This window comes from Stomoxys calcitrans, chromosome 2 (assembly GCF_963082655.1).
Source record: "Stomoxys calcitrans chromosome 2, idStoCalc2.1, whole genome shotgun sequence".
Lineage (NCBI taxonomy): Eukaryota > Metazoa > Arthropoda > Insecta > Diptera > Muscidae > Stomoxys > Stomoxys calcitrans.
In genome coordinates this window covers 144,441,884-144,502,831 of record NC_081553.1, presented here as the reverse complement: position 1 = coordinate 144,502,831, position 60,948 = coordinate 144,441,884, and the positions used below count along the sequence as shown (strand labels likewise).

The 60,948-nt window shown below is 37.9% G+C and overlaps 1 protein-coding gene across 1 annotated transcript; it reads right to left on the bottom strand.

Annotated features, from left to right (window-relative positions):
- Positions 1–3,026: 3,026 nt before the first annotated feature.
- On the bottom strand, positions 3,027–28,044 carry LOC106094083 (protein Tube). Its single transcript, XM_013261256.2, has 2 exons — positions 27,402–28,044; positions 3,027–5,042 (listed from the first exon to the last, which is right to left on the bottom strand). Exons 1-2 carry the CDS (start codon positions 27,787–27,789, stop codon positions 3,898–3,900), a joined length of 1,533 nt encoding a protein of 510 aa, XP_013116710.1. The 5' UTR covers positions 27,790–28,044; the 3' UTR covers positions 3,027–3,897.
- Between the last annotated feature and the right edge of the window lie 32,904 nt (positions 28,045–60,948).

Below are 60,948 nucleotides of genomic sequence, written 5' to 3'. Positions count from 1 at the left end.
GTCTCCCTGTCTCACCACTGTTGCATCCGACGTTGACAACTCTGGGGAAAATATATATTTCAAATTTCTAAATTTCAAATAACGCAGGTCCTCGGCCGAGTACCAGTGATATCATAGAATAATTGGTAGTTGATATGGTATTGTCCAGAGACTTTGTTCCGGGTCGTCCATGGCTCCTGAATTAAGTCTAATCTTGCACTTGCTGATTTTCTCCATCAGAGCGTGTGTAGCAGTCTCGCTCCGGTGGAGGTTTATCTGGATTACCTCAATCATTGGTCCTCCAGTAAATGGGCATCTTGGGAGTAGGTGATGATCTCATCGTCTGCTCCCTATTCTTTAGACTCCATTGACTTTCCTGTCACTACACTGCCTGATGTCATCGATTTAGGTTCTTTGCCTAGTCTTGTCTTCCGACTTTTATACAGCTCCTCAGAGGTATTCACGCTCCCTGGGAGGGCGCAAAGCTCGACCTGGTGAGAAAGATGGATATCCCCCAGTTCGCAAAGGCTGCGGTCTTCATCAAAGGACAGGACAATAAATTTGCGACGAAACGCATGTTGGGACTTTTGATGAAAACCCATTTTCCACAGGATACGACGGGACTCACGGAGACAGCGGAATCTTGAAATAATGACGTTGATCGAAGGTTTATAATTACGGAATTTATGGTGAATGAATCATTGAGCAGCTTCAAACCATTTAAGTCACCCGGACCTGATGGAATATTTCCGGCGTTACTAAAGAAAGAGGCAGACTATCTGGCGCCTCGTCTGGCCAAAATTTTCACAGCGTGCCTAGGACTTGCATATACTCCTAAAACCTGGCAGGAGGCAAGGGTGGTGTTTATACCCAAGCCCGGCAAGGCAAGTTATGTGACACCAAAGGCCTACAGACTCCATAAGCCTAATGTCCTTTCTACTCAAAACCATGGAACGTATTGCGGACACCATGATAAAGAGTAGGACATCCAGCGAACTGCTCATATATAAACAGCATGTCTATGTCAAAGGAAGGTCGGTGGAGACTGGCCTGCAAGAGGTTGTGCATAGAAAAAGAAATGCCAAAACATACACACTGGCGGAATGCATTGACATCGAGGCGGTTTTTAACAATGTGCGGACCGATCCAATCCTTAGACCAGTACCGGGTGGACCTGGTCCTTTGAGACTCGCTAAATTATATGCTACGGAACAGGTGGACAAATTGTGTCTCTCATGGCATAAATATAAGGGAGAAAGTGGCACAGGGCACGCCACAGGGATTGATAGACGATTTGGCGGTGAAGTCCAGAGGACTGCCGTCAATAAACTTGGTTAACCCGAAGGCTTTCGAGACGACGCAGTCCGAGTTAGGGAGGGGGCGATGAATGCGCATGCAACATTGTGGAAAAGCGAAACGGTCGGTAGGACGGCGAAAATCCTATGGGGGGATCCAGACCCTGAGCAGACGAGGCTATTACTAATGGGACACATAGGACTACGAGCTCACTTATGTAAAATCGATGCGGCAAGTGATAGCATGTGTAGGGCATGCGGAGAAGATGATGAGACGTTGGAGCATTTCCTTTGTCATTGCCCGGCTTTCGCGTCTAACAGATGCTTGCACTTAGGTGCACACACAATACTAGACATCCCGCTGCCCTCATCTCTCAATTCGGCTGCGGTTGACACCGTCGCTGTCTAAATCCGAGTCAGAACCACCTTTACTTAAAGGCTGGGGACGAACTGTTGTTATTGTTGTTGTAGCAGTTGTTGTGTTCTATCTTTCGTCTGCTTGATTCTGTTGAGCGTCAAGACCCAGGAACTCTGCGACTAAGATGGGGTGCGTCCACAGGGATCTGGGTCAGGTTCGAGTGGGTCTGGTAGGGCAGTTAAACAGATGACATGTATCGTGCGGTTCCTGGTTACACGCGGGGCATACATCTTGCACGTCGGTATCAATCCTTGCTCTGTAGGAGTTGAGCCGGCTGCATCCGCCGGAACGTAATTGAGGCAGAACTACTCTGGTTTGCCGGGGGAGCTCAATTTCTTCAGGTGCAATGGGATGCGGTCGTTTTCCAAGGACTACATACACCCGGTAGCCATTTACCGCATCTGCTACCGTGTCTGCATGAATGTTGTCAAGACCCGCTTAATATGCCGCTTGATCTAGAGGTTCACTCTAGTAGCGCTGAACCTCACGCTTTAGATCATTTAGATCTCCCTTAGGGCTTCTGGGCGGTGGATATCTATCCACAAGACGATGATTTGGATGGTCTCTGCGATAACAGCCCAAAAGGTATTGCTTAGGCAGCTTGTAGTTATGTCTTCGCACAGGTAGGATCTTTGTCTCCTGATGGAGGTGGTCTACGTGAGAACTGAGGAGACTGACCGTCGCAGTTCGGAGGGCGGCATTTGCCAGTCATTTGTGCAATTTAAGGATAAGAAGTCGAAGCACGGTAGAATGAAACAGGGAGTTCTCCAAGGCGGGGTGATATCTCCGGCTCCCATGTTTCCTCTATGAAAACATGAAATGAAAATATTTTATTTTTGTTTTCATATGAAAACATGCTGACAAAATGTCTTTTTGTTTTTGTGTTTACCCAAAACAAGAATTAGAAGTACTATGGAAACGTAAAAAAATTACCATTTTGTGTTTTCATAGAAAGAGAATTGAGCCCCAATCCTATCACAATAGCACCGGCACAGTATAACAACGAGCACAAAACAGTTTGGTAATTTAAGCTCGACCTTTGTGGTGTTCATCGTTATCATGAGAAGTTCAGGTTCAGTGCTCCATACGGAGAAGCTGCAACTACAGTCGCGGACAGTCAGCGATATCCAGTGGAGTCTCAGTGAAAGGTCGGGCGGCATCGGCTCTTGCTTAAACATTGAGTGCCTATGATATGACAAGGCGAGTTGTTGGCGCCGTTACGTTTCCGGAGCCTGACGAGGATCGCTAACTGCACATACAAATATGTGGCTACGACAACAACAATGAATTTCAACACAATTTTCATACATTACAGCTAAAGATTTTGTTATGAATATGCAGTAAAGATTACTTTTTATTTATATATTTTACTATGTTACAGGCAATAAATATTCATTTTAATTGTACATTTTATTTCGTTTATTATAATTGTAATTTATTTAAACTGCATTGAAAGTTTTTTTTTTTTTTAATTTAATTGTATTATGCATGTTACTAATTATTTTTGTTATTGGTTGCATAAGTCCAACGAAATGTGTTGTAAAAGAAATGAACCGGAGAATGAACATATGCATAGCACGAATTGCATACGATTTGTAATCACAAACTTCCGTGAAAAAAGCAGATTAATCGTATACAATCCAGAAAAAAATACACATTTGCCGATTTATATATATATATATATGTCTATACTTAATTCCATAGATAATTTGCAACATGTTATATACAAAGTATACATAAACGGCCTAATTTACAAAACTTTATGAAGCCTTAAAATATGTTTATTTTATAGTTCTATAAAGAAAATATGCCAAAGAAACCTAATTTAAATCTACATTAAGTTCTGTTAATAAGGCGGAAAATATTTAGAAAAAAAATTAAAAATCTCCATATGTTAACCATTCAATTTGTTCAAGCTTATAAAAATTAGAAATATAAAGAACTATTCAAATTAATTTATAATTGGAATGCATTCTGAAGTGAGTAGTATCGTGTTATCTGTAGACGTGGGTCTACCATCGTTGAGTTAGTCACATTCGTTAAGCTTGAATCATTAAATATGCTTAAATTTAGAACGTCCGCGTCGTCATCTTCGATATAAACATCAACGATATTGTCTTCGTCTATATTTATAAAAATCTCCATAAGTTAACAATTCAATTTGTTTAAGCTTATAAAAATTAGAAATATAAAGAACTGTTAAAATTAATTTGTAATTGGAATGCCTTCTGTAGTGAGTGGTAGCATGTTATCTGTAGACGTGGGTCTACTGTCGTTGTTCTGTTCGAAACTGTTTTCTCCACTTGTGTTAGTCACACTTGTTAAGCTTGAATCATTAAATATGCTTAAATTTGGAACATCCGCATCGTCATCTTCTATATAAACATCAACGTCATTGTCTTCGTCAACTTCGGAATTATCGCTATCATCAACTATATTACCTACGGCACCAATATCTGTGTCAATATGTGTGTCACTATTCTTTCCTTTGGTCGCAGATGATATATGAACATGTTCATCGGTATCTTGGCTACTAGCTTTGAAATTTAAAGCAACAGATGGTACATTTTTAATGCTGTTGCTATAGCTTAAAGGATCTCTCTCGCCATTCAAATTTAATGCACTTATGGCAGGCAAGTCATGACTATGTTGTTTACTGTGGGGAATGTCACTAAAAGTTGAATTTAAGTCGTCTCTAGCCTTATATTCAATATTTGGGGCACTATCTGTACAGTTCCGTATTTCCTCAGATGTGTCTGACAATCGAATGGAATTTCCTATTAAAAAACTTAGCTTAGGGGTAGAGTCTTCGGAGGACATTAGAGAATTACCCAATTTACTGTTGGTAGATTCCAACAGCAATGATATCTTTGGCAAATTATCGGATGGCATTGCTGGTGTTACCAAACTGGATAGTTCTTGGGGAGGAGGTTCATATTCGTTTATGGTAAATATATTGTGATGGTTAGTAATTTTGGCAGTTTCATCAAAAAGGTTTGTATGTGGAACATATGTGTGATTTGCTTTTTTCTTCTGGCTTTGTTTCTGTTTTTCCAAGTGCTTCACTGATTTGTGTAATCTCGGTGGAGGTTTTGGAGCTACACCATTGTCATTAGCAGATGCAAAGGCCGGAGCAAATATCTTTTCAATTGGATCTCGATATTTTGTATAGTAATCTTTGTTGTTGTCCATTAAACTATTTCCAAAATTTGCATTTTGTAGTATAAGTTCAGTTCCAGGATAATTTTGACTGTCATTAGCCATTTCACAGATATCCTCATATATAGTAGATGGTAATTCACAAGTGATTTCAGCGCCGGGTCCATCCGTGGGCCGAGGAGGTTTAGGCTCTAAAATAAAAAATATGAATTTATGAGTGTTAAGTTAAAATAAAATCCTCATGAATGGTAATAAAACTGAATGATTGATACTTTCTAATCATCGCAATATTCCTTTATATAACCCGACAATACAAAATTCTACTATCGATACAACGGATTCGGCTTCACTTCTTGGTTTTGATTTGGACTCTTCCCACTATATATTTCACATTTCATTTCTAGAATCAATATTATTCTTAGAAGATTGTATAATTCAAAATTAGTTCTTCCAGAGCATATTCAACATTTCTTAGCACATTCGCAAATCAGCATTTAAAAGATATTTGATTATATATTTCCGTTCTTTAAGCAGCTAGAGTCAATGTTGCTTTGTTTTAATGCCATTTTTTGATTCTGTCACAATACATAGACTTTATTAAGTTATATTTTAAAAATTTTCATGTCGAGTCTCCCTGACAATATGCTTTTTTATGTTTTGCATAGGCAAAAATGCGTTACATTTATAAGTATATTTTCATGTATAGATTTTTTGTTTAGGTTTTCATATATAGTTTTTAATGTCAGAAATATTCTTAAGTTGTTGTTGTTGTAGGAGTTTGTTGTGTTCTATCTTTCGTCTGCTTGATTCTGTTGAGTGCCAAGATCCAGGAACTCTGGGACTAAAAAGGTTACAATCGGGGCATACATCTTGCACGTCGTCATCAATCCTTGCTCTGTAGGAGTCGAGGCGGCTGCATCTGCCGGAACGTAATTGAGCCAGAACTACTCTGGTTTGCCGGGGGAGCAATTTCTTCGGGTGCAATGGGAGGCGGTCGTTCTCCAATCTGACAGATCCGAATAGTATTCCACTGCGTGTCACAGAGCTGACGAGACCACACTGGTCAACAAGGTTTCTTTGTCTGCACCTAAAGTGCTGCTGGCAGGCGTTCAACCTGTCGCAGATGTCAACAATGGGTGGGGGCCGGTTGCCATGATCGTACAATCGTCCGCATATGATACGATCTCTTTGCCGTCTGGTGGGGGTGGAATGGAGGATAGGTAGAGATTAAACAGTGCCGGAGATACCACCCCGCCGTTTCACTCTATGGTGCATCGCCTTCTTATCCCTAAATTCCACAGATAATTTGCGACCCTGCGTTTCAGGCCTAGCTGGAGGGACGTGTTGGCGATGTCCTCAAGTAGTTTGGCATGGCTGACCGTGGCGAATGCCTTCGAGGACCGTCCTATCACATGGCCTGGGCTGGGCTGCAAAGCATTTGTTGTGCTATGCAGTTTTCGATGTTGATGCTCGGTGAATGGAAATTCTCCTACGAGGCTAGGAAGCAGTAATGCCTCAAACGTCTATGCTGATGGTGAGAGAAGGGCGATCGGTCTGTATGACTCCCCGAAACTCAGGTCCTATCCAGGCTTCAGTAGTGGGATCACTTCGCCCATTTTCCAGACAACGGGAACTATAATAGTGTTCAAAGACAGGTTGAGGACAGTAGTAAGGTACTCAAGTCCAGGTAAATCCAGATTTGTCCAAAGGCATAATTTTATCAAAATCGGTTCAGTTTTAGATATAGCTCCCATATATTGGGTTGCCCAAAAAGTAATTGCGGATTTTTTAAAAGAAAATAAATGCATTTTTAATAAAACTTAGAATGAACTTTAATCAAATATACTTTTTTTACACTTTTTTTCTAAAGCAAGCTAAAAGTAACAGCTGATAACTGACAGAAGAAAGAATGCAATTACAGAGTCACAAGCTGTTTAAAAATTTGTCAACGCTGACTATATGAAAAATCCGCAATTACTTTTTGGGCAACCCAATATATGTTTCATTCGATATACCATTTTCGATCTTCGCAAAATTTTGCACAAGACGTTCTATTTAATGTTCCACCATGTGTGCATAATTTCATCAAAATCGGTTCAGTTTAACATATAGCTCCCATATAAATCTATCATCCGATGACATTTTTAAGCTCTAACCATAATTTTGGTTTGATCTTTTCAAAATTTTGCACATGTTGGAATATTACGTAGAACGTCTTGTGCAAAATTTTGAAAAGATCTAACCAAAATTATGGCAACCAGAGCCTAAAAATGTCATATCGGATGAAACATATAAATGGGATGTCTAAGACTGAACCGATATTGATAAAATTATGCACATATGTTAGAACATTAAAAACAAGGGCTTGTGCAAAATTTTGTAAAGATCGGACTACAATTATGGCTACTAGAGCCTAAAAATATTAGGACTTACTTTACTTTTACTTTAATTGGCTATGAAAGAATATTTGTTTCACTAGCCGAAGGTAGAATAGCGTTCTAAGCGCCTCCATCTTCTGCGCTCATTCTAAAATCTCTGACACCAAGTTTCGAGGTGTCTCCCACCCCTTGATCTTTCCATCGGGCTTTTGGTCTTCCCGGTTTGGATGGACCACAGTGTTGCCTTCAAAAGACTTCTTTGCTGGATCTTCTTCATCCATTCTGACAACATGACCTAGCCAACGCAGCCGTTGTATTTTGATGCGTGAACTATGCTATAGTCATCATACAACTCATACAGCTCGTGGTTCATACGTCGCCTATATTCTCCATTAACGCAAACTGGTCCATATATTTTACGAAGAATCTTTCTCTCAAATACTCCAAGCACTGTCTCATCTGCTTTCACAAGTACCCATGCTTCAGAACCATATAACAGCATCCGTGCTGTATCAGTGTCAGTGTCTTGTATAGTGCAATCTTCGTCTATTGAGAGGTAGCCTTGTTTCTAAACTGCTTACTTAGTCCAAAATAGCATCTGTTTGTCAGTCTTATTCTTCGCTTAATCTCAAAACTGGTGTCATTCGTTTTGGTTACGGCGGTGCCGAGGTAGATAAAGTTACCGTCTTCTCAAAGTTGTGGCTCCCAACTTTCTCCATTTTCTTTATCTGCTCGGTTGTGCAAGGATTTTGGGAGTTGAAACTCTCCATTTCCCCTACCCATTTTCACTGACTCTCTTTCGATTCGGTGACCGACCTATGATATCGATGTCGTCGGCATAGGCGAGTAGGCGAGGGGCGCCGATTAGGATTTGATTTCGGTTTCTTTGGTGAATTTTCTTAGAATTTAATGTAGATTACGTTTTGGCTATACGATTTTTAACTTTTTTTCATCTATACAAAACAACTCGCCCTAATGTATATGTTTGCCCGATTTTGACTTATATTGCTATGATGTGGTTCTTTGTCGAATGATCCTCACGAAATTTATCGAGTAGAATTATTTTACAACACATGAAATTTCCTCTGATTGAAATCGGTTCAGATTTAGGTATATCACCCATATATATTAATTGCCTTATTTTCAAATCTAGAGTATTTACAACCTTTCTTTTTAAAAAATTTTAAAATATTGCACGATATTTTCTTATATTCGTATTTTCATCTTGATGAAATTGGATCAGATTAAGATATAACTTCGAAATACGTCCGGTGTTCACTTATAAAGTTATACAATAAACGACCTATCTGCACGAAAATTTGTAAGGGTTGATTTTTTTACTTATCTGAATAAATCTGACTTATTTCATCCCATCGGTTCTGACTAGATTTGTTCCCACTATAAATGAATTGCCCGATTTTCACTTGTAAGGCCGCAGTCACTACAACACTTTTCTGAACACCTCCGCGAAAGTCCATCAAGATTGGTTTAGATTTAAACTTATAGTGAGATGTAAGGCATTATTTCTCATACTTTCCCTTGTTTTACATTTACAAATATAAACAGAAAAGGTATAACTTATGTTATTAGTAATAATATGTTACAAAACTTATAAGATAAAAACCAATTTCTTGTTAAAATTGTCAAATTATTTCATACTATGTTAATGTCTAATTTAATATAAGCGGCATATCGCGGTCATGCAAAATGTTAACAAACCTTAAATGGCGCTTACACCAAAATCATTATCGCCCTCATTTCATAACGGTACATGGTACAGCTCCGACATTTAGGGAGGTGGCGTAATTCGATATTCTCTATGTATATTTAATCAAAAAACGAAAATCGAAAAATTACGCTTTCATCCTTTTTGCGGAAAGGGCTCGATATATAGAGACTAGCATACGCCCGGTTCGTTTCGCACCAGCCAGCCAGCCCCACTATTTTCTAATTTAACCCAGTCGACGACAGCAAAATTGAAGTAGAACCCAGGTATACTTTAAAAATGATTAAATCGTTGAACTTTTAACGTTGTTGTTTTTGTAGCAGTGTGTTGTACACTGAGGCGTCAGCCCTTTCTGAAGAAAGGCTCCATCGCCCCAATTCGGTGCGTACAACCGGCTGCCATGGGATTGATGTACTTGTGTGCAAATTTCCCATTTAGTATTTAATAGCTGTCAACACTAGTTTCTTCAATGTAGGAATTTCTAAATCCCGTCCGGGCACTTAGTTTATAATACAATTTTGTATCTGTATTATTTATAGTTTTTAATACTCCCCGCCTTTTTATCTGGTGCCTATGACACGAGAGATAGCATTCGTAATACCTTTTAAAACCTCTCCATTTTTATTTTCTTCCTTTCAATTTATATTTTATTTTTAAATTAAATTTTTCCAACGTGAGAGTAGTTCAATGCAATTTGTTCAAATCGGCTCATGTGACTTCGTATTACATAATGCAACTAAATAAATAAATAAAATTAATGTACAACCAAACTAAGAAAATCAATTAGATTTTTTTCTCATAAAAAATAGGACCCACCACTTAATGTAAAAAAATACTCCACTCTCTTTCTCTGTTAAAACACTTTTACTTCTTTAAGTTTTTTCTTCCTTAAACTATCAATCAGCTATTTCATACATTAAGTGTAACCGTACACAGTACGGCTACATAATAATATATCATGTCTGAGCAGAATCACATGTCTGTATAATTTCCATTTCGATCTCAATACACAACACTCACCCACTAGAAATTCGATCACATGCCTAACGGATTGACTCGAAGGAGTCCTTCATCTGCAAGGGCTGCCGCCTCAGTGTATAACACACCGCTACAACAACAACAATTAAAGACGATCTTTAAATAATACAAACTCCGATGCTCTATATAATCTGTCATTACATTCATAGAAATAACAGACGCTTAAGTAAAAATAATAATTTGTTGTTTTTCTTCTTCTTGGTCATCAGAAATTAATTCGACAGCTTTTTCATACCAAATGAAACAAAAAGCAAGCAAAATTATCTCCCGTCTCTTACACTTTAAAAATTTTTTTCGTTCAACCATTTAATTTTTTTACTCTCTTCATTTTAGCAATCAGTCAGTAAAGCGTCTCTTTTATATGTACAGCGGTCAAAAAAAGTATTCATCATTAGCAAAATTGATAATAAATTCACTTATTTTGGGTAATTGAAGAAAATTTAAAGTAAACAAATAATGCAGTTTTATGCAATAGTTTATTTTTCGTAATATGTTTTAAAATAAATTCAAAAAATAAATTTAATTAGCGCAAAAAATGCAATTTTATATAATAACACCAAAAACAGAACAAAAAAAAGTATTCATCATTGATGTGCTATCATCAAAGTCAAATTCAAATATTATTTGGGAATCCCCCTTTTCTGTTTTATTTAGTAAAGGAGGCTTTGCCCTTGACAGCAAATATTTAATTTCATTGAAAATATAGTTTTTGTCAAAATGGGTCGTAAGCAAAACGAGGTTTCTGATGAGGTAAAAGTTTTGATAATAAAACACCACAGGAATGGTTTAACTCAAAAAACTATCAGTGAAATATTAAATAGACCACGATCTACTATACAATCCATCATCAGAAAGTGGACAGAAACGAAAACTGTTGACAATAAACCAAGATCTGGTCGACCAAAAGCACTTTCAGTTGGAGATGTGCGTTGGCTAGTGCGGCAAGTCCAGAAAACTCCGAAGACAAATGCGACCATTCTTCGTAAAAACACTATGGAATATTTAGGGAAGGAAGTTACTACACAAACAATTCGAAATACACTCAAAAGGCATAGTTACAGAGGAAGAACTGCACGTAAGAAGCCCTTTATAAATAAAATAAACCGAGTGAAAAGGCTAAACTTCGCAAAAATGTATGTAAAACAGCCCGAATCATTTTGGAAAACAGTCATTTTTGCAGACGAGAGCAAGTTTAATCTTTTTGGGTGCGATGGAAAGGTCATAGTGTACAGAAAACCAAATACAGAGCTTGAAGAACGAAACACAGTTGCTACTGTAAAACATGGTGGAGGTGGTTTAATGGTTTGGGGGTGTATGGCGGCTTCAGGAGCGGGAAATCTTGAAATTATTAATGGAGTAATGGATCATAAGTATTACATTGACATTTTAAAGAGGAATTTAAAAGATAGTGCTGTAAAACTTGGGCTTGGTAATAACTTTCAATATTATCAAGATAATGACCCCAAACATTCTGCTTTAAATACCAAGATGTGGATGCTGTATAACTGCCCCAAAGTCATTAAAACTCCTCCTCAAAGTCCCGACTTGAACCCAATTGAACATCTTTAGGAACATCTCGAACGCAAATTGAGAACGCGCAATTTTTCGAGCAAGAGTCAAATGCAACAGGTGATAATGGAGGAATGGACTAATATAGACCAAAATATAACCGCTAAATTAGTCCAATCGATGTCAAACCGTTTAAAAGAAGTTATAAGACGCGGTGGTCGAATAACAAAGTATTAATTTTTTTAAATTATGTTATTTATTTTTTTGTTTTTTTGCAATGATGAATACTTTTTTTGTTTAATTTTTTGTGATCAGCTGTAAAATGGCCCTTTTTGTTCCAATAAATACTATTTTTTTCTTTAAAAACAATGAAATTGTGTACATATATATCACACAAGCACTACTGCATCATTAGTTTAATATGTTTTTATTCCAATTGTCTTTTGTAGACTTATTAAAAAAAAACATTGAATGATGAATACTTTTTTTGACCGCTGTATGTAGATAGGAAAACTATACTTCAAATCGAAATATCTTTTGAATATGTTTATGTAATATTAATTATTCTCACCAAATTGTACACACGTTTTCTACACTTCCATAGACAGCATACACCAAATTTCTTGTATTTTAAAATAATACATTTTACTCATTCAAACTCATACTTATGTTAGTAGCATTGCTTGCGTAATTTTTGATAATAGATAGGATAACCCAAAGTTCCAAAGGCAATTAAGAATGCATGGTACAACATGTATTTAAAATGGTACATGTATTGATACCGTCAAACAGCGCGTCAGAGGTATCCACGCTCCTTGGGAGGACGCGAAGCTTGACCTGGTGAGAAAGATGGACATCCCCCAGCTCACAAAGGCGACGGGCTTCATCAAGGGATGGGGCAGTAAATTTGCGACGGAACGCATGTTTGGATTCTTGGGCAAGCAAAACCAAGGTTTGGTCGCAGCGAAGTAGGAGGTCTTCTACAGGGAGGAGAAGAGCGAAGGAACTTTCCTTGTGATTGACATTGATCAAGTCTCCGTGACGAGTTTGGCTAAGACTAAAGGCATGGTGCACTAAGGGAGCAAGGCTGTCTTTTTCAAGATTGGGAAGACTAGGATAGGCAGAAATCCTCATATTGAGACATTCGACCGTGCAGTGGCAGGTGACTCAATACCGCCTAACAATCAGGGGGCTGGAGAGGAGACAAACACCGTCTTTCTCAATATTGGAAAGACTAGGATAAGCAAAGATCCTAATACTAAAACGACAGGCAGTGCAGAGGCCCAACAAAGCCTTACAAACAGGGGGCAGACGATGAGAACATCACCTACTCCCAAGATGCCCATTTACTGGAGGACCAATGATTGAGGTAATCCAGATAAACCTCCACCGGAGCGAGACTGCTACACACGCTCTGATGGAGAAAATCCGCAACGGCAAGATTCATATTGCCTTAATTCAGGAGCAATGGACGACCCGGAACAAAGTTTCTGGACTGAACCATATCAATTTGAATTATATATTTTCCCCAGAGTTGTCAACGTCGGATGTAGCAGTGGTGAGACAAGGAGACGGTGGAGCATAACTGACATCACTTTATCTGCCTTTCGACTCCCCGACACCACCATCCACGTCGGAGCTGTAGCGGCTGGTGAGTAAAGCATAACAGACGAGAAATGAAATCAGCCCAAGAAAACCCTGGATGACCGGGGAGATTCGCAATATTCGGAAAGAATTCCGCAGACTTTTTAACAGATCACGTCGTAAAAAAGCCGAAGTTTATTGGGATGTGTATTATACAAGGCTCAAGGAATACAATAAGATAACCAGAGCGGCAAACTGTACCTCCTGGAAGCTTTTCTGCGAACAGGTCGATAGCGTTAAAGACGCCGCCAGATAAACAGTTTCTCTAAAAAACCCATATCCAAACTGAAACTTTAGTAGACGACATGGGAGTGAAAGCAGAGACAAAGGAGGACATGTTGAGGCTTTTGATGAAAACGCATTTTCCACAGGATATGACGGGACTAATGGAGACACTGGAATCGTGGAATAATGATGTTAATCGAAGGTTTATATTTACGGAATTTATGGTGAAGGAATCCTTGAGGAGCTTTAAACCATTTAAGTCACCCGGATCTGATCGAATATTTCCGGCGTTACTACAGAAGACGGCAGACTATCTGGCGCCCACATGTCCATTATTTTCACAGCGTGCCTGAAATTTGCATATACTCCGAAAGCCTGGCAGGAGGCAAGGGTGGTATTTATACCCAAGCCCGGCAAGGCATGCGACACCAAAGGATTACAGACCTATAAGTCTTACGTCCTTTCCACTCACAACCATGGAACGTATTGTGGAAACCATGATAAAGAGTAGGACATCCAGCGAACTGCTCAAATACAAACAGCATGCCTATGTCAAGGAAAGGTCGTTGGAGACTGCCCGGTTGTGCATAAAATAGAAGAAAGAATGCCAAAACGTACACACTGGCGGTATGCATTGACATCGAGGCGGATTTTAACAATGTGCGGACCGACAGACTGATCCAATCCTTAGACCAGTACCGGGTGGACCCGGTCCTGGATAAACCATATGCTAAGGAACAGGTGGATAAATTGTGTGTCCCATGAAAAAAATATAAGGGAGAAAGTGGCACAAGGCACGCCACTGGGAGCTTTTTATCGCCACTCCTATGGTTGGCCACCATAAATGACCTATTACGGATACTAACTGAGAAGGGATTTGAAACCGTCTGCTACGCAGCCGATGTTATAATACTTCGATGGAGTAAGGATCCGAACTAGCTATGCAGAAGGGCCGTATGGCATATGACTAGGCTAGGCCCAGAGGTCTCAATGTAAACCCAGAGAAAACTGAAATATACCTGTTTACGAGGAATAAGAAGGTGGACCAATTTAACGCACAACGTTTCATCGATAAAACGATTTTGATATCTTACAAGGACAAATACTTATGTGTGATGTTGGACACGAAACTGAATTGGAAGGGTCATATTCAGGAGCATACTGAGAAGGCGGGCCGTAGGCTCGAAATGGGGACTAAATCCGAGGGCAGTCCACTGGCTCTACAGCGATAAGACCACGCCCTCTATGGCACTGGGGACTATTCTAGATATCCGACCCATAGACATACAGATTAAGTGTGAGGCAGCCACTGCGGCTATGAGACTTAAGGCGCTGGAGAATAGATTGAGGATGGGAGCAGTTCATACCATCGCGTTATAATCCAGGCGACGATAGGAAACCTGGAACTAAGGGAAGAATCTTGAGGTCGAGTGTGAGACACTGCTGCCATCGGCACAGTCTTGAATTGACGGAACACTAGTATTGCCATCTGGAAGATAATGTTACACTGATGGATCAAAGATAGATGACAGAGTGGTCCCTGCGGTTTACATTGAGAACCCGGGGACTGAGATCTGTTTTAGACTGCCTGGCCATAATTCGGTCCTGCAGGCGTTGAACATCTTTACGGACAGTAAAATTGCCACAAGGCACGCATGCAAGACGAGGCTATTTCTGAAAGGAAGTAAGAAGGAGGTCAGTATAGCTATTGGTATCATAACGGGACACATAGGTGTACGAGCTCACTTATGTAAAATCGGTGCGGCAAGTGATAGCATGTGTAGGGCATGCGGGGAAGATGATGAGACGTTGGAGCATTTCCTTTGTCATTGTCCTGCTTTCGCGTCCAACAGATACCTCTACTTAGGTGGAGACACAATATCAGACATAAACCAACTTAGGGGAGTGGCATTGAAAACAATTACGGATTTTGTAAGTAGCACGGAATTCCTAACATAAATTTTTTTTAGAGGTTACTTTATAGTTTTTAGAGCGCACAACAAGCCGATTACTGGCTTAGGTGTATGTCCATAGTGGCATGGGGCGGATTAATATCTGCACCCTCTTTTCAACCTAGCCTAAAGTCTAACATACACATACAAAGAGATCAAACATGAGAAAAGGAGTAATAATAAAGAATAATAAAACCTAGGGAGGCTATTCAAGACAGCTCGGCCTCTCCTGCCGAGACATCGCCCCGATGTCATCTTCGTCGTCTTCTCGGCAGTGTAGACTGAACTCGATGGCTTCTGACTTACTTGCATCCCCTTAACGTCTTGCTATAGATATCTATCCTTGCAAAGAACGTTGGCCATCACATATGGCCCTGCAAATCGTGGTTCCAATTTGCGTGATTCGCCCGTTGATTGTAGTTCGTTTTGCATGACGTCAACTTCATACCATTATGGCTTACTGTGTGCTTGATCAAATCTGGTTTTCCACTGTTCACGGCATTTGCTTATATTTAGTTGGGCCTCGATCTGATTACTCTCAACTGGAACTTCATCTTCCATTTCAATAATAGCAGGCCAAAAGCTTATTTTGTATGACGCCTTGTAGGTTAAAGTTAAATATCAATTCGTGTGGACTGAATCCGGTGGTGTTGTTAGGTTGGGAATTCGCCGTTCATTGAATACGAAGCAAAAAGATATCCCATTCCTTTGTAGTTGTTCTTAAATAATTCAAAATTGTGCTATTAGCCCTTTCCACTTGGCATTCGCCCTTGGAGTTCTCACAGCTGTCTTAATATGACAAATGCCGTATTCAGCGAATTCTCATATTGTTTAGAATTAGACATAGACTTTCTTACGTCGCACAAAGGGTCCTAAGTGATCAACGTGCAAGGTCTGGATCGGTACTAGATCACGATCGTTGATGTACATCTCTACCTCTAACTTTCCCGTTTTCCTTTTGTTAAAGCAACATTCCACACAGGAACAACATTTCTGATACGCGGAAACCAAAAATTTTGAGGTAATCGCTGGATTGTGTTCTCTACTCCGAAATGACCCATATAATCACGGTAATACCTAACGATAAGGCATCAAACCGCTTTAGGAACAACAAATAACAATTTTCCATCGCATTTCCTACAGAGCCTTTGATTCTCCTATTGGTAATCTGTTCGAATTTTTTTTCTTGTTCCGATTTATGATTGTCGGCAATTTCTCATCCTACAATTGCATGGTTAACAACCAGTCGTCGGTTGCAATAGAGACATGAGCAATTGGTGCCTCAATAGGGGCTCGACTCATGGCGCCAACGTGAGCCGTTCTGCTGCCCGCTCGAGGTATGCACTCGTATTCCATTAGAGCCATCTACAACCATGCAATTCTGGGGATTATCTGCGTTTTGGCTTTAATGGTTGAAATAACAAAGCAGTCGGTAACAAGTCGGAATCTCTTTCCGAGTAAGTATATTCGAAACCTGGCAAGTGACTCCACCACGGCCAATTCCTCCGGTTCGTAATTGTGTTATCGATATTCGGTGGCACTACAGACTCGGCTGAAATACAAAACTACTCTCCACGAACGTCCTCCATCCACCAACTGAAGAAGTATTCCAGCCAATCCCTCACAGCTGGCATCTGTGTGAACCTCATGCATGCCTTCGAAATCATATAAGGCTAATACTGGGTCTTCACAAAGCTTGGTTTTCAAAGTTTCGAATGCAGTCACTTGCTCGGGTCCCCAAACAAAATGTGTACTTCCGGTTTCCGTCGTTAATTGGCCGATTAAACATGGTATTGACTTATAAAAATCATTTCAATTTAGGTGTTAATTGCTTTAATTATTTTTGATATAGAATATAGAATTTTTTGTATCACGGCAAGTGATTGGTAAATAAGGTATACGTTGAAAATATTTTAATTCTACGAATTAAATTGTTATTTAATAGTATAAATTGTGCATTGACTAAGATTATATTGTGTTCCCTTTCACACACATGTAATGCGAAACGAAGTGCGAATGAGTCAAATATATGTCTAGATTTTATCACATACAGAGCCAAAGTGGCGTGGCTAAACCAAAAATTAATTCAAGATATTGGAAGTGTGGTTTTTATCGCTACATAAAATGTATTTTTTTTTTGTTATAATTTTAAAGTCAAACAAATTTATTGTGAACAATTTTGGGCTCAAATCAAATCAACTCAACAAATCGAATGGATGAATGCCAAACGCAACAAATTGGAGGAAATTGTAGAATGTCAACATGGTATTTATAAATATATATTATTAATATTATCTTTGATATTTTATTATCCATATGTGGATCTAGATTTCGTGGTATTCGGCAAAATACTAAGATTGATATATATTACGATTCATTTCAAATATCTATGTATATACATTTTATTGTTTATAACTCTCTTTACAGACAGTTTCGCCAACGACGAAGAGAGGCTCAAAATGGAATCGACAATTTTTCTTTTTTAGAACCATTAAGAACCATAGAACCATTAAGAACAAATTTAAACATTTTTAGCAATTTTTTCGTTTTTTATACGTAGTTTAATCCAATGAAATAAAAAGTTTTTTATTAATGTAAAAAATATCAATTATTTATTTTTATTAAAGCAGTAAAATCGTTATTTAAAAGAATTGGGAAACATCAAATGAAAAGTTTATTGAGTTAATAACCACTTTAATTGGATTTTTGGTCTTATCATAAATCCAAATTACAATATTGTTAATCAATAATACAAACTCCTTTATAGGTCCGATTTCAGCAAATTTTTCAATTGAATGTACAAATTTCTAAACTAAACAAAGTTTTTAATTTATTCTGTGGGATAATTTGAATATATTTAACGAATTAATGGAAAAATCCGCACAAACACATGAACCGGTGCACTTCCGTCGCATTTCTGATGGTCTATATCCTTCGATTTTCCAGAGGTAATTTCACGTTCGTCTATTTCGTGGACAAGGAAATCAATTTCATTCGTCAGAAAGCTACACTTATCATACGGCAGAGTCAAATTACATCGTTTTAAAATTCGTAAAAAGTTTTCCAAGACCCGAATTTCGTCGTCCGCCGCCTTACTGGGTATAATAATATCGTCGAGGTACGCTATTACGATATCTGGTTTAGGCATCTCGAGCAACTTACTTATCATCTCCCGAAATATGAAGGGTGCATTAACAAACCCGAGTGGCATACGTTTGAACTTATTATGTCCATCCTGAGTGAGAAATGCGGTGATATGCCCCGAGGTTTCATCAACTTCAATCTGGGGGTAACCCATTTTCATGTCTAATACAGTAAAATATTTATAACCTGCAAGTTTTGCCATAATGTCCTCTATTATGGCATCCTGAGTGATAAATGCGGTGATATGCCTCGAGATTTCATCAACTTCAATCTGGGGGTAACACATTTTCATGACTAATACAGAAAAATATGACATCGGGAATGGTTTTCTCACCCTGACTTCATTTTAACGTCGATAGTCGATGCACATGCGAAGTTCTCCATTATTTTTCTCGTTCAATACGATCGGCGTAAAATAGGGTGATGTTGATGGTCGTATTATCTCAGCAGCCAACATGTCATTTATTATTTCGCGCACAGTCGGTCGTCTTGCAAAGGGTAATCGATAAGGTTTCATACAAATGGGCACTTCTGTCGACAACTTCATATGCACTTCTGTCGGTATTCATCTTCGCGATATTACACTTGCCGATGTCCTTCCCTTTAAATGCGAATCGTCCATCAAATCTCCTGATTACACTGTTACAATCGAATCATCTGGTAGAGCCGTGTTTACGTTATTCACAACTTTCGATTGAATGTGACAATCATTACCATCAAATACAACACACATATTATCGGCAAATATAATATCTCTACCTATCAACATATCGTAAGCTAGCTTATCGTTTTCTACCATCAAAACAGAACTTTCGATTGCCACGTCAAACTCAAATTTATTTCCTCAAAGCATTCATATTGCCCGCCACAAAAACCAACAAGACGTACGAAGTCCTTTTCAATCTCACCAAGGTTGACGGCAATATATTTCCTCACAAGGCTATGTGCACTGCCACTGTCTATCAATGCATCAAATGAAATGTCTCCGATTTTCACCATCTTATGGTGTAATATGATTATAAGTTACATTTTGTGTCGTATTTCTGTCTTTGCACTCCGACGCGAAATGTCCAATACGCGAACATATTTCACAACGACGACACTTCTAAGGCTCAGGTCACTCACGTGATATAAGAGCTGGTAATTTTTTTTTAACCTGTGTTCGATTTACGACATATGTGTACCTGTTAGAGCCATATGCACTAAAGAAAGGCAACAACCGTGGTTTACTAACAAAATTCAATCCCATGGCAACCGGTTGTACACACCGGATTGACCCAATGGAGTTCTTCATCGGCAACAAAACTACTAACAAAATTTATATCGTGATCACATCTCGTGATTTGGCCTATAAACGATGGAGGCGTTTTAGAATACAGGAAGAAGTGGTCAAGAAAAGTTACAAGTCTAAAAAAGAAATATTGGAATAGGCTCAAAGGCAAATAATATCGCTGATTCTCTTTTCAATTTGAACACTGACGAAATTAACGCAAATTTTTCTAGAATACATGGCACGGAACATTTCGTAAATGTGTATTCTAACATACCTACAGCCCAAATCGAAAACACTTTCAATTTAAGATGTGTTAATTCGGAAGAAATCCTGCGAAGTTTTGCAACTATCATGTCCGACGCTGAGGGCTTAGACGGCGTTATGTCTAGATTTGTAAAGCTGGTTCTACCAAAGATACTACCGTTTTTAACACACATTTTCTTTACCACCCTTACAAAGTCACAGTTTCCAAAAGATTGGCAATAAGCAAAAATTGTATCAATGCCCAAAAATAATTCCAAGATTCGTCCAATAGCTGTACTGTTATTTCTCTCAAAGGTACTAGAACACATCTTGAGTATGCTAATCGAAGACTTTCTAAATTCGAAAAATCTTTTGACAGATAAGCAATCAGAAATTCGGAGCAAAAGAAACTGCTCCACTGTTTTAACCCTCCGGCGGGTGAGAAGGTCCCTGGGGATTTTTTCAAGGTCGTTGGGGACCTTTTCATTGATGTGCACAATTTTAAAAAATGCGTTTTCATAAAAAATTCCATACAAAAATTACAAGGTAATGTGGTTCTTGTACTTCGGCAACGGCTCAACCGTCGGAGGATAAATCGACGTTGTGGAAGAATTACAGCTAAACATGGACCACAGTAAAGCCTTTGATACTTTCAATCATAAAATTTTTATCTCGAAAAACTCTTCTTTTTTCCGAACCGGCTTATAAGCTAATTCTGTCATACTTAACAGGACGTCGCCAATATTTATCCGTTGGAAATATACAATCAACAGTCATCGAAGTAAACAGAGGCGTCCCGCAAGGTTCCATCCTTGGGCCCTTGCTACTCTCTATATATATAAATGACCTGCCTGATGCTCCCAAACAGTGCAGTCTACAGATGTATGGCGACGATGTACAACTTTTTACCGGTGCTAATCCCGACTTGATACAATCATGTATCAGCAATATAAATTCTGATCTTAACGAAATACAAAAATGGCCTATTTTAGATCCGTCCAAAAGTAAATTAATGAAACTTTCAAAACGTCCAGTAGCACAAATTCCTCCAATCGGAGCTATTCTAAATAACACTATCATCGACATGTGCAAAGTTTATGGTCCGTGAGAACTTCTACCCCCTTCCAAGTTCGTACAGACCCATAATGCTATATGGTGTTGGGGTATGGTGGACGTCACCTCCAAAGACCACCTACTGTTCAATAGTAAACCGGATCCAAAGGATGGCTTGTTTGTGCATCACATCCGCACAGAGGACGAATGCAATGAATTTAATGCTACATCTAATGAGCCTGAACATTGTGGCTAGACATATTGCTGCGACCATTGCCATGAGGCTAAGTTAGCTTTCTCTTTAATCATACGGCGGCTTTAGACACTGTGTTATCCTTGATACAATGTCCGATGTTCCAGGCAGTGTGAATTACACTCGGTTTGAGCACCTTTTTGACAAAAAGTACTGTACCACTATTCCTGAAAGAACCGATTGAAACAACGGATGGAAATACGTATGATTCCAAACTATACGACCAGGTGGGCTTTAGGGTGTACTCTAAAGATCTAGAACTGGGCATATCGGAAAGGTTACCCGACCACTGCAGTGCGTATCAAGCGGAGATCCTTGCAATTAAGGAAGTGGTGGAATGGCTAAGATATAATGTCATAACGACGATTGGCTTAAATATCTTCTCAGTCAGCCATTAAATGGAAATGGGTTTTTGGATTTTTGTTTTGAATTTGACGATTTTTTTCGGATCTGTATTTGTTTTAAAATTAATAAAAAAGAGAGAGGGGAGAATTTCATACTTTATTTTCATATATTCTTAGGGTAAATTTTTTTTTTTAAAATTTAGTTTTTTGAGAAAATTACATTGGAGTTTTGTATTGGGAGACATTTCTTTATGATTTTTTCTTAGAGAAAATTTCGTTCAAAATTTGTCTTTAGAAAAAAATCCTTTGACACATCCTAAGAGAAAATTGCATTTAAATTCGGTGATAAAATTTATTAATATTTTGCCTTTACAGAAAATTGCATTAAAACTAAATCTGTTTAGAAAATAGACTGCCGGCGACATGTCATAATGCCTTATAACGCAAAATCAATTTTAGGCGTTATGACCGCTCATGTTCATAAGGCCCAGAAAAATTGGGACACAACCAGGGCTGCGGTGTCGGAGTCGAGCAATTTTGCCAGGAGTCGAGAATGTTATCTCGACCCCGGACAAAGTAATAAAAAACGTTTCAACAAAAAAAATTAATTTAAAAAATTCTTTAGAATAAAAAAAGTTGTTATTTTTATAGTAGACATTTGTATTCAATTTTGTTGTTTTTAAATTCAAGCTCGAGGTCTTTTTTGCTATTTATTTAAAGTATTTATCGATAGTTCGTATATAAAAATTAAGTTTTGTTTTTCGTTTGGTTGTATTATTTATTGAAAGTAGATTCCATTGAAATATTGATATATAAATTATATATAAAAAAAGACGGAAAGACCCCAAGCTTGAGTTGACAGCTTGAGATAGCGAAATCAAAATCAAATATCAGGGAAATTTTTCTTAGCAAAACTTTTATCGAAATATTGTTTTTAGAGATGAGACTACCGTAGCGCAGAGGTTAGCATGCCACCGCCTACGACGCTGAACGCCTAGGTTCGAAACCTGGCGAGACCATCAGAAAAAATGTTCCCCTCCTAATGCTGGCCATGTAAAACTTCTTTCCAAAGAGGTGTCGCACTGCGGCACGCCGTTCGGACTCGGCTATAAAAAGGAGGCCCCTTGTCATTGAGCTTAAACTTATATCGGATTGCACTTATTGATATGTGAGTAGTTTGCCCCTGTTCCTTAGTGGAATGTTCATAGGCAAAATTTCCATTGTTTTTAGAAAACGTTTTTGAGATGTTGTCTTTGAAAAACTTTCAATAATTTTTTGACAAAAATATATTGAAATTTTTTTTTTTAATTTTTGTTTAAAAAATTTTGTATTATGAAAATAAAGTCATTAAAATTTTGTCTTTAGAAAAAATCTTATTGAAATTTTGTGTTTAGAGAAAATTTCATTGAAATTAATTAAAAAAATATCAATAAAAATTCTTTGAAATTTTATCTTAAAAAATTCCTTGGAATTTTGGGTTTAGAAAATTTGTTTTTTGAAAAGTTTTTTTCATACACTGGGAGTGTTTTATTGAAACTTAAATTAAAATGTAATTAAAATTTTGTTTGAAAAAAAATTATTGAAATTAAAAAAAAAATCATTAAAATTTTGCGTTTGGAAAAAATGTTATTAAAATTTTATGTTTTGGAAAAAATGTCATTAAAATTGTATGCTTTAGAAAAAAATTCAATAAAATTTGAAGCTTTGAAAAAAATTTCATTGGAATTCAAGAGTCAGCAAGTGTAGTAGATTATTTATGGTTGTCATCCAAAGGAGTGGTGATAAAATGTCCCCCTGTGGCATGCCTTGTGCCACTTTCACCCTTATACTTATGTCATGGGACCCGAAATTTATCCACCTGTCCGTTAGCAAATGGTTATCCAGTCTCTAAGGACCCGGTCTATCCGGTACTAGTCTAAGGTTTGGATCAATGTGTCGGTCCGCACAATATTAAACGGACATTCGCTGAATGTCCTATTCTTTATCATGGCATCCACAATGCGTTCCTTGGTTTTGAGAAGAAAGGACGTAAGGCTTATATTCCTGTAGGCCTTTGGTGTCCCATAACTTGCCTTGCCGGGCTTGGGTATAAATACCACTCATGAATCCTGCCAGGCTTTCGGAGTATATATAGTTGATATGGTTCAGTCTAGAAACTTTGTTCCGAGTCGTCCATGTCTCCTGAATTAAGGTAAAATGAATCTTGTCCTTGCTGTTTTTCTACATTAGAGCGTGAGCAGCTGTCTCGCTCCGGTGGAGGTTTATCTGGATGACCTCAATCATTGGTCCTCCATTAGATGGGATTTTTGGGAGTAGTGATGGTCTCATCCTCTGCTCCTTGTTCTTAAGGCTGCATTGACTTTCCCGTCACTGCACTTCTTGATGTTAAAATATTAGAATCTTTGCCTATATTAGTTCTCCAAATCTTGAGTAAATGGGCTTCTTGGCAGTAGGTTGTGGTCTCATCGTCGGCTCCCTGTGCGTTAGGCGGCATTGAGTTCTCTGTCACTGCACTGCCCCATGTTTCAGTATTAGCATCCTTATCCATCCTAGTCTTCCTAATCTCGAGAAAGACGTTGATGGTTCCGCTGTCGGGTCCCTGTTCGTTAGGCTGTGTTGGGTCTCTCGCCACTGTACTGCCTGATGTTTTAGTATTAGGATCTTTGCTTATCCTAGTCTTCCCAATTTTGAGAGTTAATGATTGTCTCGTCGTCGGCCCCTTATTCGTTACCATGAAGCGATAAACAAGTGATTATGGATTTGAAGATGAGAGAAAATTTTTGTATATTCCTAGTGAAATTATTTGTTAGAATATCTGCATATAAATAAATATATATTCTAAATATTCATATTCTTAATTTTCATTTCAGTTATTAGGGCGTGATGACCGGTCACCATTAAAATTCAAGCGGACGCATTGCTAATCATGCAAAGTTCGTTATTCGCTTTGTCAAGAAGTTGATGATACAATGCAAATCTTTTTTTTTTTTTTTGTTTGTGATTGAAATTAGGAAAGCTAATGCGTTTCATGAAGTTTTTACATGCACCTATAAAAAATTAATTAGAGTGAATTGAATTCAAATTGGGCGTCATTTTCCATTTTTATTGCACAAGAACCTAAGAGATAATTTCATTGATATATGACGGGTAAATTTCACCGGTTGAATTACAAGCTGTGTCTGATAGACTGGTTACCTGGCTAAGGGAGATATACTCTGCTTGTATCAGAATGTCATATATTCCGAAAGCAGGAAAACCCTGCCACACGAAAGCAAGAGATTTTCGTCCTATAAGTCTGCCATCCTTTATGCTGCAGACTCTTAAGAGGTTGATAGAAACATATCTTAGGGCAAAGATTCTTGGAGATCGCCTATCTAAAAAGATGGGCCTGCAGAAGAACACCTCAAGGAGGCGTACTGTCTCCTCTACTTTGGAATGTAGCCATTAACAATATATTATTGTCACTGGAAGAAAAGAGTGTTAAAGTGGTCGCGTATGCTGATGACGTGACAATTGCGGTTAGGAGAAAGCTTCCCAGCACTCTAAGAGAAATATTTCAGGAAGCTCTACGTGTAACAGCGAAGTGGGCTACTGAAAGTGGTCTGGGTATAAATTCGTGTAAGACAGAAGTAGTTCTTTTCAGCAGGATATACATGTTGCCTACAGTGGTACTTGTCTCCTTGGGAGGAAAATACCTGAGTGTTTTGCTGGTCAGGAAATTGAACTTAAAATCCAACATTTTGAAAAGGGCATGAATGGCAACCCTTGCCCTATACACCTTGCAAGAGAGCCATTGGCAAAAGTTAGGGGTTTAGACCACGCGTCATGCACTGGGTGTATATATATATATATATATTGCAGTTGTCAGACCTATAATGCTATATGGTGTTGAGGTCTGGTGGACGGCGCTTCAAAAGTCCACCTTCTATTCAACAGTCAACCGGATCAAAAGGATGGCTTGTTTATGCATCACAGCCGCACTGAGGACAACACCATCTAATGCACTGAATGTAATGCTACATCTAATGCCTCTGTACATTGCGACCACTGCTGTGATGCTAAGGGAGCTCTATCTCTGTGCATATAGCGGCTACGGACACTGTGTTATCCTTGATACAATGTGCTAACAGGTACCGGCACTTAGTTGAGGACACAATGCCAGACATGAACCAACTTAGGGGCATGGCATGGAAAACATTTAAGAATTTTCCAAGCAGCACGGAATTCCTGACTTAGATTTTATTTTTCGTATTTAGAGCACACAAAAAGCCGATTACTGGTTTAGGGGTATGTCCATAGTGGCATGAGGCGTATTAACATCCGCACCACCTTTTCAACCTAATTTACCCGACCACTGCAGTCTATATTAAGGTATCCTTGATATCCTTGCAATTAAGGAAGTGGTGGAATGGCGAAGATATAATGTCATAGCGACGATTGGCATAAATATCTTCTCAGACAGCCAGACAGCCATTAAACCCCTGGAGAACGTATTTCGGAACACAAAACCGCCCCCGACTGTCGCAGATCTCTCAACACGATGGCTGAACAGTTCAAAATTTACCTGTTCTTGGCGCCAGCCATAGGGATATCCCAGGGAATTGTAAAGCGGACGAGCTTGCAAGACTAGGAACTACCTTACACATTACAGGAAAACTGGAATTTGTGGGTATGCCTCCAGCGACATGTAAGCTAAGTTTTCACGATCAGGCCCGAAGGACAACGAATGATAGACGGGACTGCGAGCATTCCAAAAGTATGTCCCCTAATGCAAAATCCCATGACCATCTTGTTCCCGCGGCGATCGGTCCTTTGGACCGGATGGATCTTGCTTACAAATAGAAGCTTGACGAGGATCGCCACATCCATATGAAAATGTGGGTACAACAACAACAACAATATGTGTCCTAATGTAGACTTGAAGAGGTCTACCGCTTTGCTGTCACTGGCTAGAACTGACGTCTCAGTCATTGTGTCCATCATGACAGGTCATGACTGTCTAATCAGAAAACATGCCGACAGACTGAAAGTAGCACAGTAACGACTTTTACAACTGTGAGGACATAGACTATAGTACAAATTCTGTGTGTGTTTCCCGCTCTGGCAGTCAGAAGGAGTTTCACTTTGGGTTCTCATTTCTTTGGGAACCTGTCAGATTTAGCGGATGTGATCGCTCGCAAGTTGTTGGGTTTTTTAAAGCGATCTTGATGATTCAGCGGTAGGAACTAGAAGGCATCTTCATTCTTCTCTTCCTGTGGTATAACAATGGACAAAACGTCTAAGTTAACCTAACCTAACCTATGCCTTTGGAAATCAAACATTGGTATATTTACGGTTTTAGCGAAAATATTTGAAAACAAGCCCATACAGCCCTCGAAATGTAACCCTTTAGTAGAAAGTCCCGAAATCTGGAAAGTCGAAATCTGAATGAATTTTTTTTAAATTTTATTCTTGACGATTTTATGACGTTGTTGCCGGAAAAGTTTGATGATTTTTTCATAAATTTGATGGTTTTTCATCAAACACATGGCACGGTTCCGCGGAACTCGGATTTTAGATTAATTACTGTGACATTTACACAATGGTGTAATGCTGCAAGTTTTTGAAAAGTACATATTTATAACAAAACGTTTATTACTTTTAAAATCGTCTATTCCAAATCGTCTGGCGGTATAAAGCCATTAATATCTATGCTCTGACATTACAACGATATATTATAACCGTCTGCAAAATTCAATTAAGCCACATATAAATATATTATAGCTTACCTCCAAGAAAATTCTCTGCCACAAAATCTGCAGCACGAAAAAGCTGTGCCTTTAATAGTAAATTTAAAAGCACGCCTAATGTTGGCCGCTCGTTTTTGCGTCCGGAGGAGCCCCACTCATCGAATAATATTTGGGGACACAGTCTTGATTCTCCTGTTCTTTTAAAAGCGTTCTGTATAAGACGTATATGGTCATTGGAATATTTTCTTCCTCCGTTATCATCAAAGATAGGGTGCAAAGGAGATCCAAATGTTTTGTTATTTATATCCTTCGGTATGGCTTCCATTAACTTTTTCCAATAATCATTATCGTCTAAGATGACAGCCAGTTTGTATAAATCATTAGTTTGTACATTCCTTAATTCGGTGTCACGACAATAAGTGGACATTTTTGGTTCACCAGTTATTCTTTTTTCCGATAATTACTTTCGCTGTTTCTTAGTTACGCTGCTAGTGCACAAAATGTCACAGACATTATATGTTCGTTATAATTTTATTTACGAAATTTTAATCAACAGGTCGACTGAAAGAAGCTTATTTTGAAGAAATTTTTGCAATTAACTTTCTGATATACAAGCTAATTTAATCTATCAATGTATCCTACTGGTCTTAATTTGCACGAACAGCTGTTTGCTTCAGCAATGATGGAACTTTGGAACTGTTATATTACTTTGGAACTAAAATATTACAAGGAAGATTTATAGAAGTATGGCCACACCTATTAAAACTCAGTGTCACTCAGTTATTGGGGTGTTTTATTTACCCATTAATAGCTGGTACTATGGTTGTGTGTCGAATGGTAGCAAAGTTGAAGGGAAAGTAAAAATATGACGTTTAGTGTGGTGAATCATTTTTGAGCAGCCCAGGGGCTAGTAAGATTTTTGACAGCACAGCAAATGTAGACATTTAATTGCCGCGTACATTGTGGGCAGACGTCACTAAATTTAAACGACTTATTTGGCATAAAATAAGTAAAATTTTTGTTTATTATCTTCGGCAATGGGATTCTAAAAGGTTGTTATTAACAATAATGGACAAAAGTAAAGTTTTGTGCTTGTAGTTTATTGAAATAATGGCGTCGACGTTAAGTGATTTTTCTATAACGGCGTCAATAGTTTGTTTACCTGTCATGAGTTTCGTTCATGACATAATTACCAGGTAGGTACCGTAAACAGCTGAGTACAATTTTTTCTCGCGAGTGCACTATCTGTCGCCAAGTTTGGGTTGTGTGTGAGTATTATAGTTAAAAACCATTACGCACACGAACAACGAAAATTGGCGCGAACTTGTAACATACGGAAAATCAGGGTTGCACTAATAACTGATTTTGGCAGATAGTGCATGAATATATCTTGTAAATTAATATACATATCTTGTCATTTTCATGTAAACATCTCCATATCCTTATCCATATCCATATGTCTCCATATTGCAAATTTCGCATTTGCAATATAACTGCTAACAGTAATGGAAACTACTTTTGAAAATATTCATTTCGCAAATAATTATTATTTTCTGGCTTTTTACTTTATTATTTTGTGTCGCGCACATCTTGTTTACTTTTTGACAAACATCAAAATTTGTCAGTGTTAAAAATAATGGTCGATTGGCACAGCAAAATTAATTATTTTTCTCACCAGTGTAAAAAAAAACATTACATTACATTTACATTTCACTATAGGAGATCACTATCATTCGACACACGCTGTGTTTGTTTTTCACTTACTTTCTTAAACACAACACATATAACACATATAACGAAAATCTCTCACAAGCAATCCCGTGCACTTCCGCCAATACAGTATCAATTCCACAAAGAATTCAACCGCAACAACAACGTCCAAGTCAATCATACTCTGCAGCAACGAAATTAAATAGTACACAGCAAGCAAACGCAAGTAAGCCCAATTACGAAAACACACTTAGCAAAATCTTGTCTAAATTAGAAGCCATTGAATCCTTCAATAAATCATTAGACATGCGTTTAAGCATACTAGAAGAAAATTTCTTTGGTACACTTATACAAACGTAATGTTATCAATGTTAAAAGTGATGCAATGGAATGCAAACGGTCTACTGAGGCATAAAAACGAATTAGAATTCTTATTAATAGAAAAAAATATCGACGTGTGTCTTATAAGCGAAACACACTTTGTCAAAGACTCCTACCTAAAGTTAAAAAATTATGATATATACCACACAGTTCACCCCAGTAATAACTCAAGAGGAGGGAGCGCGGTCATTGTTAAAAGCTCGATCGAGCATTGGCTCGAAAATAAGATAGGTGTACAGGAATTTCAAGCTACAACGGTTACAATTATAGTAGACAAATCTCCGTTATCTATAACATCTGTATATAGTCCACCGAGGCACAACATAAAATCCAAACAGTATGAAGAACTTATTAACGCACACAAACATAAGTTTATGATGGGAGGTGACTTCAATGCGAAGAATATCCAGTGGGGCTCTAGACTAACTACGCCTAAGGGCAAAGAACTCTACCGTGCACTGCAGCATACGGGTTGTGCAGTAATTTCAACTGGCAAACCTACTTATTGGCCCACAGATATCTCGAAAATTCCTGACGTGATCGATTTTTTTGTAACTAGAAAAATCGAACGAACCAAACTTATAATAGAAGAAGGTCATGAACTAAGTTCTGATCACTCTCCGATTTATCTGACGTATTCGAGCCAACCTAATGTTAAACAATCCTGCGCCGTCTTAACTAATAAGTATACAGACTGGGACTATTTTAAACATCTCATTACGAACTCAGTTAAGCATTCACCCATTAATAGCAAGGAAGACATCGAAGAAGAAGTAGACGTTTTCACAAAAATAATTCAATTAGCTGCTTGGAATAGTACACCGAAGGTAATTATCCCCCAAGGTGCAACGGCATACCCCCAATATATTTTAAATAAAATAAAAGAGAAAAGAAAATTAAGGAAAAAATGGCAAATAACACGATCGCCACGGGACAAAAGAAGGTTAAACTGTGCTACAAAAAACCTGAGCAGATTGACAAAAAAACACAACAATCAAACCTTTCACAATTACTTGGCAAATTTAAATCCAACCATCTATTCTAATTACTCCCTATGGAAAGCTGCAAAGAATAAACATAGACCAACACAACAAAAAGTTGCAATCTTAAATCATAACGGCCAATGGGCAAAAAGCGATATCGAAAAAGCAAATACATTCGCCCACGTTTTAAGATCTACCTTTTCAAATCCGTCACCAATAATTACCAACAATAACAATAATTCTTATCGAGATACTTCCTTTGAACCATTTGAAAAAATTACAATTAAAGAAGTATGGAATGCAGTGCAACAATTAAAAAACAAAAAGTCTGGAGGATTCGATCTTATAAAAGGAGATGTCTTAAAACAATTACCTTACCATGGCTTTGTTAGATTAACGACTATTATGAATGCTGTTTTAACACATAAATACATACCAACCTGTTGGAAAGTTGCCGAAATAGTGATGGTACAAAAGCCAGGGAAAAATCCGCATGACCCCAAATCATACAGACCAATATCTCTTCTTCCGGTAATTGGAAAACTTTTCGAAAAGCTTTTCTGCAAAAGGCTGGAGTCAATTGTCTCGACAAGGCATATAATACCCAATCACCAATTTGGATTCCGAAAGAAGCACTCTACTATTGAACAGGTTCACAGAGTTACCGATACCATTGAAAAGGCATTCGAAAATAAGAAGGTTTGTTCAGCTGTATTTTTAGATATCTCTCAAGCGTTTGACGGCGTCTGGCATAATGGACTTATAAACAAACTCAGAATGCTGCTTCCTGAAAATTATAGCGATATCCTCACATCGTATCTGAGAGATCGATACTACAGGGTACGGTACGAAAATGAATATTCCGAACTGCACCCCATACTCTCAGGAGTCCCACAGGGCAGTATCCTAGGCCCTATTTTATATCTTATCTATACTTATGATATGCCTCTAAACGAAAACTGTTTCATAGGAACTTTTGCTGATGATACGGTCTTGATGTCTTCAGGTTCAAGCTCAAAAGAATCAATAACTTGCTTGCAATCTGCCTTAAACAATATATCTAATTGGACCAAAGAGTGGGGACTAAAACTAAATAGTAATAAATCAGTTCACGTGGATTTTTCCAAGGTACACACTAGAAATACACCATTATACTTAAACTCTGAGCAAATACCAGTAGCAAACTCCGCAAAGTACTTAGGATTTACCCTAGATTCAAAGTTAACATGGAAAGATCATATTAATAAAAAGAGGGATGAGCTAGATATAAAATACCGTAACTTAAGCTGGCTAATTGGAAGAAACTCAGTCTTATCAACGGACAACAAACTTCTGATCTACAAACAGACGCTAAAACCTCTGTGGCAATATGGCATACAACTTTGGGGATGTGCTTCAAACAGTAATATAGAAAAAATACAAAGGTTCCAAAATAAAGCAATGAGATCAGCTGTCAATGCACCATGGTTTGTCCGAAATAGTGACTTACATCGAGATCTTAAAATGAAAACTGTAAAAGAGGAAATCTCTAACCATGCTCAGAAACATGCAATGCGGCTCCAGCAACATACTAACCCTGAGGCCCTAAAGCTGCTCGATTATTCTAATCAATTCAGAAGACTGCAACGATTCAAACCCCATGATTTGTTAACACGCTTCACAGGATAGAAGATAGATAGCATATTACGTAATAGAAATAAATTATCTTAATTCAAATATTTTGTATTAGGTTAATCTAATTACCCAATTATTTTTTAGTACGTCTGCATCAAAACTACTAGTTAGTCACTTTGTAATTAGAGACTAGTTGTAGTATTACTTTAAGCATGATACCTATTCAATAAATTTGCTTAAAAAAAAAAAAAAAAAAAAAAAAAAAAAAACATATAACAATGATAAAATAACAATTTTATTAGCATTTTACCATAAGTTTGGAAAAAATGTCATACTGAATGAAATAAGCAAGTGTGTTTCCTTTAAAATCTATTTTCTAAAAAAAGTAATCGGTGAAAAATATGATGAAAAGCGAATATAGTACCTGCCTTAACACTACCAACCTGTCATTTTGGCCAATTTTTGAAATACATTACTAATATTTTTCGAAAAAAAAATGTTTTTGTTCGAAAATTTATGTAGCATTTTATTAAATTTGTGTAATCTTTACGTTTCGTGCATTCTTTTATTATTTTTCTTACGAAGATAACAACATGGGTGTTTTATTAACACATTGAGCGGATTTTCTCGCTTAGGGTTGATATTCTATTCTGCTTTAGGAATAGGAAATCTTTAATAGTTCCGCGAGCGGAATTTGACCGTTATGTTTTGCTTTTATTTTCATTCCAAAAGACGTTTTTATCTGCATTTATGGTCTTATTTTTTTTTTTCGCATGAAAATAAAATAAAAACAAAAAACGAACTATTGAAATTAATAAAACAAAAATGATGTCAAGCGTTGCCACTAAAGTTTCTTTTTGCCATTTTCCTTACTATAAACAGAGTACAACTTTTTCGCCTATTTTCCTCCAGCGTTTCGCCGACTTTTGAAGCAGAAAAGAATAGTCAGAATTTTTTGTATGGATGTGGTGTCAGTAATGCCAACGTTAAGTATAAAGCATTTAGCAGGAAGAGCGTTTTATTTGATGACGGGAAGGCGGATTGCAACATATGATATTTGGTTGTTGTACAAATGAGACCACACTTAATTGTTTCGCCATGATTCATAAGCTAGCAAATCCGCTGGACTAGTAAATAAAACAAAGCAACTATATTTGCTGTTTTATTGTAGTACTTTATGGTGCAAATAACGATTATTCGTTTCTTATTATCGTTGACTTTGCAAGAAAATATTGTACTCCGCTGTTTGCTGTGCACTACATGGGTAAAAATTTTTTGGCACTTAACTCACACATTAGAAAATCTACCTAAAATCTAGTACAGACTTCGACTTTTCGCCCGAACAACTGTGAAAACGCATTAAAAAAAGTTACGAACAATATAAAAATATATTCCGTAGAAGTGGTATTGGGTTCTATGAGAAATATAGCAGCGATACGTCGCTGTTTCACCAATCAACTCTGCCCCAATGCTGGGGTTGTTTGACTTTTGTTTGTTTTCTGGTGAAGAATACTAAACTAAATTTTCCATGAATATTCCATTTAGGAACAGGGGATACTTCTCTCATATCAATGAGTGCAGTCCGATTAAAGTTTAAGCTCAATGATAAATTAGTCCTTTATATGCCGAGTCCGAACGGCGTGCCGCATAGAGACACCCTTGCAAAGAAGTTTTAACATGGCAGGATACGTTACAAATGTAGCCAGGATACCTTATAAATGTAAGGAGGTAACCACCGCTGTAAATTTATTGACGTTCACGCCGGGATTTGAACCCAGGCGTTCGGCGTCACAGTAACGCAACCGTTCCATTTAATGCGTTTAACTATGCTACACAGAAAATATGAAAAACATGGTTCAATCATCAAATTTGTATATTCAATTAAAAAATTTGCTGAAATCGGACCAAAAAACGAAATTGTATTGTTGATAAACAATTTTGTATTTCAATTTATACCAAGCTTAAAATCCAATTATTAACTCAGTAAACCAATTTATTTGAAATTTGTTCCTTCTCTCAAATAACATTTTTACCAATTTAAATAATTGATATTTTTTTGCATTAATAAAAAATAAATTATTTTATTGGATTAAATTGCGGATAAAACATGCAATATGTTGCTTCAAAAAATTTGTTTTTTAAATCATATTTTTTTTAAAAGAAAGAAGAAAAAAAATGTTTTTCCTTTATGAGCCCCTGTTCATTGTCATGGATACCGTCTGTAAAAAGTCGTCGTTTTAGAAGCCAATAAAGTCTATAGGGATAATAACACATTAAAATAAAATAATAGTTATAAATACCACGACTATCTTCTTCCATGTCAACAAATTCGTTTGGAATGTATCTATTTCATTTGTTCACATCCTAATTTTTTCTGCTTTATACTATTTGAGCAAAGCACTTAAAAAATGCTTTTGCTTAACAATTATTATTCATTAAATTAATTTATTTTATTGAGATACAAATAAAAAACACACTTTCTATTTTTTTGATATTTGGGTACTATGTGTCTGTATGTGATAGAAACTACACATATATTTGGCTCATTTGCTCTGTGTGAAAGATAAACGCAGAAAAAGATACTCGTAATTTGTATTATTAAATAACAATTCCATTCGTACAATTAAAAATATGTTCAACTCATGCCTGCTTTATCAATCACTTACATTTATCCGAAATGAATCGCATTTCAATGTCAACAATGATTAAAGCAATTAACACTTTGTTTGAAAAGTTATTTATAAATCATTCCATATTTAATCGGTCAAATTTAGGTCAATATTTTTTCTCTATAGTATCAGTGTCTTGAATAATCCGCTGTTTTGAGACATATCGACGTCGTCGGTAGCTCACTTCGCTGTAGCACGTAGAGCTTCCTGATGTATATCTCCAAGAGTGCTGCGAAATTTTCCATGTCCGCAATAGCCACGTTATCAGCATACGCGACCACTTGTACACGTTTTTTTGTTCCAGAGACAATAATATATTGTTAATGGCTTTATCCATGACATAATTACCAGGTAGTGTACCGTCCCGGCCGACACGGGATATCTATGAGCACTACACAGGCTGGAACTTTGAGCTCCGGCTTGTTTGGTGTCCATCATTATCACGGGAAGCTTCGCTGAAAGCTACCGGACGCGTCCACAGGTTGCGGATGGTGGAAAGCTCCATTTTTATGCGGAGTAGCTGCAAATGCGGCCGCGGGCAGTTAGCGATTTTCTGAAAGTCTCTGTAAGTAGTCAGTTGGCACTGGCTCTTAATTAAATACTGAGTGCCAATGATAGTTGATATGACAAGGCGAGTTATTGGCGCTTTTAAATAACATTGGCCATTGGTTATTTGAACGCGCCAATAACTCGCCCTGTCATCAGCGTCTGTTCCCAGGTTGGGGGCGGCTGGAGGCAAGCGTCGGATCTTGAAGCAAGCGGCTCGCCACAATGAGGGATACATGTGCAATCCCACAAAAACCATGCGGTTGGAGCGCTGGGCCAGTAACCCGCCCCCCGGAAAACTATGAGAAACAAAGGAATAGTAAAATCAAACCCCCCAACGTCGATTTGCTGATCTGCACCTGGAATGTTCACACTCTTTATAGAGAAGGTGCAGTATACACGCTGGCGGATGTATTAGAGAAGTACAAGGCAGATATTACCGCCTTACAGGAAGTCCGATGGACTGGGAATGGCGTCACTACAACACCAAACGGTGACGAACTGTTCTATAGCTGCCGAGCAGACCAGGGATATTTTCCGCCCATGATATTTAAATCGTTCTGGAAGATTTAAATGCGAAGATAGGGAAGGAAAGTTTAGCCTTCACGAGATAACGTCCAGTAATGGGTTGAGGCTAATAGATTTCGCCGCGGCAAAAAACATGGTAGTTAGTAGCACCTGATTTCAAGATACAAATATTCACAAAGCCATATGGCTGTCACCCGATCAAAACACGAGGAACCAAATTGATCACGTTGTGATAGATGGATTGCATTCAATCAGCGTGTTAGATGTACGATCGATCCGTGCAGCTAATATAGATTCGGATCATTACCTTGTTGCAGCAAAGGTTCGCACCCGTTTGAACATGGCGAGAGAAGTACGAAGCTGGACATTGAAAAGATGCAAACACAACAGATGGCAGCGGAAAACTCCACTCGACTGACTCAACTGCATGATGAAAGCACTCCTTGTTCCGATGATATAATGGCGCAGTGGCAAACTATTGCCCACTCCATGGAAAATGACGCGAAATCCGTACTTGGGTACCGAAAGCCTACTCCAAGAAACCCACGGTACGACCAAGATTGTCGAGATGCTACTGAAGCCAAGAATGCGGCATATAGAGTAAGCTTGCATTCAGTAACAATGCGTCAGATGAAGGAGAGGTATCGGAGCAGAAACAAGGCCACCACTCGATAGACGAAGATTTCACTATACAAGACACTGATACTACCCGTGCTGTTATATGGTTCTGAAGCATAGATACTTGTGAAAGCAAATGAGGCAGTGCTTGGAGTATTTGAGAGAAAGATTCTTCGTAAAATATATGGACCAGTTTGCGTTAATGGAGAATATAGGCGACGTATGAACCATGAGCTGTATGAGTTGTATGATGACGATAGCATAGTTGCACGCATCAAAAAAAAAAAAAACAACTCCGTCGGCAAGGTCATGTTGTCAGAATGGATGAAGAAGCTCCAGCAAAGAAATCTTTTGAAGGCAAAGACGGTAAAACACGCAAACCGGGAATACGGAAAGATCAAGTGGTGGGAGACACCTCGAACCTTAGTGTCAGAGATTTCTGAATGAGCGCAGAAGATTGAGCCGCTTGGAACGCTATTCTAAGTTCGGCTAGTGGAACAAATATTCTGTCATAGCCAATTAAATAAACAGCTGAGTACAACTTTTTCTCGCGAAGCTCACTATCTGTCAACGGGTTGTGGTTGTATGTGTGTGAATTATAGTTAAGAACCATCCATACATACACAAACAACCAAAAATGGCGCGAACTAGTAACATACACAAAATCAGAGTTGAACTAATCTCTGATTTTTATATATGGTGCACTCAACATTATGTTGTTGGGCAACTGCCACTACCTGCAAATGAATATATCTTGGCTATATCCCAGAAACAGTACACGTCCTTGGGCAGCTTTTCTGCTGATGTATCTTTTTAGATCTACAGATCCTAAGTCTGTCGTTATGTATATTTTAGTATGTACGTTATTAATAATAAAAATAAACAAAATAGCCGTAAAGTGGTGCGGACGTGTTTTCATTGCGCTCCTCAAAGAAAAATGTCCGTATCTCAAAATAGGTACGAATTACGAAAAATTTTGAAGCCTTTTTGGAGTAGACTAGAAATGGGATCCAAAGACCTAACAGCTGCGGTGGTGGCGTCAGACCGTAGCATGTTGTTCTCCCCTCTTATAGGTGTGGGTGCCTTGGCACCTGAAGTCGAGAGTAATAATGCTTCAAGCACGCAACTAGTCGTCAGACTAATCAATGAGGAAGAGACGGATAAGCCAGAGGGATTCAGCGTTCGTCCCCAGCCTTTAATTAAAGGTGGTGTTTCCGACTCGGATTCAGACAGCGAAAGTTTCAATGACACAGTCATGGTAGCCAAATCGAGAGATGACCGCAGAGGTGAGCGATGGCTTTGTTAAGCTCACAAGCATACCGAGCCATCCCGTAATGGAGACAAAATCGGAACAGCAACGAAGGAAGCGCACGCGGCTCCTGCGTCGTCATGAAGGAATGTGACTTCCAAAAGGATGCCACAGCCATCACAGAAGGGGAAGATGGTCGCCGTCAAAAAGCTCGTTGGGAGTATACACACTCCCTTGGACGCAAAGCTCGACCTTGTGAAAAAGATGGACATCCCACAGCTCACAAGGGCGATGGTCTTCTCGCGACGGAACGCATGTTGGGATTCTTGGGCAAGCAAAACAAAGGTTTGGTCACAGCGTTCAAGTCTCCGTGACAAATTTGGCTAAGACTAAAGGCTTGGCGCACTAAGGGAGCAAGGCTGTCTTTTTCAAGATTGGAAAGACTAGGATAGGCAGATACATCAGGCCGTGCAGTGGTAGGTGACTCAAAACCGCCCAACAATCAGGGCGCTGACGACGAGACAATCAGCGTCTCTCTCAATATTGGAAAGACTAGCAAAAGCAAAGATTCTAATACTTAAACAACAGCAGTGCAGAGTCGAGAGACCCAACAAACAGGGACCCGGCGACGACTTCAAGATTCGGAAGACTAGGATAGGTAAATGTCTTAATATTGAAACGAACAGGGAGCCGACGGTGATACCATCACCTACTCTCAAGAAGCCAATTTACTTAAGATTTGGAAAACTAAGATAGACAATGATCCTAGTATTGAAACATCAAGGCTGGTACCACGTTTTTTTTTTTGGGAGAAATTTTTCCCTAAATTGTTCTTTCAGTGGTTTGACAAGGTTACCACATTTGATTTTTTTTAGTTTCTTTCATGACATAATTACCGGGTAGTGTACCGTAAACAGCCGAGTACAATTTTTTTCGTGAAGTGCACTATTTGTCAACGAGTTTTAGTTGTGTGTGTGCATTATAGTTAAGAACCAATGCACACGCAAACAACCAAAAAAGCCGCGAACTGGTAACATACTCAAAATCAGAGATGCACAAATCAGATAGTGCATTCAATATTTTATTGTTGGGCAACTGCCACTACCAGCAAATGAATATATCTTGATTTCTTTGGCCAACAAGTTGCCAATTACATATACAGCGGTCAAAAAAAGTATTCATCATTCAATGTTTTTTTTTTAATAAGTCTACAAAAGACAATTGGAATAAAAACATATTAAACTAATGATGCAGTAGTGCTTGTGTGATATATATGTACACAATTTCATTGTTTTTAAAGAAAAAAATAGTATTTTTTGGAACAAAAAGGGCCATTTTACAGCTGAACACAAAAAATTAAACAAAAAAAGTATTCATCATTGCAAAAAAACAAAAAAATAAATAACATAATTTAAAAAAATTAATACTTTGTTATTCGACCACCGCGTCTTATAACTTCTTTTAAACGGTTTGACATCGATTGGACTAATTTAGCGGTTATATTTTGGTCTATATTAGTCCATTCCTCCATTATCACCTGTTGCATTTGACTCTTGCTCGAAAAATTGCGCGTTCTCAATTTGCGTTCGAGATGTTCCCAAAGATGTTCAATTGGGTTCAAGTCGGGACTTTGAGGAGGAGTTTTAATGACTTTGGGGCAGTTATACAGCATCCACATCTTGGTATTTAAAGCAGAATGTTTGGGGTCATTATCTTGATAATATTGAAAGTTATTACCAAGCCCAAGTTTTACAGCACTATCTTTTAAATTCCTCTTTAAAATGTCAATGTAATACTTATGATCCATTACTCCATTAATAATTTCAAGATTTCCCGCTCCTGAAGCCGCCATACACCCCCAAACCATTAAACCACCTATACCATGTTTTACAGTAGCAACTGTGTTTCGTTCTTCAAGCTCTGTATTTGGTTTTCTGTACACTATGACCTTTCCATCGCACCCAAAAAGATTAAACTTGCTCTCGTCTGCAAAAATGACTGTTTTCCAAAATGATTCGGGCTGTTTTACATACATTTTTGCGAAGTTTAGCCTCTTCACTCGGTTTATTTTATTTATAAAGGGCTTCTTACGTGCAGTTCTTCCTCTGTAACTATGCCTTTTGAGTGTATTTCGAATTGTTTGTGTAGTAACTTCCTTCCCTAAATATTCCATAGTGTTTTTACGAAGAATGGTCGCATTTGTCTTCGGAGTTTTCTGAACTTGCCGCACTAGCCAACGCACATCTCCAACTGAAAGTGCTTTTGGTCGACCAGATCTTGGTTTATTGTCAACAGTTTTCGTTTCTGTCCACTTTCTGATGATGGATTGTATAGTAGATCGTGGTCTATTTAATATTTCACTGATAGTTTTTTGAGTTAAACCATTCCTGTGGTGTTTTATTATCAAAACTTTTACCTCATCAGAAACCTCGTTTTGCTTACGACCCATTTTGACAAAAACTATATTTTCAATGAAATTAAATATTTGCTGTCAAGGGCAAAGCCTCCTTTACTAAATAAAACAGAAAAGGGGGATTCCCAAATAATATTTGAGTTTGACTTTGATGATAGCACATCAATGATGAATACTTTTTTGTTCTGTTTTTGGTGTTATTATATAAAATTGCATTTTTTGCGCTAATTAAATTTATTTTTTGAAATATTTTAAAACATATTACGAAAAATAAACTATTGCATAAAACTGCATTATTTGTTTACTTTAAATTTTCTTCAATTACCCAAAATAAGTGAATTTATTATCAATTTTGCTAATGATGAATACTTTTTTTGACCGCTGTAAAAGTGTGAGTGTGTGGACCGTACGCAAATTCATATATGTTGTTGCAATTTCAACCAAAACCTAGCCCCTCGATATTAATAAATAATGAAACACAAAACTATTTAAAAAGAAACGAATTCTGCTTTTATTTGTAAAAATAATTTAATTTTGTAGTATTTTTGTTGGTATAAGTTAAATAAACACAACTTTCAAAAAGCCTTTGCCAACATCTTCCACTTGTATAAAAATAATGTTGTTGTAATAGCAAGACCAAAAGCACAACACTTTCACAATCGTTATTACTTTGTACAATTGTTTGTTATGAAAGAAACATTTATTTTATAAGTATATTTATTTATATTTATATACAAATAGTTTCTTATTTATGCAATATTTTTTTCTTCTTGGGCCTGGGCGTCGTGAAATGTAAATTTTCACTAGATGAAAAAAAAACAAGTTTTAGCGACACGAACACTTTTCATCAATATTTTCCGCTTTTTTATATGAGGTTTCACCGCGAAAACTGAATATAGTACCAACCTTCAGGCAGTACAGAGAATGCAAACTCAATACAGCCCATGGCGAAACAATTAAAGGTGGTCTCATTTGTACAACAACCACAAATCATATGGTGCAATCCGTCATATTGTCACCAAGCTGATCGGCATTTTGCCAACACGCGCAAAGAAATTTGTTTAAATACAGCCATTACCGACTTTACAATATTCGAAAGACTAGAATAGGCAAAAATCCTATTACGATAACATCAAGCAATGCTGTGAAAGGAAAGTCAATGCAGTCTAAAGAACAGGGAGCAGACGATGAAACCATCGCCTTCTCCCATGATGTCCATTTACTGGAGGACCAATGATTGAGTTAATCCAGATAAACCTCCACCGGAGCGAGACTCCTACACACGCTCTGATGGAGAAAATCAGCAAGGGCAAGATTCATATTGCCTTAATTCAGAAGCCATGGACGACCCGGAACAAAGTTTCTGGACTGAACCATATCAACTACCAATTATTCTATGCTAACACTGGTACTCGGCCGAGGACCTGTGTTATTTGTCATAAAAATTAAATGATATATTTTCCCCAGAGTTGTCAACGTCGGATGCAACAGTGGTGAGACAGGGAGACGGTAGAACATACCTGGCATCTATTCGATGAGGTTAAGGATTGGAGGGTCTCCGGGGAACACTCTTTCTCTGACCATCGCTACATTATGTTTAGAATAGCACGGCCAGCGCCGAATCGGATAAGCTACCGAAATAAGTTGAAAACCAACGGGCCAAAATTCGGAAGATTCTTCGAACAAAGAAGACATTAACGAAAATGTCAACAGGATTATGGATGCACTGAAGTTGTTTTCGAAGCTAGTTGTCCTCTTCGAATAAGGAAATCAGCCCAAGAAAAGCCCTGGATGACCGGGGGGGGAGGGGTTCGCAATATTGATAAGGAGGTCCGCAGACTTTTAACAGGGCACGTCGTAAAAAAGCAGAAGTATATTGGGATGCGTATTACACATGACTCAAGGAACACAATAAAATTACCAGAGCGGCAAAATGTGCCTCCTGAAAGCTTTTCTGCGAACATGTCGATAGCGCAAATGACGCCGCCAACATGAAAAAGTTTATCTCAAAGACCCATGTCAAAACTGAAAGTTAGTATACGACATGGAAGTGAGAGCAGAGACAACGGAGGACATGTTGAGGATTTTGATGAAAACGCATACGACGGGACTCACTCTCACACACTGGAAACATGGAATAATAATGATGATATAATTGCGGATTTTATGGTGAAGGAGTCCTTGAGGAGTTTCAAGCCATTTAAGTCACCCGGACCTGATGGAATATTTCCGGCGTTACTACAGAAGGAGGCAGATTATCTGGCGCCCCATCTGGCCACAATGGCCTGGGACTTGCATATACTCTGAAAGCCTGGCAGGAGGCATGGGTGGTATACATACCCAAGCCCGGCAAAGCAAGTTATGCAACATCGAAGGTGTGCAGACCTATATGCCTTACGTCGTTTCTAATCAGAACCATGGAACGTATTGTTGACACCATGATAAAGAGTAGATGATCCAGCGAACTGCTCAAATACAAACAGCATGCCTATGTCAAGGGAAGGTCGGTGGAGACTGCCCTGCACGAGGTTGTACATAAAATAGAAGAATCCTTCGATGCCAAAACGTACACACATCCAGGGGCTTTTAACAATGTGCGGACCGACACACCGATCTAATCCTTAGACCAGTACCGAGTGGACCCGGTCCTTAGAAACTGGATAAAACATATGCTAAGGAACAAGTGGATAATTGTGTGTCCCATGACATAAATGTAAGGGAGAAAGTGTAGTGTAAAGTATCGCTCCTATGGGTGACCACCATAAATGACCTATTACGGATGTTGACTAATAAGGGATTTGAATACTTTTATAATACTTCTAAGGATTGAGGATCCAAACCAGCTATGCAGAAGGGCCGAAAGGGTCTTGCATATGGCATATCACTGGGCTAGACCTATGGGTCTCAATGTTAACCCAGAGAAGACTGAATCTACCTGTTCACTAGGAAGACAAAGATGGGCCAACCAATTTAACGCACCATGTTTCCTCAATAAAACGATTTCGATATCTGATAAGGCTAAATACTTGTATGATCTTGAACAGGAAGCTTAATTGGAAGTGTCACATTCAGGAGCGTACTGAAAAGGCTCGGAGATGTTGGGCACTATGTAGACGGGCCGTAGGCTCGAAATGGAGACTGAATCCGAGGATATCTAATCACGCTCTACATGAGCGTGATTAGACCAATATTTAGATGCGCCTCAGTAGTTTGGTGGACTGCGATGGAGAAAAAGTGCAACGTTAGGATTATACAACAGGTTCAGAGAACATGTTGTCTTGGGCTAGGCATAGCAATGAGAACCACGCCCACTAGGGCAATGGAGACCATTCTAGATATCCGACAAATGGGAGAATGGATGGAGGATAGGAGCAGGTCATACCATCGCGGTATAACCGAGGCGACGATAGGAAACCTGGAAGGAACGGTAAAGGTTTCTGATCATATACCTGAGACGACACTTGAGGTCAAGTGCAAGTCACTGCTGTCAGCGGCACAGCCTTGGGCTTGGGCGGAACCCTCGTATTGCCGTCTGGAAGATCATGTTACACGGATGGGTCAAAACTAGAGGACAGAGTGGGCTTATGGGTCTACATTGAGAACCCAGAAACTGAGATCTTTTTTGAACTGCCTGATCATAATAGGTCCTGCAAGCGGAGATCCGGGCGATCACGAAATACGTGAGGTGGTGTGGTGTAAAATTTTTGCTATAAATTTAATGTTAAACAAATATATAGTGAACAATTTTGCGCTCAAATAGTGTTATGCTGAAAAATGCCGATGTGAACAAATAGAATGTCTAAATGCCAAACGCAACAAATTGGAAGACATAATAGCATGTAAACGTGGCATTTATGAATACATATAATTAATATTATCTTATTTTAATATTTTACAATCCATAAATAACTTATATTGTCTTGGCACTGAGGATGGAGGATAACACATGTAGAACTAGATTTTGTGGCGCAAAATGCTTAAATTGGTATATATTACGATTCATTTTAAATATGTGTGTATATAAATTATATTGTTTATAATACTCTTTACTGGATGTGTCGCCGACAGTAAACAGAGGCTCAAAATGGAATCTACAATTTTTCTTTGAACATAAAAAAAATATAAATATTTTTTAGCAATTTTTTTCATGTCTAATGCCCAATTTAATCCAATGAAATAAAAAGTTTTTTATTAGTGCGAAAAATATCAATTATTTATTTTTATTAACGCAGTATAAAAGTTGTTGAGAGGAAAGGGCAACTTTTAAATAATTGGTTTAAGGAGTTAACAAAACTTTAATTGCATTTTTGAGCTTGTCATGAATCCAAACTGCAAAATTGTTAATCAATAATACAATTTCCTTTTTAGGTCCGATTTCAGCGGTTGCTGTTTGCCCCATGGTTTGGCACTAGAGCATGTTGGCACAAGGGATTCATTTAAGGCCTTCGTTCGCCGTTCTCACTTCCTTTTCAGGTCTAGAAGGGATCGTCGTGCCGAATACGTGCCGAAATTTATCCCTTCTTATGTATTTTCTTGAAGGCTGGAACTAATATAGCGATGATCAGAGAAGCTGTGGTCATCCCGCGATCCGATACAAATGCAACATCTAGTACTCCCTACGGTTCCTGGTAATAAAGGTCGTTTTATTCCGTTTATTACAAATCGCCAGATTGCAACTTATTATATGATCGATAAGCAGCTTTCCCATTCATTGATATCCTAACTTCCCCATATCTGCATTAGCTTCACCTACAATGAGTTTTTTTTCATGCAGAAGCTGATTCAACCGACAACTTTAAGGCTTGAAGGCAAAATCTCTGAATCGTTTGCCATATAAAGGGAAGCCAGTCAGCAATGAGAGTTATTAATTTCAAGGCTGGCTACTACTGAATCTTCAGTGCTTAGCGACGAAAAAAGAAAAGCAGAAAATGTTGCGTTAGCCTCGTCTTCGGAGTCCGCCAGGAGTTCATCCTCACAAGATTCGTTCGATCTTGTGATATCATGATGAAAGCTATGGAACCACACTTCAACAGAACACTGGACACTTGCTTTCGCGGTTAAACTTCTTATTGTAACTAAGTGTTTGTTAGTGTTAGTGATCTTACTCACATGTACTTACTCGGGTGGAAAACAATTTGTTATATGTGGATGCATATATAAGAAAGAATTTTTATATAAATATAAATAAATATACTTCTAAAATTAATTAAGAAAATTTCTTTCACAGCAAACTATTGCAATAAATCTGTACGAAGAAATAACGATTGTGAAATCTAATGTTTTGCTTTTGGTCTTGCAATTGCAACAGCATTATTTTGAAACAAGTGGAAGATGCTGGAAAAGTCTTTCAGAAAGTTGTGCTCATTTAACTTATACCAATGAAATTACTACACAATTCAATTATATTTACAAATAAATGTTGACACTATATTCGGTTTTCGCGGTGAAACTCCATATAAAAAATAAGAGAGAAATATTGATTAAAAGTGTTCGTTTCGCTATAACTTGTTTTTGCATCTAGGGAAAATTTACATTTTACGACGCCAAACTTCAAATTGTAACTAATAGCCTGTTTGTCTATTTCGAAACGAATTTTTCACGTGACTCAAAAGTTTGTTTAAACTGCAATTTGAGCAAACAGTGAAGAATTTCGATATATTAACAGATTCATCAAAGTCAAAAGAGCTAAGAACTCATACAAAATAAATACCAACAAGTAAAAGCGTGCTAAGTTCGGCCGGGCCGAATCTTATATACCCTCCACCATGGATCGCATTTGCCGAGTTCTTTTCCCGGCATATCTTCTTAGGCAAAACAGGATATAAGAAAAGATTTGCTCTGTCATTATTATATTATAACATGTTGGAGACCTGCGTAAAATGTCAGCCAATTCGAATAAGGATTGCGCCCTTTGGGGGCTCAAGAAGTAAAATAGAGAGATCGTTTTATATGGGAGCTGTATCGGGCTATGGACCCATTCAGACCATAATAAACACGTATGTTGATGGTCATGAGAGAATCCGTCGTACAAAATTTCATTCCAATCGGAGAAGAATTGCACACTCTAGAGGCTCAAGAAGTCAAGACCCAAGATCGGTTTATATGACAGCTATATCAGGTTATGGTCCGATTTGAACCATACTTGGCACAGTTGTTGGATATCATAACAAAACAAGTCGTGCCAAAATTCATTCCAATCGGATAAGAATTGCACACTCTAGAGGCTCAAGAAGTCAAGACCCAAGATCGGTTTATATGGCAGCTATATCAAAACATGGACCGATTTGAGCCATACTTGGCACATTTATTGGATATCATAACAAACTACGTCGTGCAAAATTTCATTCCAATCGGATAAGAATTGCGCACTCTAGAGGCTCAAGAAGTCAAGACCCAAGATCGTTTGATATGGCAGCTATATCAGGTTATAGTCCAATTTGAACTATACTTGGCAAAGTTGTTGGATATCATAAAAAAACACGTCGTGCAAAATTTCATTCCAATCGGATAAGAATTGCACACTCTAGAGGCTCAAGAAGTCAAGACCCAAGATCGGTTTATATGGCAGCTATATCAAAACATGGACCGATTTGAGCCATACTTGGCAAGGTTGTTGGATATCATAACAAAACACGTCGTGCAAAATTTCATTCTAATTGGAAAAGAATTGCGCACTCTAGAGGCTCAAGAAGTCAAGACCCAAGACCGGTTTATATGGCAGCTATATCAAAACATGGACCGATATGGCCCATTTACAATACCAACCGACCTAATAAGAAGTATTTGTGCAAAATTCCAAGCGGCTAGCTTTACTCCTTCGGAAGTTAGCGTGCTTTCGACAGACAGACGGACGGACGGACGGACATGGCTAGATCGACATAAAATGTCGCGACGATCAAGAATATATATACTTTATGGGGTCTCAGACGAATATTTCGAGTAGTTACAAACAGAATGAGGAAATTAGTATACCCCCCATCTTATGGTGGAGGGTATAAAAACCGTCTATATAGACGATAATAGATCGGAAAAAGCAGCCCAGACGAACGAAAAGCAATCGTTCGACATCGACAAACAGGCTATAAATGTTTATTAGTGTATAAGTGTATAAGAAAGAATTTGTATATAAATAAATACACTTCTAAAATAAATAAAAAATGTTCCTATCATAGCAAGGTATTGCAATAAATCTGTACGAAGTAATAACGATTGTGAAAGTTAGTGTTTTGCTTTTGGCTTTGCAATTACAACAACATTATTTTGAAACAAGTGGAAGATCCTGGCACAGGCTCTTGGAATGAAAATACTACAAAATTAAATTATATTTGCTAATAAAAGCTGCATTCGTTTCTTTTTAAATAGTTTCGACATACATATATGAACTTGAGAACGGTCCACACACTCACATTTGTGCATACACATGCACGTAAGCAGCTGATAAATTGATAAATTTTGCCCAAAGAAATCTAGAAAAATCAAATAGTAATCTTGTCAAACCACTCAAAGAACGATTTTGGAAATTTTTCTTTAAAAAATATAACGTAGTACCGGACTTTACTCAAATTTCTAAGAAATGTAGTTATTTACGCATACTTCAATTGCTCTCAAATACTATTTACCGAACTAGTGACAGGTACTGCTAATAGGGGTCGGATTGAAATATGATCGTGCTTCTTGCTTGGGAGAAAGAATTTGCACCACCAAAAATACACATGCCACTGATACTAGGCTCCGACCGCAACTTTTCTTTTTGTTATTTTTATGTTAAACTAATTATAGAAAATTCGGCGAAATTTGTTATGCATTTCTCATTAATACTTTTTTTAAAAGTTATTTCTATAACGTTTTTAAATTTATTATTTAAATTAAGAAACTTATCGCTGTGCAGTAATACTTATTGCGTTATTCCATCATCAACAAAGTGATGTCGTTAGGCTAGTCCAAAGAAATCAATTACGGAACTAGAATATTGGAATTAGCAGAAGTACTAGTTCCAGGGTCAACTGCTTAATCCAATGAAAAACCCATGTTAAATAGTTGTTTACACTGAAAGTAAACAATAGTGGAACTAGTCCTGATTACTTTGGAGCTAGTGAAAAAACAGGTTTGCAACTGGTGGCCTGAACTACTGGGCGAAGTGGAATGGAAGCAAACAGAAGTCTTAGAATGTAAAAATAAATTATGTCTAGCAAGCCTGGCATATACAACTTTTTGTTCCTGCTAAGGTGATACCCCTGCGAAAAGAACCGAGCGACAAGCGGTCAACAAAATAAATTTTTACCCGCGTATCGTGGTCTTTCCCCCCTCGAAGTGAAACAAACTAAAGTGAACATTGAAACAAGAAACAATAAACTTTGAAATAGTGAACTAATATATTTAACATTTTAGACACAAGTGACACAACAACAACAGATTCAAGCACCAAAATCTAAAAGCGACTCACAATTTCAACACAGAAATCAACAACAATCAAAATGCGGGACACTAGCAACACCAAACACAACTAAAAGTGCGGGCCAAAAAGCTATAACTTTATATTGCACAATTCCCAAACATTAAAATTAAGCTGCATTTTTTTCCTATTAAGATTTAAATTTGTCTACTTAAAACTTCGTATGAAATTTATTACTCAAATCCTAAGTAAAAACTAAACTAAATCTAATTGTATCTAAAACTAAGTGTAACATTTGCTACTTAAACTAAAAGTGAATAGCTAACTATAATTAATTATTCAATTCTATTGGCTGCTTATATCTAATGAAATCTAAAAGCACTGAATAAACAACAAATACAATAAACAATTACAACAACATTGAATTTAAACACCTAATTCTCCCTCTTTTTGTTTCGAACGGCAAACCCCTTAGTTTGACCCCAGACAGGTTCAGTTTGTTTGGTTTAAAGGAATTGTGTTAAGGCTGGTACTATATTCGCTTTTCGCGATATTTTTCGCCGATTACTTTCTTTAGATAGTAGATTTTAAAGCAAAAAGGCTTGCTGGTTTTATTCAGTGGGAATGTCCTACTATTACCTACGGTAAAATTTTTATTCAATTTTTATTTTATCATGGTTGTTTGTGTAGTGTTTCAAAAAGTAATCGCGAAAAAACTGGATTTTTAACAGTGAAAAATTAACATAGTGACAGCCATTATTTGCTATTCAGCTGTGTATACACCTTTAGCGAAATTTTCGGTAGCAGCCAATACATACAATACATGTCGCCACTGAAAAATAGTTGTGTAGAATACAAGATGGCGACAAACATCGATTTACAATTTTAGCCGAATTCTAATAATTTGTGACTAAAAACTAGTGCTATATTAGTTTTTCGCGATGTTTTTCGCCGACTACTTTTTGAGATAATAGATTTTAAAACAAAAAACTTGCTGATTTCGTCCATTACTTATGACAAAATTTTAATATAATGGTGATTTTATCATTGTTATTTTCGCAATATTTCAAAAAATTAATGGTGAAAAAGGGTTTTCAACGGACATAGTACCATAGTACCTGCCATAACAAATGCATATGTACTAAAGTTAATCGTTTTTTATACACATAACTTAATTTCATGTTACATTGGCCTATCAAAACATAAATTTTTATTCTTAATTGCAAGAAAAAATTCTCCAATGCCTATTATAGCGCACCCCCTAGAGGCCTTTCTACGCTTATGGTGCCAGGTGTTTTCTTTAAAGACCAATAGTATTCCATGTGGTGAACTTATGAAAGACAATGAAAGAAATAACTGTTTCTTTTTTGAATAATTATTCGAATTGTTTGAATTTAAATGGACTTGGAAAATGTAATGCAATAAAGATGGAGATATCGGTAACATATCTCAAACCGGTCGTGAGAAAATCATATGCGATAGCGACTCCAAAGCAATATGTGGTCGACTGAATAGTGAACGAGTTTTTGGATTTGGACATTATCCGTCCGTCATCATTGTTATACGCATCTCCGATTGTACTAGCGCCAAAGGCAAATGGTGAGGACCGAATGTGTGTGGATTACCGGGATTTAAAAGAGGTAATTAAGGAAAAGCCCTGTCCAATGCCAACTGATGGTGTGCTGACGACACTTTCAGGTAAAAGGTATTTAACAACTCTTGATTTAATGTTCGGATATTAACGGATTGAAGTAAATGAACGGTCCAAGGGGCATACTGCCTTCATCACTCACAGTGGTCATTTTGAATTTAATCGAATGCCCCTCGGGCTTAAGAATGTACCGTGTGTATTCCAGAATATGATGATGAAGCTAATCGAGCCCATAGGGGTAAAATTGTTAGCTACGTTGACGAGGTTATTGTTGCGTCCGATACTTTTGACGAAATCCTGCGGAATTTGGAAAAATTTTTGGAAAATATCCGACGAGAGGGGTTAACTCTAACTCGAAATATTTCTTCAAGACGGACAGCGTAACGTTCTTGGGACATGAAGTGTACAAATATGGTATATGAACAGACTAAATGAAAACTATTGCGATTGATGAATTTTCAACACCGATGAATGTGACCGAAGTAAAAAAATTCTTGGACCTAACTGGGTATTTTCGTAAATTTGGCGAGAGTTATACCCACATTGCTGCCCCACTGACCAGATTGACTAAGAAGGATGTTTCATTCGATTGGTCAGACGAATATGAAAATGCTTTTAAAGTTCTGATTCAAACGATAACTAGTGAACCAGTTCTGGGTATTTATGATATTAACAAAGACCAGGAACTGCCAGTAGCGTTGGACTTGTCGCAATTCTCATCCAGGTTGAAGATGACGGGTCGAGAAGACCAATTGCTTATTTTAGTCGAAATGCAGCGATTCGGAAAGGAAATACCATGCGTATGAATTGGAGGTTCTTGCGCTAGTGAAAGGTTGTGATCGACACCGATGGTTCCACGTGCGTCGCGTCTATTGTTAAAGCTGCTCGAATATGATTTCAACTCTGGTCATCGTCCGGGAAAGCTTATGACACATGTCGACGCGATGAGTAGAGTTCCCATGGATGAAGAAGCAGACATAGAATACATAACAACGAAACTGATGCAGATAGACATCACGGCAGATGACTGGATTTATACGATGCAGGAACAGGATCCTGAGCTTGTGCAGATAATGGCCATAATGAGAGGTTAAGTTAAGTCATCTCAGCAGACCCATTACTGTAAGGAGGTTCTGATTAAATCACACAGACTGCGCAAAAGAAGTTGAACCAGCAAGGAAAATGATCTGTTGGTTATTTCAAATGGTTCGCGATGCAGAATTGTTCGACAATGGCAAGATGGAGTTGGATATCCAGGAATAGATGAAATAGAATAGAGAATAGATAGAAAACGAAATGCTTTCATTTCACCATAACTTGTTTTTTTTTTCAACTATTATAAATTTGGCATTTAGCAACGCCTAAGGAAAGCAGATCCCGGTCGCTATGAAACACACGCAAAAAAACACGCTATCACTGAGGACCTCAACGTTATTAGCATTGGTGACCATAAACCTATATTTATACACACACACATGTGGTAAATTATTAATCATGTTTATTTGTTTGCACTATAAAGTTAAATGCATTATTTTTTGAAGAAGTATGGACACACCAACAACTTCCGCCCTAGGAAGATTTTAAAGCGCATAGAATATTATAAAAAAGCAATAAAATATGTTTGATCCTATTTAAAATGTTTGGTAGTTTTACGGCAGTTGCGGAATGGAAGCTGGATTTAAAATCGTTCGCCCCACAGAAGATGCGAGTGGAAATAAGCTAACAGCAACGGCGGTTCGACCTTGAAGGCTCTATTGCCATTGCCGATGGCCCCGCAATAGCAACTCTCAGCCGCTTGCCAAGTTCGCAAAATTGTGCGGTTGGGTTGCGTGATTTTAACAAATTACTCATCCCAACAATCAGTCAAATTTGGTCATATATTCAATATCCACTATTATTACGCCACACATACTGAGATAAAATGTTGCATACCGTAACGAAGTATTAAACAAACGTATCAGTAAAGATTTTTATTGGCATACTTCCGATTCAGCAAAAGCAGTTGATGTCAATACAATGTTAACACAGCCACCAGAATAACACAAAAAAAGTCCAAAATTCCATTTCCAGCTAAACAAAAGACAACACAAAGGCTTCAAACACAAACTCTCTATACATAACTTATCCACCAAACACAAATTCATCATTTTAAAGTACGTTTTTTATTTGCTTCATATAACATTTAACATTGTATGTTTAGCGTTCGACATTCATTTATTACTATTTTATTTACAAAATTTAATATTATAATAAATTATGGTATTAAAAAGGTACAAATAAAATATTTAACAACAAATGGTTTTGACCAAAGCGTTGGAAATGTCCAGGTGTATCCTAAAATTAAAATTGATGTTTTTATTCTTAATTTACTTGTACAAACTAACTTCATAATATGCTTGTTTGCTTTTTTATTTGTAGAGCAAACCCAAAGACGCCCACAGTGCTGTCAAACGTGTAGTGGCGCTTGTGGCTGTGTTGGTTTAAATCTTTCTTTTCCTTTTTGTTCCTTTTCCGGTTTGTGGCCAGACTGATTGTGTTATGGTGTTGGTGGCTTGGTTTGGCAAATAGCTCCCTAGATTATACCTGTGATTTCGCACATTACATTTAATCGCTGTTATATCTATGCTATGCCATTGAGTCTTTATGCCCTAGGCAATGATGTTATCTCCTTTCCTCCGCGACATATTGAGTTTGTTTTGCATTGGTATATGTCGGGCCATTTCTTTTTTGTTGTAAACTTTGCTAAGAGCTTGGGAAATTCTGATGCTTTGGCGAGAGTAGAAAAGGGCCTGGCCGAGAAGCCATCTTCCTCATCTTTGGCAAGCTTTCCCAGAGTGAACAAGTGTACATAAAGCTACGATCGTTGTTTGTTGAGTCAATTTTTAATAAAACCGCTGTGAATTTTTTTTATTGAAACGTCATCCGTTTTTTTTTTTTTTTTTATGAAAACCGCTCAGTTTTCGGAACTTCTTTAATTATCCATTGTGAGTTTTTCTTATTTTTCGGGTGTCGGTAGGTCGGCATAAAGTGATTTACTTTCATTTATTTCGAATTTTCTTTTTTTTCTGTTTTAAGGTTGGAATTTTATTCTAACTTATGTTAAATTTTCCAATTAGGGTGTTTGGATAAATTTTTGAGCCAAACTACCATTGAATCATAATTTATTTCCGGTCATTTCAATTATTGATTTGCCGCATATGAAACCCGCATTAACCATTTCCCGATTAAAAACCTTCAAAGGTAAATTAAGTTTTGTTTTTTTTTTTTTGCTTTGCTCCAATTCTAATAAAAGTCGTGTGTTTCCCTCAGGTTTCTAACTCTCTTTGGTCGATTTGGTTTCTCTTTTGAGGCGAACGAAGTCCCTGGCTTGACTTGGAGTACCATTGCATCCCATTTACACGGAACCCATCAGTCTGTTACTCAGCGTCGTGAAATTAACTCGTTCCTACTCCCCGCGTTGTGTCCGTGGTCAGGGGAGTGGAGAGGAAGTATTCGGGGACTGCGGCGAAGCCCTGACCGCCTTTGTGTGCTATATAACCCCAAACAAAAAAAAAAATAGTGTGTTCCTGCTCATATTCGCAGCCTTAAAAGTGACCTATTTTATAGTGCGAATTAGAAAAAAAAGATCGTTGCTTTGATAGCCTGAAAACTGTAAGAACCTGAAAAAGAAAGAAATTGATTCTTTTTTCCAAGCAGAAGTCTGCTTTGCATGCATGAAAATCTCATGTTATTTGTTCGTATGTGATGTTTGATTTTGAACCGCTTCCATTTATATTCATTTTTTTTTAAATCGGTTCTTTGGAGAAAAAGTAACATTTTTAACAACTTTATAGTGTCTCTAAAATTTATTTAGTTTCCAAAATTTTAAAGGGTAAAAATTACGCAAGTGGTCGAAGAAAAAAAGGATATATTTAAAAAATTTAGAAAAAGTGAAACACTAATAAAGAAAAAGAAAATCATATTAAAACATTACACCCAAAGACTACAACAACAAGTCACATAAAAGAGACAATAAATAAAACAACCAACAAATCTAGTAAGTTATAAGAACATCCACCAGTGTTGGGAAGTGCAAATAGCCCTGCCCCGCATACCCCTGCTGAAAGGCCTTTCATCGTGGGATCTAAACGACAAGTAAGTGGTTTCTTTACTCCTTTGTTTTGTTGTTGTTGTTGCTTTATTTGAAAACACAACTTGCTGTCATTAATGCTGTGGCTGCATGGACTAGTTGTGCCAATCATTTGAGCAGACCGTTAGAATATTGAAGAGCAGTGGTGGTTCCAATGAAGATTCTCTTTTATTTTCAATAAATTCAAAATATATTTCTTTGGTCACAAATTCAGCTGCAATAAATTTCAAATAGATCAAAATAATTAGAACATTTTATAAATCCTGGTAAAAGGACTCGAAAATAACATTCACGTAGGCGTTCAAGGGTTTTTTTCCTTTTGTGTATGCCTTGTTATTTTCTCCTTACAGCTCTAGAGGCATTGAAACATATAGCAAGCTCTTGGCTGCAGTTTAATATGCTCACTTGATTTTGAATGGTGGTCCCTTACTCTCAGTACATAAATGCATAGCCGTACAAACGTGAATGTTGTTTTTGTTGTTTTCCCTATGGTAAACCAGTTGATGTGACCAAAAGAATCGTTTTACTTTTTCATTTGTTGTTGTAATTATTGCATTGGGTTTTATGTTTTGAAATTATGACACAATTTTAAGCAGCAAATAAGACCAAACAGAGAATAACACTAATACATTTGCAATTTCACCTGTCCGTCCGGAAACAGGTCATTGAACTTCGATCATTTTGCTTTGCGTTTTTTTTTATTTGCTTTTGCTTTCTTATGCATATTGAACATATGCGCATTAACATCTTTGTTTAATATTTCAGTCGATCGTAACAGACACCTACGAACAAACCTCTGTCACTGTTAATCATTTCGTTTTAAATTTTAGCCATATAGTTAACAACAGCAGTTAAGCAAGTTATTTTGATTTGTTTGTTTTTTTATCTTTTTTTTTGGTTTTTTTATTATTATCTTTTGTATATATATATATAAGGGTTTAAAGAAAAATGTTTGTGAATTTAAAATGAATATGTTTGTTTTTGAATTAATATCGGTTACAATGTCGAATAAAATCATGAAATCGATAGATATGTGCTAAGCAATTTCTTTATGTTTGATTCCTGAAGGCACCGCAGTAGCGTAGAGGGGAGGTTTTGGTTATGGGTTACCAGGGATATATTGGTGGATACCAGGTAACATGGATGGGTGGGCATAGACTTTTCAGGTTGCTACAGCTATAACCTGAATACAATAGGCTCTGCGAAATCGACTTTCTTCTTTCTCTTTTCTACTTCTTGCGTTGCTATTTCGTCCCCATCTTAGCTTAACTTGCACGCTTTATAGACAATTCTTTTCAAAGTTTTATGGTAGCGTTTTCGAGCTTGACAATGGCAAGATCCCATACCCACCGACGAGCAATAAGGCCGAGCCGAATAAGCGTGCCAATGCCAACTTGTCTGCTCATTGACTTGATCAACATGTACTGGCTTTTCAAGAAATTGAAATTGACCGTTGTATGCTACATATATAAAATTTTTGGCGCCCAACGTGGGGCCCGAGCGTTTTGAAACTGATTTTCGTAAATTAATTTATTTTTTTTAAACTTCAAAATATTTTTTTTTTATATTTTGGCAAAATCGCTCAGCTCCTATTTTCCTTTTCTATCTTTTTGTGTATTCCCATCCTTTCCAATTTTTCAATTTTCTTCTGTGTATCTCAATTTCAATGGAATTTGTATTTCGTTAAATGCAGTGGTGCTGTCGAATACTACCAGTTATAGGGGTACACGGCCTTGTATCTTTATGAAGGTATCTTTTGTATTTTGCTGTTTGGCGAATTCAGGATTTTGGATCTCTGTCTAATACTGACCTAGACTTTAAAATTCTTAAGATATTTTCTCTCTAATTTACGTATTGGAATTTGTGAATGTTTTCGATTACGTTTGCAACCAACGTAAGCTTATCTTTTCTTTTAGATCTAACTTTCTCTTTTGGGGTATTTTTTTTTTTTTTGAGCCTAGATATATTTTATATTTTGTTCTCCCTTTCTACTGGTGGTCGCCTAAAGGAATCAAATAATTTCATGATTATTTTGGGTTTTGGAAATTTCGATTTTTATTAGATTTTTTTTCCATTATTGGTTTTAATTTTTTTTTTTTTTGCTTTATTTTTGGTTATTTATTCTTTTTTATTTTAGATTTTTTTCCGTCTTGGAATATTTTTTTTTCTCTTGATTTTTATTTTTTTGGGATTTGTTTTGACTTCCATACTTTTGTTTTTGTTTTTGAAAAATAAAAAGCGAAATATTTTTCTGAATATTTTTAGCTTTTCAAATTCAAATATTTTTGGGTTTTTTTTTACTTTTCGTGAAGTCGTCTGGTGAAGGATTTTACTTCGATTTTTCTTCTCTTGTTGTCTTGGGTTTTTTTTTTCAAAATGGTACTCCAACGTAGTAATGAGGATTTGCCTAACGCGCTAGCTAGTGAGGAAAACGGTCCAAAATGTGGCGTGTGCAATGCTACTGTCCCAGATAAGTCCGTTTTGACCGAAACTGTTTGCAGGCATTTATTTCACAAGACTTGTGTTAGCAATCACATTAAAACCAATCCTAATTGCCCAGTGTGTGGTAAGAAAATTACGAGAGATCCTACTCCGTCGGCGCCTAAGCCTGCTTCATCACCTGTAGCTACTAGATCTTCATCGAAAGCCAAGAATTTTGACTCAATGAGATCAACCGATTTAGTCCCATCTACATCTTGTCAATCAGGAAATGCGACTAATGTTTCACAGGGAAAACCTTCTAATACCTCCTCTAGTACGACCCTTGGTATGTCTGAATTTTCTTTGAATGACATTCAGAGTATGGTATCTAGGATTGTTTCTGAACAGCAATCCCAACTTTTGTCCGCTTTGTCCAGCCAAATATCGACTTTGGTTGATAAGAGTGTTGAGACCAGTTTGTCTAGATTGGGTTCGAATGCCTTCCAAATGGGCCACATTCAGAGTAATCCACCTCAATTGAACAGAGTGGATATAAATTCTTCTCATGCCTTGAACACGTCTTCACCGGATGCTAACAGAGCACCACGAATGCATACATTAAATGATGTAGAGCAGCGCACACTTGAGCAGCTCCTTGGTTTGCCTTCATCATCAGATAATCGGCCGAATGTTAGTGGTGGTCAGGATTCTTTTGATGCTAGGCTTGGTACTAATCGCCCGTACTCTGCAGGATCAGTCACCGTGCCTGATTTATGTATCCGACCCGATAAGGTTAGCCAAATTATGTTTAACTGGAAGATGAAATTTAATGGAAGCTCAAACTGTTTGCCGGTCGACAGTTTTATCTATAGGGTTGAAGCGTTGACAAACCAAACCTTAGGTGGCAATTTTCATTTGTTGTGTGGCAATGCTAGTGCGTTATTTGACGGGAAAGCGAACGATTGGTTTTGGCGATTCCACAAGACGGTAGATATTGTTAAATGGCCAGATCTTTGTCGTGCACTGCGTGAACAGTATAAGGATTCGCGTACGGATGTTGATATTAGGGAGATGATCCGAGACCGGAAACAAAAGTCTCATGAATCTTTTGACTCCTTTTACGAATCGGTTATCGACCTCGTGGATCGATTGGAGCAGCCTTTGAGTGGTAAAACACTGGTTGAGATCTTGAGACGTAATCTTTTGCCAGGAATCCAGCACGAAATTTTAAATATGAAAATAGAATCTATCGGTCAACTTCGTGAGATTTGCCGCCGCCGTGAATTTTTCATTCAGGACGTTTATAAAAGGCATGGTGTTTCTGGTAGTAAGGTGGGTCACCTCCATAAGCGGTTATCCGAGATTGATATCGAACCTGAACAGACACCGGTATTAGAGTTGCTGCCACCTGATGAGGATATAGCAGAAATTAGTTTGATTTGCTGGAATTGCCGAGGGGCGGGACACCGTTACCAAGATTGTTTGGCAGAACGCACCATATTTTGTTATGGGTGTGGGGCACCACAGACATACAAACCCAGCTGTAGGAAATGCAGCTCGAATCCAAAAAACTATTCAGCGATGGCACCAAAGGGTGCAGCCAAAACGAGTCATGCTCGAACGAGCCCCGAAACAAAATAGGGTGTGAGGATATTTTACCCAATTTTGACAGTACTTTAACCGGATATGACAATAATTTACCCAGACTTGAAAATAAATCACCCAGCTTTAACGATGGAAATGATGGTGTTAACTACACAGGAAATGGAAATGAAAAGGCATTACTTTGTACAGATAACCCTGAGTTAGAACGACGATTAGGTCCTAATCCTTTGGTTCCTTTCCATGAGAGACTTAGGAATTATTATGAAGTCAGAAAGAGGATTTTTGGTGAAGACTACAGGCCTAGTAGGTCGAGTATTAGAATGAAAACTTTTTGGAAAAAGATTAAATCTGTGAGGAAAATCTTCTCTGTTTCTGTCCTAGACAGACCTGGAGATGTAAGACCCTATGCGGAAGTTCAGTTGTTAGGCAGAAATATGATAGGTCTCCTCGATACTGGCGCTTCCGTATCCTGTTTAGGTTCTGATGCGGCTACACGAATGTTACATTCGGATATTCCATACAAACCTCTTCACACCACAGTGAACACTGCCGATGGCAAAGCTCAAAAGGTTTTAGGGATTTTGGAGACTTCAATTGAATTTCGCGGTCGAAAAATGGACATAAGGCTTTTCATTGTACCTACTCTCTCGCAGAATCTGATTTTAGGGATCGATTTTTGGCGTTTATATGACCTTTTACCACCGTCTTTGTTACCGGCCATAGGTTCGCTTAATCTTTTCCCTGACGTTTGTGAGATTTTGGGTGATATTGTGTTGACCTCCGAGGTTTTTTCCCTTCATTCGCGAAGGCGGGCCTGGGAAAGACTAATGTTTTATGCCATACCATCGATACTGGTGATGCAAAACCAGTTAAACAACGGCACTTCCCAGTCTCTCCGGCGATTGAGAAGTTGATTTATGAAGAGTTGGACCGAATGCTTGCCATGGGGGTGATAGAAGAATCCTCTAGTGCCTGGTCTTCTCCAGTGGTGCTACATAGAAAACCTGGCAAAAATAGATTGTGTCTCGACAGCAGGAAACTAAACTCTCTGACAATAGGTGACGCTTATCCGCTTCCACATATCGACGGCATTTTAAGCCGTCTGCCCAAGGCGGAATTTATCAGTAGTTTGGACCTCAAAGATGCCTTTTGGCAAATACCACTTGATGACTCATCGAAAGATAAGACAGCATTCACGGTACCTGGGAGGCCGCTGTATCATTTCAAAGTCATGCCCTTCGGTCTATGCAATGCGCCACAGACCATGTGCAGGCTCATGGACCGGGTGATACCTGCGGACCTCAGATCGGAAGTGTTTGTCTATCTGGATGATCTTCTTGTGGTATCGGCATCCTTTGAGCGACATATTGCTGTGTTAATGGAAGTGGCTAAGTGTCTACGAAACGCTGGTTTAACCATAAATGTCGAGAAAAGTAAATTTTGCGTGACTGAAGTCCGATATTTAGGCCATGTTGTGGGAAACGGGGTTATCCGAACAGACCCAGATAAAGTTGCCGCCGTTACAGAATTCCCGACACCGAGGTCTGTTAAACAGGTCAGACGTTTTCTTGGTATGTCGGGTTGGTACCGGAAATTTATTAGGAACTATGCTGCCCTTTCGACTCCTTTAACAGATTTGTTAAAGGCAAAAAGAAAATTTGCGTGGACCGATGATGCCCAGAAAGCTTTTGAGGATTTAAAGTCAATCTTGAGTTCAGCCCCTGTTTTGCATAGTCCTGATTTCTCGCAGCCTTTTTACATACACTGCGATGCTAGCAAAACAGGAATAGGAAGTGTATTGGTGCAGAAGAATGCGGAGGGTGATGAGTTTCCGATAGCTTTTATGTCTAAGAAACTCAACCAAGCCCAACGCAACTACAGTGTCACCGAACAAGAATGCTTGGCAGCAATGCTGAGTATAAAGAAATTCAGGGCTTATGTCGAGGGGCATGAGTTCACTGTGATAACTGATCACGCTTCATTAAAATGGCTCATGTCCCAAACAGACCTAAGCACAAGGCTGGCCAGATGGGCTTTGAAACTACAAGGCTATCGGTTTAAGATTGAGCATCGAAAGGGTACGCAAAATATAGTTCCTGATACGCTTTCCCGTGTCAACTCTGATGACTTGTCCGAGGTCTTGTGTTTGTCCGAGATAGGTAAGGACAGTGGGGTTTTTGTAGATTTGAATTCTATCCACTTTAACTCCGAAGACTACAAAGACTTGTTAAGAAGGGTTCAAGCTAATATCGATCATACACCTGACTTAAAAATAATCGATGGGTTTTTGTATAGAAGGACAGAGCACGCACGTGGAGAACAAACAACTGACGACTTGGCATGGAAACTTTGGATTCCATCGGGTTTAGTTCCTGAGGTCCTGCGAAAGCACCACGATGACCCCTTCTCATCTCATTGCGGAATTAATAAGGCACTGGAGAGAATCCGAAGATATTACTACTGGCCAAATTTGGTCGATGATGTCCGAAATTACATTAACAGTTGTGAGATCTGCAAATCCACTAAACACCCGAATTACATTATGAGACCACCGATGGGTAAGGCAGGGGAGACTCATAGGTTCTTCCAGAGGCTGCATGTGGACTTTTTAGGACCGTATCCTAGGTCCAGAACCGGTAACGTAGGAACTTTTGTGGCGTTGGACCATTTTTCGAAA

Coding starts and splice junctions, on each gene's coding strand:
- LOC106094083 (XM_013261256.2), bottom strand. CDS start 27,789: ATGTCCACTTATTGTCGTGACACCGAATTAAGGAATGTACAAACTAAT. Junction 5,043..27,401: donor GGCAGAGAATTTTCTTGGAG/GTAAGCTATAAT, acceptor TTTTTATTTTAG/AGCCTAAACCTCCTCGGCCC.